Raw genomic sequence first — 54613 nt, 5'->3', positions numbered from 1 at the left:
CTTTAAACCATACAATGACTTGTTAAGTTTGCACACTAAGTGTTCCCCTGTTTTGGATTCTGCCTCAAAACCTTCGGGCTGTTCCATATATACAGTGGGGCAAAAAAGTATCTAGTCAGCCACCAATTGTGCAAGTTTTCCCACTTAAAAAGATGAGAGAGGCCTGTAATTTTCATCCTAGGTATACCTCAACGATGAGAGACAAAATGAGAAAAAAAATCCAGAAAATTACATTATCTGATTTTTAAAGAATTTATTTGTAAATTATGGTGGAAAATAAGTATTTGGTCAATAACAAAAGTTCATCTCAATACTTTGTTATATACCCTTTGTTGGCAATGACAGAGGTCAAACATTTTCTGTAAGTCTTCACAAGGTGTTCACACACTGTTGCTGGTACTTTGGCCCATTCCTCCATGCAGATCTCCTCTAGAGCAGTGATGTTTTGGGGCTGTCGCTGGGCAACACAGACTTTCAACTCCCTCCAAAGATTTTCTATGGGGTTGAGATCTGGAGACTGGCTAGGCCACTCCAGGACCTTGAAATGCTTCTTACGAAGTCACTCCTTCGTTGCCCGGGCGGTGTGTTTGGGATCATTGTCATGCTGAAAGACCCAGCCATGTTTCATCTTCAATGCCCTTGCTGATGGGAGGTTGTCACTCAAAATCTCAATACATGGCCCCATTCATTCTTTCCTTTACACGGATCAGTCGTCCTGGTCCCTTTGCAGAAACACAGCACCAAAGCATGATGTTTCCACCCCCATGTTTCACAGTAGGTGTTCTTTGGATGCAACTCAGCATTCTTTCTCCTCCAAACACGTCTAGTTGAGTTTTTACCAAAAAGTTCTATTTTGGTTTCATCTGACCATATGACATTCTCCCAATCCTCTTCTGGATCATCTAAATGCTCTCTAGCAAACTTCAGACGGGCCTGGACATATACTGGCTTAAGCAGGGGGACACATCTGGCACTGCAGGATTTGAGTCCCTGGCGGCGTAGTGTGTTACTGATGGTAGCCTTTGTTACTTTGGTCCCAGCTCTCTGCAGGTCATGGACTAGGTCCCCCCGTTTGGTTCTGGGATCTTTGCTCACCGTTCTTGTGATCATTTTGACCCCACGGGGTGAGATCTTGCGTGGAGCCCCAGATCGAGGGAGATTATCAGTGGTCTTGTATGTCTTCCATTTTCTAATAATTGCTCCCACAGTTGATTTCTTCACACCAAGCTGCTTACCTATTGCAGATTCAGTCTTCCCAGCCTGGTGCAGGTCTACCATTTTGTTTCTGGTGTCCTTTGACAGCTCTTTGGTCTTGGCCATAGTGGAGTTTGGAGTGTGACTGTTTGAGGTTGTGGACAGGTGTCTTTTATACTGATAACGAGTTCAAACAGGTGCCATTAATACAGTTAACAAGTGGAGGACAGAGGAGGCTCTTAAAGAAGAAGTTACAGGTCTGTGAGAGCCAGAAATCGTGTTTGTTTGTAGGTGACCAAATACTTATTTTACCGAGGAATTTACCAATTCATTCATTAAAAATCCTACAATGTGATTTCCTGGATTCTTTCCCCACATTCTGTCTCTCATAGTGGAAGTGTACCAGGATGAAAATTACTGTACAGGCCTCTCTCATCTTTTTAAGTGGGAGAACTTGCACAATTGGTGGCTGACTAAATACTTTTTTCCCCCACTGTATATAGTGTTATTTGATCATATGTTTGCTACCACAAACATGTTCAATTATGCATTTTACTGTCAGCTCTTAACATAAAAATTATACAAATTTAAATATTAGACATGTGTTAAGATGTTTCATCCAGATGATGCTACTGAATCAAGTGAGATATGCAATATAAGTCTATTCAGTAGCTGGTAATATTTTATCTTAGGATAATTAAGGTTGGCAATTCATGTCTACAATATGAATTCCTCTATTCCTGTTTGAGCAAGGACATTCCATATCCAGTATCCCAAAGATTAAGAGGTTCCTGGACATCACCAAAACATGCCAATCACTCGACAATAATATGCATTCTGAGGCCTTACATGACTGAAGCTGCAGTATTCAGAATCAGAATCCCTTTATTTGTCCCGCAACAGGGACATTTACATTATTACAACAGCAGAAGTATACTGCAGATAAAGTGAAGAGAATAGACTTACATATTACAAATCCAAAATAACTAAGTATGCACACGCTATTTATAATAAGAAACACATTGAGTAAAAAGACAAATAGATAAGTACACCATGGTAAAAATAAGTATATTTATTTTTTAAGTGACCATATAAGAATGTGAGAGGTAACTGGTACTGTTTGCCAATTGTAAACAAATTGAGAGAAAAATGTAATCTTGAATTGCATGAGGATATATTGGACATGCGTGTATATTGAACAAACTAAGACAAATTGAACTCAGGTGCTGTGAATGTGCTGACGGTATTCTCTAGCAGTGAAGGATAAAAGCCATCGTCTTGTTGTACAGGTGGACTCAGTCAATCCCAATGTGTACGTCAACGGTATCATATGTGTCTCTACCTTCGTGTCCTTCTACGGCCACCTCCTCTTTTACAAAGCCACTAACACTGCTCTACATGGCTACGGACTGAGAGCCAAGTTCATCTGCGTCATCGTGGTGTTGATGCTGTGCGGCCTGCAGAGCGGCATCCTGGAGACCATGGGTGCTCTGGAGGTCATCCCCTGCACCCCCCCTTTTCTCTTTCCTCTCCCAACCTATGTCTGAAAGTTGAAGTTCAGGAGAGAGATCGCCCATCCTCTAAACCTGGGTTCTCTGTCCATCCTCAGTGATCTACCACTACTGTGTGATAGTGGAGATGTTCTGCATCGGCCTGTATGCCCGCCACACATTCCGCAAGGTGGAGCCGAGCTTGGTGGAGGACATGGAGGGAACCATCAGTGTCACACAGTTGGAAAAGGCTGTTCAAACAGACAACGTTCACACGATGCTTCACAAGTCGGGCGGCCTCGTCAGCGCCTCCAACCCCAGCTACAGCAGCGACAGCGAGGACAGCCTGTGCAGGATCGAGCATGCCCCTCTGGACGGATTCCCCTTCCCTAAGGCCAGGGGCCAGCAGCCAGGCAGGCCAGAACCAGGGGAGCCCAGCCCAGGTCAGCAGAGGAACCCGGGACAAATTGTTCCCACGTTAGTGTGAGGGCTGATATTAACTACCAGGTCTCTAAGGATTTGACTGTAGTTTGACCTAAAACAAAGGACTACATCAGTTAAAGCTTACCTCAGGAGTTGCTGGTGGTCACCCTATGATAAATGGGTGACAATCGACATATAGGACAGTGGCGAACCGTCAGGGCCTTCGAGGTATTCAGAGAATACCCTGGAACACTCAGATAAAACAAACAAACAAAAAATTCGATTTAATTATATACTAATGTAATAAAATGTATATAAAATGAATAAATGAGAATGGTATCTGTGTTGTTGATCTGTAATATTACAGTGTTACGTTGATTTGTTTGTCCTTCTCGGACCATGCTCTACGCATTTCAGTGGTTTTGTGTTAGAAAAGAAAGCAACCAATCAGATCTCGTTCTGGGTCTCTGGGTAGAATATCCTTCACCAAGGTATTCTACATCCTTGATCGAATGCCCTGGCCGTTGCACCGAATGAGAGCGTACGTTTGGACTGACAGTTTGATCAACCAATCAGATATTGATTTGTAGCCAATGGGCGTATTCTTTCGGAGTTCCCCTCGGTTCCAGGGTATTCTAGAAGGCCCGCTAGTTAACTGGCTCGAGACAGAGGATCTAGATCAGGGGTGCCCAACCAGTCGATCGCGGGGAGATTCCCAGTCGATCGCAAGATGTGTCTAAAAATAGAACAAAAATATTCTGTTTTATCGTTAGGGTTACAGTGAGAACAGCTGTGAGGTCCGTGCAGAAAGCAGAGCAGTGTGTAAAATATATATCACTCAGTATAATAGGCCTACATTACTTTCTGTATTTGTATGCTGTAGTTTAGTAGATATCTACAAACAAAGAGTCGATATTTTTCTAAGACCATTTAGTGCTTCACATAATAAAATACACAACGGCTGTAGCCTGATTATGCTTTAGGAGCAGTAGGCGTGTTGTACAGTGTGTAGGTGTGTGTTGTACAGTGTGTAGGTGTGTGTTGTACAGTGTGTAGGTGTGTGTTGTACAGTGTGTAGGTGTGTGTGGTACAGTGTGTAGGTGTGTGTTGTACAGTGTGTAGGTGTGTGTTGTACAGTGTGTAGATGCGGCGGACAGACAGGTCTCAGTTGGTTTGGAGTCCTCTGCTTACTTTTAATACTTGTACAACTTTTGGCCCGTCATTTCAATTCCCCATTTCAGCGACCAGAGAGAGGGGGGGGGGATATATCCAGTCTCTGATTGTGTTACGTTATTATGAGAGCTGCTCTCATACTTGTTTGATTCTGAAATTGTATATATTTATATAAATATATGTGTGTGTATATGTCCGCATCTGTAGCCTGTTATTGTCTCATTATACCGCACTGTGAATGAATCAAAGTAAATATAAGTGGTCATGAACACATCTGTCCGTCAGACAGAGGGCTGCTGTGCCTCCTGTCATCATTAATGGACGTCTCTTTAAAATGACCGCTCAGAGGAGAGGAGTTCTCATTTCTCTAACCGCCTGCTGCTTCCCCTCCTCTCTCCTCGGCTCCCTCCTCTCTCCTCGGTTCCCCTCCTCGGTCCTCCGCTCGCATCTCCTGTGGGCGGCACCAAGTCTCGAGGAGGGGAGTCGAGGATAGGAGTCGAGGAGGGGAAATGTGAGTATTGAGAAACCTCTACAGTCCTCTGTGTTTCTGAAAGAGAAACAATGTGCACCCCCGGGGCTGATGGGTAATCACTCCCAAACAGTGTTGGGTGTAACGCATTACAAAAGTAACGGAGTTACAGTAATATATTACTTTTTGCTGTAACGAAGTAATGCATACATACCAACCTTTCCAAATGCAAAAGAGGTAGGTTTGCGCGCGGCAAATGTGCACGCCCACATGTGCACGCCCACATGAGGTAATCAGAAGAAATGGAACCCAGTACTTACAGGTATAAACCTATATATACAGTCTATGGTATAAACCATGTATTTAACATATATTGAAACATTTTATGCATTTTTCAGAAAAAGCGGTAGTTTGGTAAACAGTGACATCAGCGACATGTCTGGTCTGGAAAGTGCCAGAAAAGTAAAAGTCTCCACATGTTATTATATTCTTAATGTGTTTCTGGTCCTCTTTCAGTTGAGACAGAAGATGAAGGATGTGTCAGGATGTAGAACTCCTGTGTGAACATTGGATGAAGCCAGGTTCATATTCTTGTTTCATGTTGTTGACATATTAGAGTCAAAGGTTTGCACAGAGCGAACTATCTTTGTGTTGCGCCATAAATCAGAAAATACTGCATTAAAAAAGTCATTTCCTGCTTTTTCTACTGATAAAGTGAGATATAGATAATGTACAGGCTTTCAGATTGCTGTAGCTCACTAAACAGAGACATTAACGACATGTTTGGTGTTGAAAATGTCAGAAAAAGTGAAAGACTGGGAGATAAATATCCCCAAATCTCAAAATGGTATCATATTTTGTGTGTGTTTGTGGTCCTCTTTCAGTTGAGACACTGTAGGTGAAGGATGCTTCAGGAAAAGACCAAACACTGGATGTCTTTCAGTCGCCAACATGTGTCTTCGAGACACTGATACTAACGGGCAAATCCTGCAGGACTCAAATGCCTCGTCTCTGTTCCCTTAAACTCATTTGGGATCAGTGTTGGGCAAGTTACTTCCAAAATGTAAGCTAGTGTCCACACGGAGGGTCACGTGATGTCCCCATCTGACCCGTTGCTACGGTCTGCAGTAGATGCAGTGTTGCTGGCGTTTAGTGATGGTTGCTTTAACCATTTTCGTATAAATGATTATCCACAGATGTGTGTCACTGCTGTGGAAGCACTTTGGAAATGCAGTATTTTCTGATTTATGGCGTAACACAAAGATAGTTCGCTCTGTGCAAACCTTTGACTCTAATATGTCAACAACATGAAACAAGAATATGAACCTGGCTTCATCCAATGTTCACACAGGAGTTCTACATCCTGACACATCCTTCATCTACTGTCTCAACTGAAAGAGGACCAGAAACACATTAAGAATATAATAACATGTGGAGACTTTGGGATATTTATCTCCCATTCTTTTACTTTTCTGGCACTTTACAGACCAGACATGTCGCTGATGTCACTGTTTACCAAACTACCGCTTTTTCTGAAAAATGCATAAAATGTTTCAATATATGTTAAATACATGGTTTATACCATAGACTGTATATATAGGTTTATACCTGTAAGTACTGGGTTCCATTTCTTCTGATTGCCTCATGTGGGCGTGCACATGTGGGTGTGCACATGTGGGCGTGCACATGTGGGCGTGCACATTTGCCGCGCGCAAACCTACCTCTTTTGCATTTGGAAAGGTTGGCATGTATGCACATGAAATCTTTCAAAGACGGCGAAGTTGTGAAAGAAGCTTTCCTGCAGGCTGCCTGCCGCGTTTTTTGGGGGACAGTAAAAATAACAGAAGCATTTCAACAGGTTTTTGATATAATAAAAACTCAAGTTAGATAGCGTTATTAATCAGCTGTAAGTTTTAGTTTGTTTGAACTTATTCATTATAATTATTGTACAAAATGGTATAAGAATGCAAACTTAAATTGATTAGTCTATTATCAATTCAGGTTCAGAAGCTAGTGTTGCTTGCATCCTATTTTAAAGGCATTTCTTTTATAATCAACTAAAATGCTACAAAAAAAAGGGTTTGATTCTATTAATTTTGTCTTTTTTATTGCACTTTGGCAGCAGATTCCTGCGTAGCTTCAGATCTGAGTTGTCTTATTAGGAAGCCTCATTTATACTTTTGGAGCAACACTATTTTTATATAATGGCAAAGAAAGGGTTCAGAGTCTTTTCTTTTTTCCTGTGTCATGTGGCAGCACTGTTCAATGCTTCTTGTAAACATTACCCACTGTAGTGACGTGTGAATAAACTCCAACTCTGTATCAACAACACTGTTGGGTAGCTTCAGTTAAATACTTGTATGTGTGTAGATTAGAAAGAGGTAAGATAAAGGATCTGCAGTATTTTATGAAGTATTAATCGTACAAAGGTCAGTTTTATACAAGTAGAAGTGTGTATTCACCTGGTAGTAGGCTGTCAGTAATGGCTACGCCTCTCTATTCGGACTGGTAGATCTCGGCAGACTGGCAACTTTAAAAGTAGCTCTCGGTTCAAAAAAGGTTGGGCACCCCTGATCTAGATGAAGGCGACGAAGCAATTCATGCCGTTTTATTGTTTTTAACGTTGAAAGGACAAGTGCAACAGGTGAATATGAAGTTGTTGCGGAATTGTTGTGAGTACCCTTTTCAAGACGACAATTCAGTGAAAAGACGGACATTATAATGCCGCGGAGGGGGTGTGTGTGTCTACAGAAGGTCCAGTTGTGATAGACACGGTTTGCCACGGACACACACACACACACACACACACACACACACACACACACACACACACACACACACACACACACACACACACACACACACACACACACACACACACACACACACACACACACACACACACACACACACACACACACACACACACACACACACACACACACACACACACACACCTGAAGCCTGAAGAAAGTTAACACCAGCTCCAATTTAGGAATACCCTCAGTGAGGAATGCAAGGCATGGGACTGGATTATGCGCATCATGGCAGCTGCCTGGTGGACACACACACACACACACACACACACACACACACACACACACACACACACACACACACACACACACACACACACACACACACACACACACACACACACACACACACACACACACACACACACACACACACACACACACACACACACACACACACACACACACACACACAACACACTATATACTAATATAATCTTTCCAGAGGCTGGTGTTGATCCAACCTAAAGGACATCACATGACCCCGGCCTGACCACCTGCAGTTGATCCTTGGCCTCCTGCAGTTGATGCAAACAGGTAAGTGGATCATGCAGTCAACTTGGGACTGTATCCTGGGACAGTCCCAAGTCAGCTCAGCATTCAGCAGTCCCCTGCTCCTATCTCACCCCTCCCACTGTCCCAGCCTTCACCTGGTGAGACATATACATTAAAAGGCATGATTATTACACAGTCAACCCTTATTCAGAGTGCCTAATAAATGTATATCTTTTTTTTACAGTGCAGACTTTGGCTTTTTTGGGACCATCCTAAAACACATGTGTGTAAGTAACAAGTAATGCTGTTTAATCTGCAACAACTGTCAGCTGGTGTTATTGATTATCTTTGCAAAAGAGCCCCCACCAATATTGATTTGGACAAATATCTTTTAATTGAAATATGGGAGCAAAAACAAAAGGGTAGAATTGATCATACCATATTATATTATTATTATTGCAACTGTTTTAATTATATTGTTTTGTTTTGTTAGTGTGTTTTTATTTATATAAATGAATTACATACATCTGTGTGTATAAATGAATAAATACATGTGTGAGTACATAAAGTGTGTGTTTATGTATATATATATGTTTATAAATGAATAAATGTATGTATATACGGTATAGGCTATATATACACACATACACACATATATATAAAAACAGTATATGTGTGTATATAAATGAATTAATAAAAGTGTATATATATATATATATATATATATATATAAAATAGTATCATTAAATAATGCTCTCAGATAAATGTAGTACACAGTAATAGTCAAGGTTATATTCAATATTCTGCTTACACTTACACCAGCTGATAAGATATTTAAAACGTATTTTGTTTCTCCTGAAAACGAAATTTGAGGATACTCACAGGCTATTTATAGATGATAAAACACCAGTGATACAATCTCAGGACTCTTCGATATGGCTTTGATTATAGAATCGTTTACTTTCAGTCAACAAATCCTTTGGAAAGGGAGGGACTTCGCCAGTACTCTGCTTTTTGACGCTATCGCGTAGAGCTACGTCGATGCTTGCGTAATGCGGAAGTGGGCGTGGTTAAATCTAAACTGGGTTGGAAAAACGATAGACGCCTCCGGTATACCGATAAACGTTGAATATAGCACGTCGTAGTCTGGAGTATTGATTGTACATACAGTACTAGAACACAACAATAGTTGCTTCATAACTAACAGCAGGCAAGCTATTATAACTACATACGTTCCTAACTTCTTAGTGAAAACTAGCTTCGTAAACAGCTATTGTCTTCCGGCAGACACTCCTGACTACATCCTGAACCAATGAGAGGACAAATAGATGACGTTCATCCAATCATAAGCCGCTGCTCTCTCCCTGCAGCAGGATCCTCCTACCAATGTTGTATCTCCATTTTGGCGGCTGTGTGGAAAACATGGCGGAATATTTGAAAGGTAACTCATAAGATTTGATATTCCGTTATGCTTATTTATTGTATTTATTTAGTGAAGTCGAGCGTTACACTTTTAAAATAGGTTAAATATACACTATGTTTGTTGTCATGGAGTTTGTGGGCGCGTGGGTGGTACTTTATGGTGACTAGGAAGTCATTTGTCCGGAGTAACGTCACTGGCAGCCTCTTTTGTGACAACATTCTGCTTGTGAATTTGAAATAATTGTGACTGTATCAGCAATAGGAATATATTTTATGTTGAAGTAAGTATGACTTATTATGTTAGTGTAGCGCTCTGTTTAGGGGCCGGATAAGCGGAGGAACCGTTGTATTGTTAGGTACGTTTCACGCGCCATGCAGCGCCATGGTAATGTTTAAATGGAACTTTATGTGTTTTTGACTCATATTTTATGTTGCTCTGAAGGGTATGTATTCGACTATCAGAATCCCAAACAATGTTGCTGTCTCGCTTTTGAATATCTCATTATCTCCTCTACGGCTGTGTTTGGCGGTAAAATTGATCGTTCGATTTCATTGAGATATGTTGACTAACGTTTGCATGAAGAACTGTTAGTAGTCTTGTAATATTGATTTGCAGATCCCTCGCATAGCAGATCCAGTTATAATGGATTCTTTAAGTGGGTTTGGTGTAGCTTCCATGCCGTAAAGGTCCCATGTCATAGCCATTTCCACTGATCATAATTCCATTGTTGAGGTCTACTAGAATAGATTTATATTGTGCAATTTTCCAAACTCACATTGGTTTCTCAAACAGCATCTCTGTAAACTACGTGTATTCACTTAATTTCACTCTGCCTTTAACGGCTCGTTGTAGCCTCCACCCTCCCTGTGAGCACAGTGTGCTCTGATGTGTCGGTCGCGAACTTTTAAGTGAACGACGGGAGCCGGCTCGCACCCGCGAACGAGCGGTCTTTTCTTTTTCTTTTTGTTAAGTAATACAAGACAGAATGATGATGATGATGATCTCCGCGCTACAGCTGCTCCGTGCATGCATGCAGTGACATGTAATATCCAAAGATTAGAGACTGTTGGATGCTGCTGTTTTGAGCATTGCAATACATTTATTTGTATTATGTTTTTTATGATTAGAGACGGTTGGATGCTGCTGTTTTGAGCATTGCAATATATTTATTTTCACTGTTATTTATTTATGATTATCCTTAGGCTCAGCAAAGATTTGATGTTAGCTGTTGTCTTTTTTTTCTATAGTTAATAGTTATTAATCAACAGAGCCCTGCTGTTTTGTCAGGGCCTTTTCTTTAAATATAATTTTAAAATGTCCATACAGTAGCCCCTTTTTTAAAAATGTCTATGCTTAAGTTGTTATAGGTGTTGCTATCTGCTTTGTGTAGCGTGGTTCTACAAGCAAGTCAGTGCATTCATTGGGTGGTATCAGAGAGTTACAAGGGTCTGTAAATACAATGAAAACATTTGGCCACAGCAAATCATTTATATTAAACATGTAATTTTTACTTTTGAATACTTTAGTACAAAGGATGTATTGAATAATTTAAGTGATATATGTGTACACATATAAATCATTCATTAGTCAAAACAGGGCTACATTTGATTTAATTATAAAAGGTATAATATGTGGTAAACTGAAGAGCCGTTTGGGAGCCGGAAGAGCCGGAATTCCCATCACTACTGCTCTGATTGGTCGGGACGTTGTGAATCGCGCTGAGCTCCGTGGAGGTGTGGTTTCCTTGTTTAGCAATACACAGCCAAACTCATCCTGAGCACTAGTGCTGGGGGGAAACGATTATTTTGAAAACGATTAATCGGGCGATTATTTGATCAATTAGTCGACTAATCTAACGATTATTTTTCTGTTGTTCAATTCATAAAAAACGTAATGTAAAAATGTTTTTTTTCACGATACTGTGTCTCAGGGGATCTTACTATTTAAGAACCTATTAATGTGTTATACCAGATTAACGGAAATAATCTCAGCTAACTGACGATACAAACCATGTTTAACAAAACAAAACACAAGTCTCATAAGAAGCATCTAAATGACACATGAGCGAAAAATGCTAACGGACATTGGCACAGAACTCAAGTTAAAAGTACCCTTATTACTTATCCTAGCTGCACATACAAGATATCCGATTAAAGCTGAGAGAATGGGTCTGCAGAGGGAATTTCGCCGAGATCCCGACTGTCTGTTATCAGCCTGCAGCCACGGAGGAGAAATCAGCAGAGCTGCCTGCACTGAGTGGCCGTTTCTCAACCGCGAGTACACCTGCTGCAGAGCAACTATTTCAAGTATACTACGTCATCGAGTGGCTCCGAAGGACTGTTTAAATGCATGTTAAATGCCCAGCATTCTGCGCCACTCTGACGTAGTATACTTGAAATAGTTGCATGTGTACTCGCGATTGAGAAACGGCCAGTGTGTGTGTGAGGAAGTCCGTGGATTGGTCAATTTGGACCAATCAGCGGGGGCTTAACGTAATGGCTCCACGGATTGGTCCATTTGGTTTCAGGTAACGCATGACCGTATCGCGTCATAGCTCTGGGCGCGGCTACTGGCCATTCTTACGTCACAATACGCAGGAAGTAAACGATGGACAATGACGTAGCTCCAACGAGGCGGTTTGGGGAGGTCTTTTCTGTGTTAGAGTTGTACTCGCTACAGGGTGTACTTTGAGGGTTTTGACTCTGCAGACCGTTTACATGCAGAAAAACCTTCATAACACACAAGGGGACGGGTAATAACCGAAAAAGCATGACATGGGCCCTTTAACACTGAGTTAAAGTGCGTGTGTGTGTCAGGTTGCAGTGTGTCCTGCAAGATGTCCTGGGAGGACCTGCAGGCTCTGTGCCGCGGAGAGAAGCTCTTCTGCAAACAGCTAGGGGTGAACCGAGGCAGCACCAATGTCTATGATGTGGAATTCATCTGCGACTACAAGAAGACTAAGGTAAACCACTAGTACTATAACCATTGGTGTGTACATGTACTGTATTTAAGTAAAATGTTGAGCTACGAGTTCTTGCTACTTTGTACTTCTACCCCACTTTAATTCAGAGGTAAAACGTGTATTTTTACCCCACTGCATTTATTTAATACATTTAGTTACTTTACAGATTTGGATTAATGATGTGAAATATAATCGACACCAAAATCACAACATATCATATATATTATTCTGAAATGGACCAATCAGCAGAATGAGTATAGAAACATATGATGCTAATACTTTTTTACTTTTACTTGAGTAACATTTTGAATGCAGTACCTTTACTCGTAACAGAGTATTCATACACTCTTGTACTTCTACTTCTACTTAAGAACAAGATCCGAGTACTTCTTTCACCTCTGATCATAACACACGGCTTTCTATCTCATCAACGTCAGGGGTTCTCCACACAAAGGGTCCTCGAGGAAAATGCGAAATAGTTTATTAAGATTTGTATTAAATTCACATCAGAACAAGGCCCTGTTTCAATAAGGGTCTGATCAAGTCTCACTTCCTCCCTGCTGATCTCCTTAACCTTAGAATTTTTGTCTTAAACATGTCTAACAAAAAACCCTTTTCCGTCCTCTAAAATGCGTGTACAGTGATGCCATTTATGAAAAAACATAAATGTTGCAGCTGGTTATTCCAGGTTACCTTGTTATTACCAGTTATCTACCAGTGTATAATGCAGGAACATAGAACGTAACAGAAACATTAAGTATTGGCTGCAAATCGTTTGACTCATTGGAACTATATATTAAACACGAAGCCTGGCTATGGGCTTAGATATGTTTCATAATTATTTGTGTGATTTGTGATTATATGTAATTTGTAAATGTAAAACACCATCCACAAATGCATTTAAAAGATTTGCAAACTCGCAAATGTAAAACGGATCTGCAAATACGCAAAATATTTGTACAAAAAAAAACAACTTTGAATATCTCTTTAACATTTACAACTTTCGATCATGGATTTGTAAATCTATTTTGTATGTGTTGACCAAAAATGCGCTTGTGGATCTCAAATCTCTGCTTGTGAATCGTCTTTTTACACACACGGAGTTTGGTGACAAACTGTCCGCCGGTCTCGGCTAAAATCTACTCGTGTTACTCGGTTATTTTCGGAAACCACGTGATGGCCTGCTGATGACGACATTTCCGCATGGTTTCAAAGTAAGAGCATGATGGTTTGTTTAAAGGTGCGGTAGGTCCGTTTGAGAAACCGGCTCGAGATACACTTGTTGTTATATTCCATGGAATGCTCTTAACATCCCGATAGCAATGAATATCTTAAATGGTTTGACAAAAAATCCATAAAAAAATGTCATCTGTGGAAGCCGTAGTACTGTAAAAAGTAGGGATGCACGATATTGGTTTTTTGAAACCGATACCGATAACTTCCTGCTTCTCAAGACCGATAATAAAAAAAAAATTGCGCCACTAATTATTTTAACGCATGTATTTTTTTTCCTTGGCCGCCCCGTAGTTTCAGAGCGCATCGAGTTTAAAATACCATCTACAAGCTGATGCTGACAGCCCCGCTCCTGCCGCCCGCTTGTGGCAGACCACACTTCAACGCTCACCGAGAGAGAGACCTTACGTGTATTGTTGTTGTTAGCATCTGGTGCTAGCTAGCTGCGCTAACGGATATAAGGAGCTGTTTAAATGAAAACAGAGGAGCGACATTTCGCCACAACTGCGCCGAGCACTTGACTTTATGCAGGAAGCAGACAGTGGGACATTGTACGAAAAGTCAGCACGGATACATGAACATGATTGCAGCTTCCAGGCAGCTCCGGTTCGAGCATATGCCTTGAGTTGCACACGGCTCCAACGCGCACACACACACACACACACTTTGTATTGTATTATTGTCTTCGTACGCTTTTAACACCATCGTAGCGATGGCGATGTTTCAGGTGACTGATCAGGTTCGAAGTATTAGGGAGCGCTGGATTTGTGAAGAACTCCCCTCTTCCTAAACCACTAATACCACAGTACTGGCAAAACGGGAGGAGCCGAGTGAAAAACAAGCGCCCCTCATCCCAATCCACCCACACCGCAGTATTTTTTCTTTTTTTTTACCCAAAAAATATATTGTATATTATCGGGGCTATTAATACTGTTATCGGGTTTATCGGGATGATGTCATAATTCCTAATATCGGGCCGATAATGATCGTGCATCCCTAGTAAAAAGCACGACCAATCATCTGAGCCGGCCCGGCTAAAGTAACTGGATGGCCTACCTGCCTGTCAGCCTTCCATCTGTGCACAAACTTATCTCGTGCCCTCATTGGGCGCATTCACACCGCAGTACTTTTCCCACAAAGGTTCATGAGAACTCTTTAGTTCTCATGAACTAAGTACAGATCGCGTTCACACCGGAATAAGTCCCTGGGGGTGGATTAGGCAAATGAAGCCGCTGACGTCAGTTCTTCTTCTTCTGCTTTGGGTTTACTGGCAGGCCACAAACCACTTCACGGCGTATACTGCCGCCCCAAAGTCCCCGGAGTTCGGGACTGGCTTCAGTAGAAGCTGCTGAGACTCCCAGCAGCTTCTACTGAAGCCTTCCGAGTAAATCGCCAGAACGCCGTCACCTCCTCATCTCCACCGCTCCCATGTTTTATTTGGTGTTGCCATAAGTTAGTCTCTCTGCGTTTCTGTGCTGGGCTAATGCTAATGCGAGGATAATAAAATGGCGGCTTCACAAAACTTTGTGGGAGTTTTACGGGGCGTGGTTTGCAATCCGACCAGCCAATCAGAAATAGGAACCTTTTTCTCCCACGAAAGTCCCTGCTCTCTAGCAGGGACGGAAAAGGGGGTGAAAAGGTTCTCATGAACTAATTTTAGTTCCGGCTCTTTTTGGTGTGAACGCAACATTTCGGAACTATATCGGAACTAAAGTGGGAAAAGTACTGCGGTGTGAACGCGCCTATTGGTCATGTGTGCGTTCGTGTGTTGGAGGAGGGGCTCTGTAAGGAAGTGGCAGATTTTTTCCGGCTGTGTATTTTCAAATGCTAGCGCACTCGAGCTGGTTCCTCCAAAATTACCTACCCCACCTTTAATGCGCTGTTCTTTTGCAGTGATGCAGTTAGTTTGTGTTAGTTTATTGGTTCAACTTTCTTCATTGTTTTTTGTGTATTCAGTCAAGCGGGTCAAAGTTACAAAGCACTTCACATCTTATTAATCGGCCTAGTTTCACAAATCCATGATCGAAAGTTGTAAATGTTAAAGAGATATTCAAAGATCTTTTTTTTTGTTGTAAAAATATTATGCGTATTTGCAGATCCGTTTTACATTTGCACATTTATTTATGAGTTTGCAAATCCTTTAAATGCATATGTGGATGGTGTTTTACATTTACACATCACATATTTACACACAAATTATTTTTATGTTCACACAAATTATTATGAGACATCTAAGCACATACCTGGCATTCTGTTTTTGGGCTGCGTACATCAGACATCTTTGCGGAAATCTTTGCCCCTTTTTAAAAGTGCTTTGTGTTTCAGCAGGAGGAGTTCTACCTGTTGAAGTGGAAGGGCTTCCCGGAGTCGGATAACAGCTGGGAACCCAAGAGGAACCTTAAATGCCACAAACTGATAAAGCAGTTCCACCTGGACCTGGATCAGCAGCTGAGGCGCCACAAGAGACGCTACACCCCCAAAAAACTGGATAAGGACATTTCCTCCTTCCTGGTCCAAAAAGCCAAGCTCCGTCAGAGTCTGAAGCGCTGGGAGGCCCATCTGAACCAGACTCGCAACCACCCGGGCCGCATTTTTGTTGCAAACGAAGTGGACCTTGAGGCCCCTCCAAAGAACTTCACCTACATCAACAACTACAAAGTAGGCCAAGGGATTGTGTTAGATGAGATGGCGGTGGGCTGCGAGTGTAAAAACTGTTTGGAGGAACCAATAAACGGCTGCTGCCCCGGGGCCTCGCTGCACCGCATGGCCTACAATGACAAGGGCCTGGTCCGGATCCGGCCGGGACAGCCCATATACGAGTGTAACTCCCAATGCAGCTGCAGCTCTGAGTGTCCCAACAGAATAGTGCAGAAGGGCATCCAGGTTGACCTGTGCATCTTTAAGACGGAGAACGGCCGGGGGTGGGGGGTGCGCACGCTGCAGCACATCAAGAAGAACACCTTCATCATGGAGTATGTGGGGGAGGTAAGACCTGCTCACACACAGCTCTCCCTTCTTGATTCCACTTCCATAATGGGCGGGGTTACATGCTTATTTCACCAAATAGTTTTTTTCGTTATGATTCATTATTCTTAAAAAAGACAAAACATGCAAATATTCACTCACAAGTGAAGTGAAGTATAATCATTGAGAATATAGTGGAAACAATACTAAATACAATCAGCAACACGGTAAAGAAAACAAATATATGTTCAAACCTGACAATGATTTCATATTTATTTCACTTGCACTTGTAAGCCCCCTCGGTTTGAAACACACAAATGAGAAACAGATACATCCATCATTTAATTTAAAAATAACCTGCCGACGATCCTCTGCAACAGAAAGTCTCTGGCCCAGCAGATAGACACCAGCATGAACTCTCAGGTGCAGATGAGAGAAAATGCTGGTCAATTTGTTTGCATGCTGGTTCAATACTGAGGTATTTCTCTATAGTGTGTGTGTATTAACTGCTGTACATCTGTTTGCGCAGTTGCAGTCTGCCATTTTAATATAATTTGTATTTTAGTAGTAGGCAAATAGAAGTACACCGGGGGAAAAAAAATATATATATATTAGGGCTGTCAAGTTAACGCGTTAATAATATTAGTGACGGCGTCGACTTCAAAATATCGTCGACGACATTTTTCCGCGTCGTCGCGTCGCTAAACACACGTGGGTGTGTAAACAAAGCAACAAGCAGTTCGCAATCGCACTTCAAACACAATGGAGACTGACACGGCTACCACCTCCTCCTCACAGGATTGCGCACGAAGCCCTCAAACGAAAACATCTCGCCCTAGGTCTTCAAAAGCATGGGAATATTTTAAAGTTAGTCCAAAACGCAAAGATATTGTCATTTGTAGTCTTTGCCAAATGGAGTTGGCATATCACACAAGCACAACGGCTATGTTGGAACATTTAAAGCGGCAGCTAGCTGTGGTGGCTACCATTAGCAGCTAGCATTTGCTCTCCGATTTTTACATAAAAATGGAATTATGGATTATAAATGCAATCATTTTTTTTATACATAGACGTTAAAAACCTATGGATTAACCGATTCGGCCGCGTTTTTTCTCATTTTAATGCCATTGAACACGTCTTTTGATCAGATTGACAGCTACGGTGGTGAGATGATCTCCCTAGAAGCTCTGTAAAGGTACGTGTTGTGATGACTGTATTTGCTTCCCCTGTCGCGAGTCCGGATCACTCAGTGATGATACTATATACCTACATAATCTGTGGGGTCTCAGTTTTAATCGGATATCTTGTATGTGCAGCTACGATAAGTAATAAGGGTACTTTTATCTTGAGTTCTGTGCCAATGTCCGTTAGCATTTTTCGCTCATGGGTCATTTAGATGCTTCTTATGAGACTTGTGTTTTGTTTTGGTAAACATGGTTTGTATCGTCAGTTAGCTGAGATTATTGCCGTTAATCTGGTGTAACACATTAATAGTTTGTTAAATATTAAGATCCCCTGAGACACAGTATCGTGAACATTTTTTTTTTTACATTACGTTTTTTATGAATTGAACAACAGAAAAATAATCGTTAGATTAGTCGACTAATCGATCAAATAATCGCCCGATTAATCGTTTTCGAAATAATCGTTTCCCCCCCAGCACTAATATATATATATATATATATATATATATACACAACAGTGCCATAGCTAAATGTGTTAGTTGACGTCTAAAGGTGTGTTTTGCTCCGCTCACCGGTCCCTCACAGCGGGCAGAGCTGCAGGTGCTGATCTCTCTCTCTCGTGTCCGGTTATACTTCACTCGCGTTTGTCCAAATCCATCAGATCTAGCTAGTTCTAGCTAATGATATGGCTGCTGGCCCTCCCTACACGCAGATCACGCAGACTCAAACCTCATCTTAGGCCCAAATGTGGCGCAAATGCGCTCCGCAACCGTTGCGAGGTTCCGGCGCTAACAGTTCATGAGCGTACTCCCCGCCCCCTGTCAACACTCGCGACACATGAGTGGCCAGCCTAAACAACAATAAGCGCTGCTTGGCAACCGTGTGTGGCGGCAAAGTACATAGACATTTTGACAGGAGAGATTTAGTTTTGCCGGTATTCAATATATTTTGTCATAGTCCGGTAATTATTTACACTCTAAGAAGAGTCCTACACAACAGACATGGAGTGAAAAGGAGTAATGTGTGGAAATATTTCGACCAGGTTAGTGAGTGCGGTGTAGAAGTCAAACTATGCCAAATTAAACTTATATACATGCTATACCTTGCTATACCCGCAACCTCCGTTCCAGCTGAGAGGGTCTTCTCTACAGATGGCCTGATTGTGAATCGCCTGCACATGAAAGCTGTAGGCCTATAGCTGTCAAACTGTGATCACCAGTTCAATACATTTTACAAATTTGACTTGGTTTCTACACTTATTTGAACATTTATTTATTTCCAAAAATTATTGAAAAAAGAACATTCAAATATTTTTTTTTACCCAATTTTGTTTTTTTGGATATGTACATTTCGGTTAACCGTTTTTTGGGAGTCGAATATACATTTGCTTTCAAATTCCCATCCCATTTTATATATATATATATATTAGTGCTGTCAAAATTATCGCGTTAACGGCGGTAATTCATTCTTTGAATTAATTGCGTTAAAAATATTTAACGCATTTAACGCATGTGCAGAATGGCCCGCTCCATACATGCCACCAGTAGCAGTGCCAGGGTATGGCTGGGGTAGGCTACACCCATACCAAGAAATGGCTTAGCCCCACCATGAAAAATGATGTTAAAGTAAGCAAAATAAAGTCTGCCAACTCGCGCTGAGTAAATTGCACATACAGCAGTTAGTAAGATTGATTTCAGTAGCCACAGTTTTGAAAACTTTTGTCACGTAGTGATCGTCTTCTCAATAGAACATCTTTGATAACGGCGTGGTTAGGGCTGTGGCGATACACTAATCTCACGATACGATACACGATATTCAGCCAACGATACGATATATATCACGATATTCAGCCAACGATTCGATACGATTCGATATAATTCGATACGCTTATATCATTTTCTGAAAGATTTTAAAGGGACAGTGGGATTTTGGTGACATCTTGTGAGTGTTCCATTGACTTGGATTGAATTAATTCAACTGAAAGCATCAATTATACAATATATGGCTCTGACAGAGCGTCTCCAGCTTGCAAATGCTGGACAAAATGAATCAAAAGATGTGGTGAGAAAATTAGTTTCATTTATTGAAACAGTGCAAACTCTAGCTGTAAAGTGCAGTATCACAATGGACAATGGAGAATGAAAAGGTGCAGCAGGTGGCGGAACATGGGGGATTTGAATGGGACTTGTTAGAAATTAAAATCAATGTTTTGATGGCATAAAGTACCTTAAACATACCGTCAGTTTAAATGCTGTTTTATACTGAAAAATCAGAAGTTGTTGTGCACAACTAGTTGTTGAGCTTTTATTCTGAAAATCCTTCATCTCCGGTTAGCATTTAGCATGTGGCTAATATACAATTTCCTATAGAGGTGAATTTAGTAGCGATATGACACGGTAACACTCCGACACCTACTGATTTCAACACTACAACTATAGACGTCGAGATATTATTATTGCTGAATATTAAATGAAGGTACAGTTTATTTGAATACGTTTGTTGACAGACGTGGGTAGCATGAGACAACATTCGGAACTACCGGAATTGATACCAGCCGTGAGGTATTTTTGGAGTATTGATTACAGCGTTTAAAATGTATTAAATGAAAAGTCATGAAAGAGATAAGGAGGAGAAAATGCGTGTTTAGTTATATATTTAATGTGCAATGTCTGAATCCTCCGTTATGCGCAACAACGAATATTGGAGACGTGGAGGGCCGGCCCCCAGCAGCGCCAACCGGCCCACAGGGAGGATTCAGCAGAGGATATTTAACAGCTGGAAAGGTGGAGCTCACTCTCTTCCCTTCGCTCACGAGAGCCAGAACACAGCTGTTTTTCTGACTAAATCATCTTCTGCTTGTAACATTACCGCGCTTTTTATTAATTAAAGTATACATTTGAACATTCTCGGAGACTCAATCAGTCTCCTTTTTAAAGCTTCTCTCCTGGACGCGAGTATAACGAACACAGTTATCAGACTTAATGTATCGATACCCGCGGCTGAAATATCGATACTTTCTCGGAAAACTAAATATCGATATATATCGCAAGATCGATTAAATTGCACAGCCCTAGGCGTGGTGTTGTTGCAGGAAGTCCCGACGGAGAATACTTTTGCTGTAGTACAGGGGTGTACATAACTGGTGCAGGATATGTAATCTGAAATGCGTACCGTCACTTGTGTCACAAAGCGCATTTGCGTACCGACGTACTTGTGAAGCTTTTCCAGAAGGCGGTTAGATCACCGGACGACAGAGTCGGTCTCCGTGTGCACAGACAGGCTGCTGTTAACGTCGGTCTGTACAACGGAACTGAGCCAAAACTACGCCAACCGGCTGCGGAGGGAGACTTCCCCCCCCCCCCCCTTCACTGGAGAACTGCGCTAAAACCGCTGATCACAACGTTCACACTCTTGCGGCTTTCACACCAGCGCTTTTCAGTTTCTAGCTCCGAGCGGGAGCTTTTCTGGTTCAGCTCCAGTTTCCCTTTTCAGCTCCCGCTCTGTGCACACCGCCCACTGGCGCCCCAGAGCTGCCCTTGCTGCGTCATGACGTCACCGTTTACATCGCTGATTTGCCCCCCAACGGCAGCTCACAACAACAACAACAACTGCGTCGGGTCGATGATCGTGTTGCTTTTAATCACACGAAGCCAGAATAAATTGAATAACGACTTCTCCAACCTTATGCTTTGCTCCAAAGTGCCGTGGTTCATTGGTTATTAATGTGTTTCTGCAGCATTTACCGACCGCTGCAGTGCTGCTCTTCCACGGGAGTGTATTCTCCCGTTAGCTCCCGTTAGCTCACACTGCAGCGGCCGCTCTAAAGTACTCACTGTCCGACTCACACAAGCAGCTGATGCATATCCCCAGTTCCCCTTAGCCTAAGTGAATGTGTGTCAGTCTGAATTGACACTGTTTGGTATCACAACGCTGTTATGAAAGTTTCTCTGGTATAAAACGGGTGATGTTGGCATAGCAACCTAAGCTAAACTGACTACTTGCATCCGATAGCTGCAATAATACAAAACAACACGTCTGCCTCTCTCCACAATGATCGATAACAGTGAACGGATGGTCAAAGTAAGGCACAAATAAACAGAATCACACGAAGCCTGGTTAGTGCTGCCTGACTTTATAAAGTGTGTTTATAGGCACTACTGCTTGTAGGCAGGCATAACAGTCGACCCATGGGAGGTGGGTTTAGTTTCCTGCACGCCTCGACGTAAGAGAGACGTAAGCGACGTCGCCTCTTAGCTCCAAAGCTCTTGCCTCTGGACCGACAATTTTTTGGAGCTGGAAATGAAGCGGATTCCGGAGCTAAGAGCCGGCGCAGCTCCGGTGTGAACTGGAAAACCCAGCGCTTTTCAGGCTATAGCTCCGAGCCGGAGCTGAAAAGGCGCTGGTGTGAAAGGGGCATCTGTGGTCACGAAGTACTCCACTAGCCGCCGCCCCCCCCCCTCTGTCGACTTTCCTGAAGTACTCCCCCGTTGATAGAAATCAACACGTAATGAATTAAGACCCCACGGTTTGATGATTGATAGGTGTGTGGGTTGTCTTTCATTTTGACACGCAGAAAAATGTTATAATAAACATAGATACTGTATGTTAAATGGATATATCCGCCTTCTTTCATTTATCTTTCCATTCCCACAACAATATACATAAATAAATGGCATATTTTGGACATAGTTCGAATGGTGATTAATCATGATTAATTAATTTTTAAGCTGTGATTAATCTGATTAAAAATGTTAATCGTTTGACAGCCCTAATATAAAATAAATGTGGGAACACATTTTACATGTTTGAATAAGTATAGAAAACAAGTCGAATTTGTCAAATGTATTGCACTGGTGATCACAGTTGACAGCTATAGGCCTACAGCATTGATGCTTAAAACATAACTTGGTTTAAATGAAAGAGGGATCAAACACGAACAACATAACGGGTTAGGTCGTAACCCTATTACAACAGAGATCAGCAACCAGGGCCTATGCACAGAATGCAGCTATTCAATACTTATTCTTGTTTAAGAATATGAGCATGTCTACTTAGGGGAGAGGCGGGTGCGGAGGCGATTCACAATCGGGCCAGCTGTAGAGAAGAACCTCTCAGCTGGGATTTGGGCATAAGATGAGGTTTGAGTCTGCGTGACCTGCGTGTAGGGAGGGGCAGCAGCTATATCATTGGCTAGAACCAGCTAGATCTGATGGATTTGGACATAAACGCGAGTGAAGTATAACCGGACACGAGAGAGAGATCAGCACCTGCAGCTCTGCTCGCTGTGAGGGACCGGTGAGCGGAGCAAAACACACCTTTAGACATAACACACTTAGCTATGGCACTGTCGTATGCATTGAATTATTCCATTTGATAATATGTAATCAATTTTTTTTTCCGAATATTCGATTAATCGTTCCCATCCCTAATAGTAACACAGTCATAGGAGAAAACCATTTGAACTAATGTAGTGTATTAGCCCGGCCAAATTACTAAAGACGGACTCTACATATTACGTTCAGGCAACCTAAACAAATATACAATTATTTTCTGCATATTAATTCTTCATGATTGAAAGCCTGTGTTCTCCTGGAGCCAAAACAATTAAAAAAATCAGGCTGAAATGTTTTCTTTGTTAATTCTTGACAGGTACTCTTATGACACCTCTAAGAAAAGCTAAGACAGGATTTACTGCAGTGCTCTTGTTTATAGGTTCAGTGTTTCCCCTAGGATGGAGTCATAGCAGCGGTGCTAAGGCACGTGGGCCCAGCACAATGTGAGCGCGGAGCGCGTGGAATTTTTTTAGTGCGTGCGAAGTGCGCCCCGTCAATTTGTTTCTATGAGTCTGCCAGCACAAGAAAGGCTCTTGAGGCCTAGCACCAGGGCCGGTTCTAGACAATTTGCTGCCCTAGGCGAGATTTTGTATGTAAAGAATAAATGAAAAATCTCTACTAAAGACAAATACACTACAAAAACAGAAACTTATTGACATAGGTAATAGACGTCAAAATGGCTTCAAATGTATTCAGTATTGTATGAACATGTTTTAATTGGGGGGTGGACATCACCTCGTCTAAGGGGGTCCGGGGGTATGCTTCAATCTGGTGCACTTTGAGTGCCCAATTACTAGAGACCTAGAGATCTAGGGGGTACAACTCTAAACACCCATATGAAAAAGATCGGTTTGCATTTTAATAATTAAATAAGTATGTGAACATAACCAATAACCTACCATAGCCAATAACAAATAAATGTAACTTATTTATTTTTGTTGTTCATTTATATCTTATTTTACCATTTATTTATTTATGCATATTTTTGTATCTCTCCAACTTTAAACAATATTTTTGGTAGGGATGTTCCGATCACCTTTTTTTGCTCCTGATCCGATTCCGATCATTTGATTTTAACAATCAGCCGATACCGATTTTTCCCGATCCGATCTTTATGCAATGCATTAAGAGAAAAAAAAGGAAAAAAGCATTCAAGTTGTCTCTTAAGGTTATTTTTTTTATTTAAATGACAGTACCCAACGACCCATTCTATCCAACATGGATGTAGCTTCTTTTTTTCACAGCAGCATTGGATCAGTTCAGTTGTGCAGCATTGGATCAAAACAAAATAAAGCTTATCAGTGGTCCACCACAAAATAACCATGTAAACAAATTGAGTGCAGATAGTGCAGTAACAAAACAAAAATAACTCTACTGGAAAGAGGTAGCTTGACTAGCTTCACAAGTTCACATTCAGTCACAAATAATCAAATAAAATAAAAATGTGGCTTAGTGCAGAATTCTAGCCTTAAGACTAACTAGTCTAGTATTAATGCAATGAACAACAGCAGCTTAACATAACATGAATAAACAAAGTATTATATTTCCATTTTACTGGAGTAACACAATTCAATAGTAATCAGCAGCGAACCACTTCAACACGTGTGTTTCGGTGTATTCACGGCATTCATTTTGTTATTCTACAGTATTGTTGTTTTATAGTTATTTGTTAATGTAACCCAATTTGTGTTGTTTGAAATTGAAAAGGATATCGCATTGTGTTTGTTACTTTCGTTGCAGTTGTATATGTCTTAAGTGTAATTTGGCTTGGCTTCCTATTTATGGACATGGTTTTATTTTGAAGTAGAGGTAGCGCTGTTGACAGGAAGTTGTTGTTGCTTTGGAAACAACGTGACGGAGATTAACGGAGAAAAGTAATATCTACATATAAAGACGGAGAAAGTAAACGATAACGTTTAAGGTTAAGTGTTAGCACCCCCGAAGAGGCACAAGCTCTTACGTTGATATTGGAGATTTCAATAAATTGAATTGACATCTCTAATTTTTGGTTTACTGTCCTAAAGTATACATTGGAATGATTTCAAACCTGTTTTTATTTATCCTAATAATTATAAAGGAGTGCCTTGGAAATAGGCGTTTACATAATTTGTAAACACACCAAACACATATTTGTTTGAGACCCACTGAGATAACTTAGACTAAAATTAAATATCTAAAGCCTCTCAGTCTGACGGGAGAGCTCTCCTTCACCCTGGTTGTAGAAACATCTACTTCTTATATCCGTTAGCGCAGCTAGCACCAGATTCTAATAACAACAGCGCCGGTACCGGTGCGCCCTCTCTCTCTCTCCCTCGCTCACACTTTGGCTGTGAGCTGCGGGCGCCAGATAAGCCAACATCCCCCACTTTCATCACTTACAGCACCCATGGTACAGGGCAAATGAAAAGTGTAACCGGGGTGAAAAGGGTGTTACATTTACTTAATTATGAATGTTGTTACATCAAGGCCAAAAATTAGGATGAGCCCCAATGGTCAAAAATGTTTTTTCCCCTCCCAGAGCTGCCAGCGCAGCGCCCCCCAGATCTGGCGGCCCTATGCCAAAGATCGGCCCTGCTAGTACATACAGTGGCAATGTCTCGAGATTTAGCAAAAATACACCTTTATTGAACATACAGTAACACAAATACTACGCTGCGCCGCCGCTATTTGTATATACGGGAAACACTGAGGTTTGTAATCCCTCTGTTTGTGCTGATGTAACTGTCCTTCTCTTCTATGCATGGGGCTCAGATCAGTGTTTTAGAATACATATCATGTTTTATGGATGAGCTTGCTCATGCTGAAATTGATACATATCTGAAAAGGGTATTTGAGTTTCTTTTAATCAATTGTTATTGTTGTGTTGCATCCAAAAAACAATGTTTGTTGCAGTGATTTCCTGTGTTGTCCTGTTTCCTGCAGATCATCACGAACGAGGAAGCCGAGAGGAGGGGTCATGTGTACGACTGCCAGGGCTCCACGTACCTGTTTGACCTGGACTATGTGGAGGACGTGTACACCGTGGACGCAGCTCACCAAGGCAACATCTCCCACTTTGTCAACCACAGCGTGAGTGTGATAAAAGAGGATAACATTACTGTCTCTACATGTGCAGTGACTTGTTGATGATGTCACTTGCAGTCTTTGCATAGCTCCTCCCTTACTCAGCACATACAATATGCTGTGTATATATTAGGCTACTTTGAGTACCTAGATGAGCGCTATATACATGAAATGTATTTGTATTATTTGGAAATGTAAAGTTTATTTTGATGTCTGCTATAGTTAAGCAGATTCAGAAAATCTCCTGACACAAGTTGTGTTCTTCTTGCAGTGTAACCCCAACCTGCAGGTATTTAATGTGTTCATCAACAACATTGATGAGAGGCTCCCAAGAATCGCTTTATTCTCAACACGAGCTATCCGGAGCGGAGAGGAGCTCACCTTTGACTACAGGATGCAGAGTAAGGGCCGCTGATTTAGTTTGAATTAACACTGTCTCCAAAATCATCTTTAGGGGCCAGCTCGCCACAAAACCAAAATAACAGTTACTTCTCTGCCTGCAGGGCTAGTTATCAGAACCGTTTATTGTGAGCTACCGTCTCTGAAGGAAAGGGAAAACAATGCATCAGAAAATCTCAACAGCAATGTGTCTTTGCAGAAGTCATCACCCGGTTACTCAAGAAGATGCACTGACCTTGTTGTGAGCAGTTACATGTAGAAAGTGTTTATTTGGAAAGAATCTCAGTTGTAATCAACCACCAACAATGTGTTTTTCAAAAGGCCTGTGAGTGTAACTGACTCAAAACATATCCAACTAAACGGGATCTACAAAAAGCCTCAAGAAGCACTAAAGTCTGCCGAACTAGATGTTTTACTAAATTGTACAATGGGAAATGGATATTTCGACTTGTCAACACCAAATATGGCATACAGCAAGGAGGGGAATACACATTTTTGGTAGAAATAAGCAAGACCTTAAAACGAGATGGCTGCCATTAATCAAAACGTCTGCCAAAGATGTGGCTTATCATTACATGCTCACAACTCAACAACGATTTATCCAATCATCAAACATTGAGTGGTTATGTTCATTCCGTGATGAGGAACAAGCCTATCAGCAAATATGCTATTTATGTCCCTAAACAAAAAGCAAACATAATAAAATAAAAACTTAAAAATCCAACTGCGGCTAAAGCACCAGGCAGTGAACCTTACGCAGGAAAAAGGCCATAGGCCAGGCTAGAGTTTTGTTCAGTTTTCCTTAGGTTTCAAGATCAAACTGGACAAAGAACAATGGTTTAAATGGTAACATAGCAGAATGCAGGAGAGACATTTGGTGAAGGGCAGAGTATAGAAAGTGGCTGGCTTCTCTTCTGAGCCCTCTCCATCCTGCCCTGTGTTTGTCTGCAGTTGACCCGGTGGACACGGAGAGCACCAAGATGGACTCCAGCTTCAACCTGGCGGGGCTCCCCGGCTCCCCGAAGAAGAGGATCCGAGTGGAGTGTCGCTGTGGGTCCGACTCCTGTCGAAAATACCTGTTCTGACAAAGGACTGGTAACACTGTCATCTATGGAGAGACGTTGAAAATTGTACAGATTTTTGTATGAATTTTTATTTTCTTATTGTCTATGAAAGCCGAAATTTAGCCAGAAACTTTTTATATGTGAAATCCTCCAATATAAAATGATCTAGCATTTAAGATAGAAACGGCATCAGTGGATTATTTGAGCACTTAAAGAAACACAGTTTCAATATCTTTCTTACAAAATGGATAGGTCATCAGGTAGCTGCACATGGCGAGCGTCATGTCCACCGTCACCGCGGGAGAAGACATTGTCACGAGGGCCAAAAAGACCAAACACGCAGAAGCATGATTGGGCCTTTTAGGTGACGACAAACTCACCGTTGTCAAATTGTTCCACAGTTTGCAGATCCATTCCTGCTTCAGTCTGGACCTTCTGAGCTTACTGTAGTACTAGTGAGTATACGTCCAGATTTGGTGTATCGTGTCCCCCCCCCCCCATGTTCTGACTGCTCGAGTCTTCACCTCTTGAGATCCTTTTTAGAGTTCCCACATCTCTATTATCTCGGTGTCATGGACAAACATTTTATCCAGATTGTTAGAAATGTCCAACCTCTGCTGGGCTTTAAAACGTCCTCTGACCTCAGCAGCTAGCATTTTTCATTATTCACATGGCTGCACACCACCAGGGAGGAGTAAGAACATGCTTCTCTGATTATAGTGAACTATGTTTTTTATATTAAAATGGGGAAGATCAAAATGACTCTTTCTATTGGATCTTTTACAGTGTATATATTTTAACATTTGATTGATTCTTCGTTTGCTGTCGATGGTGGAGAGCAAAACAATGTAAATAAATGGCTTTTACCGGTTGCTGTCATGTTTTTCATGGTTGTAGTTTTTACTTTATTTAATATGTGCCGGATTGTAGAGGGCTGCGTTTTTTGTATGGCTATCCTAGCAACATTATAACCACTAGATGGTGTTTCAGATTCACCTTTCAGCTGTCGGAACATGTTTGAGTCACTTCGGCTGCACAAAGGTCAGAATGTATGTGGCGTTACTTTCAGCCAAACGTCCAGGTGGTAGAAGTACTTGGAGTGCAGGGGTACTCTGTGTACAGTAAAAAGTCATGCATTCAAAAATGTTACTCGAGTTAAAAGTTGCAAAGTATTATCATCAAAATATAGTTACTAAGATCCAAACAGTAAAGTAGTCATTGTGCAGATCTGTTCCATTTCAGAATAAGTAATATGATATGTTTTATTAATTAGTGATGCATTAAAGATCTCCTATCATGCTGCTATTGTTAGGCCTATATTAGTTATATATCTCAGTTACATAAAAAACATGTCTGATGTGTTTTGCTCAACATATCAAACAGATCATGCATTGTAGACATCCCTCTATTTCAGGCCTGTTAGAGAATGGCTGATTCTGGGTCTGTAGCTGCTGGCCCAGCCCCCTTTGGAGCAAGGCAAGCAGTGAGTTCTGTGATGAGTTGTCTGCTCAGACAGATGCAGCTAAATGCTCCCGGGATTAAGTGCCGTATCATGTTCCAAACCACTTCAATGATTATTTCAGTATGGAGCTCAAATGCACAAGGTGGGTACCTTTTTATATCCTGATTTTTTTTTTTTTTTTTTTTTTACAAATACTCTCTCCAGTAGGGGAGAAGGGGGTAAATTGAACCACCCCCTGTAACCAGGCAACACCTTATAGTTGTAATCAAGGACCATAAATTATTCAAGCTCCACCCATTTCTCATTGCCTGTGAAAGAGATACACACTGGCTGTGTCTCAATTCAGGGATTGTATCCTTAGAAGGGTGCAGAGCCGTATCTCTAGAGAGGCTTCTCAATACTCAAATTTCCCCTCCTCAACTCCTCGGTCCTCCGGTAGTGACCCGGAAATGAATTTCAGCGCGCCATTTTGAAGGACGTCTCATTTCTCTAAATGCACACCGAGGATCGAGCGTCGAGGAGGCTCTCTGGAGGAGCTATAACCGAGGAGACACTGATGGTTCCTCCGCGGATGCATTTCCGGGAACGGTGGAGGCGTGACGCACGGCCGGACTTATCTCAGCCAATGACAGCTCTGCATGCATCCTCTGGATATTATTTTAGAAACTGCTCTCATCGCAACGCGATGTTTACAGTGAGAACAGCTGTGAGGCCCGTGCAGAAAGCAGAGCAGTGTGTAAAATATATACACTCAGTATAACAGGCCTACTCTCTTATATGCTTTAGTTTAGTAGATATCTACAAAGAGTCAATATTTTTCTAAGACCATTTAGTGCTTCACATAATAAAATACACAACGGCTGTAGCCTGATTATGCTTTAGGAGCTGTAGGTGCGTGTGGTTGGTACAGTGCGTGTTGTACAGTGTAGGCGTGTGTTGTACAGTGTGTAGGTGTGTGTTGTACAGTGCGCAGATGCGGCGGACAGAGAGGTCTCAGTTGGTTTGGTGTCCTCTGCTTACTTTGAATACTTGCAAATACAACTTTTGGCCCGTAATTTCAATTCCCCATTTCAGCGACCAGAGAGAGGGGGGGATATATCCAGTCTCTGATTGTGTTACGTTATTATGAGAGTGCTCTCATACTTTAAATTGTATATATTATATACATATATTTGTGTGTGTGTGTGTGTGTGCATCTGTAGCCTGTTATTGTCTCATTATACCGCACTCTCAATGAATTCAAAGTAAATATGTGGGGGAACAATGTTCAGCTGATCTAACAGAGATTATAAAATATGACAAAACACTCGGCAGCTGATGCAGCTGATGCTACGTAATAATGAACGGACGTCGCTTAATATGACCGCTCAGAGGAGAGGAGTTCTCATTTCTTTAAACGCCTGCTGCTTCCCTCCTCTCTCCTCGGTTCCCCTCCTCGGTCCTCCGCTCGCATCTCCTGTGGGCGGGTCTAAGTCTCGAGGAGGGGAGTCGAGGAGGGGAAATTTGAGTATTGAGAAGCCTCTTCTGTCTCGAGGAGGGGACATTTCAGAATTGAGAAGCCTCTTAGGGCTCTGGAAGGGTGCATTCGTAGACCGCATACGTCACTTCCGCCGAAAGAAGGCTGGCCCAATTTAAAAAAGACGAGACTCCTCTGAATGCGGCCCACGAATGCAGCCTGTCACTACCAGATCTGCAGTGCGCATGTGCGAGATGGTCCGCCATATTGGACAACTCCGGACGGCAACCCAAGATGGACACTTGACACAGTGGCTTTTAGCAAAGCTCAAAAAGAAAACGAGAGAGAGATGAGTTATTGTGATTACAACGTGACTTCACTATTATTTAACAACTCTTTGTATGGGGTTCTTTTATTTGGGGTTAAGTACATTGTCAGAATAAGTGAGAAATGAACTTAACTTATGTTAGACAGCTATCATACTGAATAAATATTACTGTGAATGTGTGCAAAAATGTATGGCATCTCTCTCGTTTTATTTTGCGGAGTTGTCCAATATGGCGGACCATCTCGCACATGCGCACTGCAGATCGGGCAGAGCTGCAGATCGGGGGCCCTTCTCACTTCGGTTAAATGGAATCCTTGCTTCCCTCACTTGCGTCGTTTCCCTGTGACTAGTCCCTCCCACCAGGGAAGCATGGACAGACGCAAGGAAACCACGAGAAGCAGGGAAATGAGTTTTAAGAGCAATGGGACGTCCTTTCCTCTGAAGCGTCACGTGAAGCGACGTCCGTTTGCGATGACGCCGCACAGCTGATCGTCTGACAGCAGCTCTGTCCCGTTATCTCCACACACCCCCGCCTCTGTTAGTACACATACTGACATAAACATGTGTATCATCTGTTGTAGACCCAAATAAAATAAGAACTCATTCTCAAAAAAGATTAACGCTATTCTTAGAATGTATAAACGAACAATAGTTTGATTAATATTGACTAGAGTGCACAATAGAAATAAAATAATTGAGAGAAGAAAAAGAGATATGTTATCTATCAAAACCTAGTTAGATTAACATTCATTGGACTGCACACTTTGTTTGTTTGTTTGGATATGTAGCACATTAACATTTGAAATAGCACTTAATGACTGACTGAATGGAAATGACAATAAATGAAAATGTAAAACGAAAAAAGTGATCATGAAAATGTTTCCAAAAAATGAATAAAATGATTTTTGACCACTTTGTTGTTCAGATATATCACATATTTGTAACTAAATGAAACATGAATTGAAACAAAACATGGTACAGACCAGAGCTATTCAATTAGTTTGGAATGGGGGCCGGTTGATGAAAATGATCCAAAGCAAGGGGCCGGGAAAAAAATGGCTTGAAATATGAGCAATCATATTAAGTAATGTAATGTGAGTAATGTTTTTCGTATGAAATAGAAAGTAGATTATGTGTATATTGAAGGAATATGCATGAAAGCTGAGATTTTGTTGTTATTGATTTGGTTGAAAGCCTTGGGGTCCTTTCTTTTTGGGGATCAGTAAGATGGGTGATTGTGTGTTAAAATGTAAATATGTTTATATTTTTCTAATAAAAAAAAAAAAAAAAGTCATGACTAGTTCTTTGGTGAGTGTTCTGTTTTTGTTTATCTGCGCCTAGCCTTGAAATAAAGGAGTTTTTCAGTTTATATCTGCATTTGGGTCCTGCCTGCTTCACACACCGTAACATTACGAACCGACCAACGATATGGGCCCAGCAGATCCGTTTGAGCAGGAACTAGTGGATTATACCTTTTCTTGTCTGACTGCGCTCATCGATGGATAGGAGCGGTCAGGGTTCAGCAGCGAGATGCTGCTCTGGCAGATGCAGTCCACCTTACGCTGAGGAATCAAGATTTGGTTAAATTCTTACCGGCCTGGCTTTTGGATTACCTCACGGTTTGTTTTCCCGATCCTGACAGACCCAGGTCTCCAGATTCCCTTTTTGACACCACATGCATCGGTGTAGTCCGTCTGGCGTCAGCCCCTGCTTCTCACCCAGTGTTTGCTACAGTCCAGGAGCCATTCGCTGGTACTCATCTGGCTTTTGGAGGTCCACGGAGCCTCCAAACGGCTCCTAAAAGGAGTCGCAAGGCCAGGTTAGCAGCACGAGCCCAAAAGGCCATGGTTCCAGAACCAGTTCTGGCCCCAGCAGCCATGGTTCCAGACCCAGTTCTGGCCCCAGCAGCCATGGTTCCGGCCTCAGTTCTGGCCCAAGCAGCCATGGTTCCGGACCCAGAAGCCATGGTTCCGGCCCCAGTGGCCATGTTTCCGGCCATGTTTCCGGCCATGGTTCCAGACCTAGTTCTGACCCCATCAGCCATGGTCCCGGCCCCAGTTCTGGCTCCAGCAGCCATGGTTCCGGCCCCAGCAGCCATGGTTCCAGACCCAGTTCTGGCCCCAGCAGCCATGGTTCCAGACCTAGTTCTGGCCCCAGCAGCCATGGTTCCAGACTTAGCTCTGGCCCCAGCTGCCATAGTCCCATCTCTGGTCCCTTCTCTAGTCTCTTCTCGAGTCCTAACTCAAGTCCCTTCTCTGGTCCCTTCTCTAGTCCCTTCTCTGGTCCCCTCTCTAGTCCCTCCTCTAGTCCCTTCTCTAGTCCCTTCCCTAGTCCCTCCTTAGGTCACTTTTCTAGTCCCTTCTCCAGTCCCACCTCTAGTCACTTCTCTAGTCACTTCTCAAGTACCAACTCTAGTCCCATCTCAAGTCCCTTCTCTAGTCCCTTCTCTAGTCCCTACTCAATTCCTTTCTCAAGTCCTTTCTCAAGTCCCTCCTCTAGTCACTTCCCTAGTCCCTTCTCCAGTCCCTCCTTTAGTCACTCTCTAGTGTAGTGGAAATATTATTATATCCTTATATGCTTAAACCAAATGCTTCTCAAATCATTGTAAAACACCTATATCTTTCCTGAGATGTGCTGTTTTCTTCTCATACTCTACTTTGGGTTTATTCCCAAGCGCTTAAAGGCCACAGAGCTGAAAGGTAACTCATAAGATTTGATATTCCGTTATGCTTATTTATTGTATTTATTTAGTGAAGTCGAGCGTTACACTTTTAAAATAGGTTAAATATACACTATGTTTGTTGTCATGGAGTTTGTGGGCGCGTGGGTGGTACTTTATGGTGACTAGGAAGTCATTTGTCCGGAGTAACGTCACTGGCAGCCTCTTTTGTGACAACATTCTGCTTGTGAATTTGAAATAATTGTGACTGTATCAGCAATAGGAATATATTTTATGTTGAAGTAAGTATGACTTATTATGTTAGTGTAGCGCTCTGTTTAGGGGCCGGATAAGCGGAGGAACCGTTGTATTGTTAGGTACGTTTCACGCGCCATGCAGCGCCATGGTAATGTTTAAATGGAACTTTATGTGTTTTGACTCATATTTTATGTTGCTCTGAAGGGTATGTATTCGACTATCAGAATCCCAAACAATGTTGCTGTCTCGCTTTTGAATATCTCATTATCTCCTCTACGGCTGTGTTTGGCGGTAAAATTGATCGTTCGATTTCATTGAGATATGTTGACTAACGTTTGCATGAAGAACTGTTAGTAGTCTTGTAATATTGATTTGCAGATCCCTCGCATAGCAGATCCAGTTATAATGGATTCTTTAAGTGGGTTTGGTGTAGCTTCCATGCCGTAAAGGTCCCATGTCATAGCCATTTCCACTGATCATAATTCCATTGTTGAGGTCTACTAGAATAGATTATATTGTGCAATTTTCCAAACTCACATTGGTTTCTCAAACAGCATCTCTGTAAACTACGTGTATTCACTTAATTTCACTCTGCCTTTAACGGCTCGTTGTAGCCTCCACCCTCCCTGTGAGCACAGTGTGCTCTGATGTGTCGGTCGCGAACTTTTAAGTGAACGACGGGAGCCGGCTCGCACCCGCGAACGAGCGGTCTTTTCTTTTTCTTTTTGTTAAGTAATACAAGACAGAATGATGATGATGATGATCTCCGCGCTACAGCTGCTCCGTGCATGCATGCAGTGACATGTAATATCCAAAGATTAGAGACTGTTGGATGCTGCTGTTTTGAGCATTGCAATACATTTATTTGTATTATGTTTTTTATGATTAGAGACGGTTGGATGCTGCTGTTTTGAGCATTGCAATATATTTATTTTCACTGTTATTTATTTATGATTATCCTTAGGCTCAGCAAAGATTTGATGTTAGCTGTTGTCTTTTTTTCTATAGTTAATAGTTATTAATCAACAGAGCCCTGCTGTTTTGTCAGGGCCTTTTCTTTAAATATAATTTTAAAATGTCCATACAGTAGCCCCTTTTTTAAAAATGTCTATGCTTAAGTTGTTATAGGTGTTGCTATCTGCTTTGTGTAGCGTGGTTCTACAAGCAAGTCAGTGCATTCATTGGGTGGTATCAGAGAGTTACAAGGGTCTGTAAATACAATGAAAACATTTGGCCACAGCAAATCATTTATATTAAACATGTAATTTTTACTTTTGAATACTTTAGTACAAAGGATGTATTGAATAATTTAAGTGATATATGTGTACACATATAAATCATTCATTAGTCAAAACAGGGCTACATTTGATTTAATTATAAAAGGTATAATATGTGGTAAACTGAAGAGCCGTTTGGGAGCCGGAAGAGCCGGAATTCCCATCACTACTGCTCTGATTGGTCGGGACGTTGTGAATCGCGCTGAGCTCCGTGGAGGTGTGGTTTCCTTGTTTAGCAATACACAGCCAAACTCATCCTGAGCACTAGTGCTGGGGGGAAACGATTATTTTGAAAACGATTAATCGGGCGATTATTTGATCAATTAGTCGACTAATCTAACGATTATTTTTCTGTTGTTCAATGCATAAAAAACGAATGTAAAAAGGTGTTTTTTTCACGCATACTGGTGTCTCAGGGGTATCTTACTATTTAAGAACCTATTAATGTGTTATACCAGATTAACGGAAATAATCTCAGCTAACTGACATACAAACCATGTTTAACAAAACAAAACACAAGTCTCATAAGAAGGCATCTAAATGACACATGAGCGAAAATGCTAACGGACATTGGCACAGAACTCAAGGTTAAAAGTACCCCTTATTACTTATCCTAGCTGCACATACAAGATAATCCGATTAAAGCTGGAGAGAATGGGTCTGCAGAGGGAATTTCGCCGAGATCCCGACTGTCTGTTATCAGCCTGCAGCCACGGAAGGAGAAATCAGCAGAGCTGCCTGCACTGAAGTGGCCGTTTCTCTCAACCGCGAGTACACTGCTGCCGAGCAACTATTTCAAGTATACTACGTCATCGAGTTGCTCCGAAGGACTGTTTAAATGCATGTTAAATGCCCAGCATTCTGCAGCCACTCTGACGTAGTATACTTGAATAGTTGCATGTGTACTCGCGATTGAGAAACGGCCAGTGTGTGTGTGAGGAAGTCCGTGGATTGGTCAATTTGGACCAATCAGCGGGGGCTTAACGTAATGGCCTCCACGGATTGGTCCATTTGGTTTCAGGTAGACGCATGACCGTATCGCGTCATAGCTCTGGGCGCGGCTACTGGCCATTCTTACGTCACAATACGCAGGAAGGTAAACGATGGACAATGACGTAGCTCCAACGAGGCGGTTTGGGGATGGTCTTTCTGTGTTAGAGTTGTACTCGCTACAGGGTGTACTTTGAGGGTTTTGACTCTGCAGACCGTTTACATGCAGAAAAACCTTCATAACACACAAGGTAGGGACGGGTAATAAACCGAAAAAGCATGACATGGGCCCTTTAACACTGAGTTAAAGTGCGTGTGTGTGTCAGGTTGCAGTGTGTCCTGCAAGATGTCCTGGGAGGACCTGCAGGCTCTGTGCCGCGGAGGAGAAGCTCTTCTGCAAACAGCTAGGGGTGAACCGAGGCAGCACCAATGTCTATGATGTGGAATTCATCTGCGACTACAAGAAGACTAAGGTAAACCACTAGTACTATAACCATTGGTGTGTACATGTACTGTATTTAAGTAAAATGTTGAGCTACGAGTTCTTGCTACTTTGTACTTCTACCCCACTTAATTCAGAGGTAAAACGTGTATTTTTACCCACACTGCATTTATTTAATACATTTAGTTACTTTACAGATTTGGATTAATGATGTGAAATATAATCGACACCAAAATCACAACATATCATATATATTATTCTGAAATGGACCAATCAGCAGAATGAGTATAGAAACATATGATGCTAATACTTTTTTACTTTTACTTGAGTAACATTTTGAATGCAGTACCTTTACTCGTAACAGAGTATTCATACACTCTTGTACTTCTACTTCTACTTAAGAACAAGATCCGAGTACTTCTTTCACCTCTGATCATAACACACGGCTTTCTATCTCATCAACGTCAGGGGTTCTCCACACAAAGGTCCTCGAGGAAAATGCGAAATAGTTTATTAAGATTTTGTATTAAATTCACATCAGAACAAGGCCCTGTTTCAATAAGGGTCTGATCAAGTCTCACTTCCTCCCTGCTGATCTCCTTAACCTTAGAATTTTTGTCTTAAACATGTCTAACAAAAAACCCTTTTCCGTCCTCTAAAATGCGTGTACAAGTGATGCCATTTATGAAAAAACATAAATGTTGCAGCTGGTTATTCCAGGTTACCTTGTTATTACCAGTTATCTACCAGTGTATAATGCAGGAACATAGAACGTAACAGAAACATTAAGTATTGGCTGCAAATCGTTTGACTCATTGGAACTATATATTAAACACGAAGCCTGGCTATGGGCTTAGATATGTTTCATAATTATTTGTGTGATTTGTGATTATATGTAATTTGTAAATGTAAAACACCATCCACAATGCATTTAAAAGATTTGCAAACTCGCAAATGTAAAACGGATCTGCAAATACGCAAAATATTTGTACAAAAAAAAACAACTTTGAATATCTCTTTAACATTTACAACTTTCGATCATGGATTTGTAAATCTATTTTGTATGTGTTGACCAAAAATGCGCTTGTGGATCTCAAATCTCTGCTTGTGAATCGTCTTTTTACACACACGGAGTTTGGTGACAAACTGTCCGCCGGTCTCGGCTAAAATCTACTCGTGTTACTCGGTTATTTTCGGAAACCACGTGATGGCCTGCTGATGACGACATTTCCGCATGGTTTTCAAAGTAAGAGCATGATGGTTTGTTTAAAGGTGCGGTAGGTCCGTTTGAGAAACCGGCTCGAGATACACTTGTTGTTATATTCCATGGAATGCTCTTAACATCCCGATAGCAATGAATATCTTAAATGGTTTGACAAAAAATCCATAAAAAAATGTCATCTGTGGAAGCCGTAGTACTGTAAAAAGTAGGGATGCACGATATTGGTTTTTTGAAACCGATACCGATAACTTCCTGCTTCTCAAGACCGATAATAAAAAAAAAATTGCGCCACTAATTATTTTAACGCATGTATTTTTTTTTCCTTGGCCGCCCCGTAGTTTCAGAGCGCATCGAGTTTAAAATACCATCTACAAGCTGATGCTGACAGCCCCGCTCCTGCCGCCCGCTTGTGGCAGACCACACTTCAACGCTCACCGAGAGAGAGACCTTACGTGTATTGTTGTTGTTAGCATCTGGTGCTAGCTAGCTGCGCTAACGGATATAAGGAGCTGTTTAAATGAAAACAGAGGAGCGACATTTCGCCACAACTGCGCCGAGCACTTGACTTTATGCAGGAAGCAGACAGTGGGACATTGTACGAAAAGTCAGCACGGATACATGAACATGATTGCAGCTTCCAGGCAGCTCCGGTTCGAGCATATGCCTTGAGTTGCACACGGCTCCAACGCGCACACACACACACACACACTTTGTATTGTATTATTGTCTTCGTACGCTTTTAACACCATCGTAGCGATGGCGATGTTTCAGGTGACTGATCAGGTTCGAAGTATTAGGGAGCGCTGGATTTGTGAAGAACTCCCCTCTTCCTAAACCACTAATACCACAGTACTGGCAAAACGGGAGGAGCCGAGTGAAAAACAAGCGCCCCTCATCCCAATCCACCCACACCGCAGTATTTTTTCTTTTTTTTTACCCAAAAAATATATTGTATATTATCGGGGCTATTAATACTGTTATCGGGTTTATCGGGATGATGTCATAATTCCTAATATCGGGCCGATAATGATCGTGCATCCCTAGTAAAAAGCACGACCAATCATCTGAGCCGGCCCGGCTAAAGTAACTGGATGGCCTACCTGCCTGTCAGCCTTCCATCTGTGCACAAACTTATCTCGTGCCCTCATTGGGCGCATTCACACCGCAGTACTTTTCCCACAAAGGTTCATGAGAACTCTTTAGTTCTCATGAACTAAGTACAGATCGCGTTCACACCGGAATAAGTCCCTGGGGGTGGATTAGGCAAATGAAGCCGCTGACGTCAGTTCTTCTTCTTCTGCTTTGGGTTTACTGGCAGGCCACAAACCACTTCACGGCGTATACTGCCGCCCCAAAGTCCCCGGAGTTCGGGACTGGCTTCAGTAGAAGCTGCTGAGACTCCCAGCAGCTTCTACTGAAGCCTTCCGAGTAAATCGCCAGAACGCCGTCACCTCCTCATCTCCACCGCTCCCATGTTTTATTTGGTTGTTGCCATAAGTTAGTCTCTCTGCGTTTCTGTGCTGGGCTAATGCTAATGCGAGGATAATAAAATGGCGGCTTCACAAAACTTGTGGGAGTTTTACGGGGCGTGGTTTAAATCCGCCCAGCCAATCAGAAATAGGAACCTTTTTCTCCCACGGAAGTCCCTGCTCTCTAGCAGGGACTGAAAAGTTGGTGAAAAGGTTCATGAACTAACTTTAGTTCCGGCTCTTTTTGGTGTGAACGCAACATTTCGGAACTATATCGGAACTAAGTGGGAAAAGTACTGCGGTGTGAACGCGCCTATTGGTCATGTGTGCGTTCGTGTGTTGGAGGAGGGGCTCTGTAAGGAAGTGGCAGATTTTTTCCGGCTGTGTATTTTCAAATGCTAGCGCACTCGAGCTGGTTCCTCCAAAATTACCTACCCCACCTTTAATGCGCTGTTCTTTTGCAGTGATGCAGTTAGTTTGTGTTAGTTTATTGGTTCAACTTTCTTCATTGTTTTTTGTGTATTCAGTCAAGCGGGTCAAAGTTACAAAGCACTTCACATCTTATTAATCGGCCTAGTTTCACAAATCCATGATCGAAAGTTGTAAATGTTAAAGAGATATTCAAAGATCTTTTTTTTGTTTGTAAAAATATTATGCGTATTGCAGATTCCGTTTTACATTTGCACATTTATTTATGAGTTTGCAAATCCTTTAAATGCATATGTGGATGGTGTTTTACATTTACACATCACATATTTACACACAAATTATTTTTATGTTCACACAAATTATTATGAGACATCTAAGCACATACCTGGCATTCTGTTTTTGGGCTGCGTACATCAGACATCTTTGCGGAAATCTTTGCCCCTTTTTAAAAGTGCTTTGTGTTTCAGCAGGAGGAGTTCTACCTGTTGAAGTGGAAGGGCTTCCCGGAGTCGGATAACAGCTGGGAACCCAAGAGGAACCTTAAATGCCACAAACTGATAAAGCAGTTCCACCTGGACCTGGATCAGCAGCTGAGGCGCCACAAGAGACGCTACACCCCCAAAAAAACTGGATAAGGACATTTCCTCCTTCCTGGTCCAAAAAGCCAAGCTCCGTCAGAGTCTGAAGCGCTGGGAGGCCCATCTGAACCAGACTCGCAACCACCCGGGCCGCATTTTTGTTGCAAACGAAGTGGACCTTGAGGCCCCTCCAAAGAACTTCACCTACATCAACAACTACAAAGTAGGCCAAGGGATTGTGTTAGATGAGATGGCGGTGGGCTGCGAGTGTAAAAACTGTTTGGAGGAACCAATAAACGGCTGCTGCCCCGGGGCCTCGCTGCACCGCATGGCCTACAATGACAAGGGCCTGGTCCGGATCCGGCCGGGACAGCCCATATACGAGTGTAACTCCAATGCAGCTGCAGCTCTGAGTGTCCCAACAGAATAGTGCAGAAGGGCATCCAGGTTGACCTGTGCATCTTTAAGACGGAGAACGGCCGGGGGTGGGGGGTGCGCACGCTGCAGCACATCAAGAAGAACACCTTCATCATGGAGTATGTGGGGGAGGTAAGACCTGCTCACACACAGCTCTCCCTTCTTGATTCCACTTCCATAATGGGCGGGGTTACATGCTTATTTCACCAAATAGTTTTTTTCGTTATGATTCATTATTCTTAAAAAAGACAAAACATGCAAATATTCACTCACAAGTGAAGTGAAGTATAATCATTGAGAATATAGTGGAAACAATACTAAATACAATCAGCAACACGGTAAAGAAAACAAATATATGTTCAAACCTGACAATGATTTCATATTTATTTCACTTGCACTTGTAAGCCCCCTCGGTTTGAAACACACAAATGAGAAACAGATACATCCATCATTTAATTTAAAAATAACCCTGCCGACGATCCTCTGCAACAGAAAGTCTCTGGCCCAGCAGATAGACACCAGCATGAACTCTCAGGTGCAGATGAGAGAAAATGCTGGTCAATTTGTTTGCATGCTGGTTCAATACTGAGGTATTTCTCTATAGTGTGTGTGTATTAACTGCTGTACATCTGTTTGCGCAGTTGCAGTCTGCCATTTTAATATAATTTGTATTTTAGTAGTAGGCAATAGAAGTACACCGGGGGAAAAAAAAATATATATATTAGGGCTGTCAAGTTAACGCGTTAATAATATTAGTGACGGCGTCGACTTCAAAATATCGTCGACGACATTTTTCCGCGTCGTCGCGTCGCTAAACACACGTGGGTGTGTAAACAAAGCAACAAGCAGTTCGCAATCGCACTTCAAACACAATGGAGACTGACACGGCTACCACCTCCTCCTCACAGGATTGCGCACGAAGCCCTCAAACGAAAACATCTCGCCCTAGGTCTTCAAAAGCATGGGAATATTTTAAAGTTAGTCCAAAACGCAAAGATATTGTCATTTGTAGTCTTTGCCAAATGGAGTTGGCATATCACACAAGCACAACGGCTATGTTGGAACATTTAAAGCGGGCAGCTAGCTGTGGTGGCTACCATTAGCAGCTAGCATTTGCTCTCCGATTTTTACATAAAAATGGAATTATGGATTATAAATGCAATCATTTTTTTTATACATAGACGTTAAAAACCTATGGATTAACCGATTCGGCCGCGTTTTTTTCTCATTTTAATGCCATTGAACACGTCTTTTGATCAGATTGACAGCTACGGTGGTGAGATGATCTCCCTAGAAGCTCTGTAAAGGTACGTGTTGTGATGACTGTATTTGCTTCCCCTGTCGCGAGTCCGGATCACTCAGTGATGATACTATATACCTACATAATCTGTGGGTCTCAGTTTAATCGGATATCTTGTATGTGCAGCTACGATAAGTAATAAGGGTACTTTTATCTTGAGTTCTGTGCCAATGTCCGTTAGCATTTTCGCTCATGGGTCATTTAGATGCTTCTTATGAGACTTGTGTTTTTGTTTTGGTAAACATGGTTTGTATCGTCAGTTAGCTGAGATTATTGCCGTTAATCTGGTGTAACACATTAATAGTTTGTTAAATATTAAGATCCCCTGAGACACAGTATCGTGAACATTTTTTTTTTTTACATTACGTTTTTTATGAATTGAACAACAGAAAAATAATCGTTAGATTAGTCGACTAATCGATCAAATAATCGCCCGATTAATCGTTTTCGAAATAATCGTTTCCCCCCCAGCACTAATATATATATATATATATATATATATATATATATATACACAACAGTGCCATAGCTAAATGTGTTAGTTGACGTCTAAAGGTGTGTTTTGCTCCGCTCACCGGTCCCTCACAGCGGGCAGAGCTGCAGGTGCTGATCTCTCTCTCCGTGTCCGGTTATACTTCACTCGCGTTTGTCCAAATCCATCAGATCCTAGCTAGTTCTAGCTAATGATATGGCTGCTGGCCCTCCCTACACGCAGATCACGCAGACCTCAAACCTCATCTTAGGCCCAAATGTGGCGCAAATGCGCTCCGCAACCGTTGCGAGGTTCCGGGCGCTAACAGTTCATGAGCGTACTCCCCGCCCCCTGTCAACACTCGCGACACATGAGTGGCCAGCCTAACAACAATAAGCGCTGCTTGGCAACCGTGTGTGGCGGCAAAGTACATAGACATTTTGACAGGAGAGATTTAGTTTTGCCGGTATTCAATATATTTGTCATAGTCCGGTAATTATTTACACTCTAAGAAGAGTCCTACACAACAGACATGGCGGAAAAGGAAGTAATTGTGTGGAAATATTTCGACCAGGTTAGTGAGTGCGGTGTAGAAGTCAAACTATGCCAAATTAAACTTATATACATGCTATACCTTGCTATACCCGCAACCTCCGTTCCAGCTGAGAGGGTCTTCTCTACAGATGGCCTGATTGTGAATCGCCTGCACATGGAAGCTGTCGGCCTATAGCTGTCAAACTGTGATCACCAGTTCAATACATTTTACAAATTCGACTTTGTTTCTAAACTTATTTGAACATTTATTTATTTACAAAAATTATTGAAAAAAGAACATTCAAAATTTTTTTTTACCCAATTTTGTTTTTTTGGATATGTACATTTCGGTTAACCGTTTTTTGGGAGTCGAATATACATTTGCTTTCAAATTCCCATCCCATTTTATATATATATATATTAGTGCTGTCAAAATTATCGCGTTAACGGCGGTAATTCATTCTTTGAATTAATTGCGTTAAAAATATTTAACGCATTTAACGCATGTGCAGAATGGCCCGCTCCATACATGCCACCAGTAGCAGTGCCAGGGTATGGCTGGGGTAGGCTACACCCATACCAAGAAATGGCTTAGCCCCACCATGAAAAATGATGTTAAAGTAAGCAAAATAAAGTCTGCCAACTCGCGCTGAGTAAATGCACATACAGCAGTTAGTAAGATTGATTTCAGTAGCCACAGTTTTGAACACTTTTGTCACGTAGTGATCGTCTCTCAATAGAACATCTTTGATAACGGCGTGGTTAGGGCTGTGGCCGATACCACTAATCTCACGATACGATACACGATATTCAGCCAACGATACGATATATATCACGATATTCAGCCAACGATTCGATACGATTCGATATAATTCGATACGCTTATATCATTTTCTGAAAGATTTTAAAGGGACAGTGGGATTTTGGTGACATCTTGTGAGTGTTCCATTGACTTGGATTGAATTAATTCAACTGAAAGCATCAATTATACAATATATGGCTCTGACAGAGCGTCTCCAGCTTGCAAATGCTGGACAAATGAATCAAAAGATTGTGGTGAGAAAATAGTTTCATTTATTGAAACAGTGCAAACTCTAGCTGTAAGTGCAGTATCACAATGGACAATGAGAATGAAAAGGTGCAGCAGGTGGCGGAACATGGGGGATTTGAATGGGACTTGTTAGAAATTAAAATCAATGTTTTGATGGCATAAAGTACCTTAAACATACCGTCAGTTTAAATGCTGTTTTATACTGAAAAATCAGAAGTTGTTGTGCACAACTAGTTGTTGAGCTTTTATTCTGAAAATCCTTCATCTCCGGTTAGCATTTAGCATGTGGCTAATATACAATTTCCTATAGAGGTGAATTTAGTAGCGATATGACACGGTAACACTCCGACACCTACTGATTTCAACACTACAACTATAGACGTCGAGATATTATTATTGCTGAATATTAAATGAAGGTACAGTTTATTTGAATACGTTTGTTGACAGACGTGGGTAGCATGAGACAACATTCGGAACTACCGGAATTGATACCAGCCGTGAGGTATTTTTGGAGTATTGATTACAGCGTTTAAAATGTATTAAATGAAAAGTCATGAAAGAGATAAGGAGGAGAAAATGCGTGTTTAGTTATATATTTAATGTGCAATGTCTGAATCCTCCGTTATGCGCAACAACGAATATTGGAGACGTGGAGGGCCGGCCCCCAGCAGCGCCAACCGGCCCACAGGGAGGATTCAGCAGAGGATATTTAACAGCTGGAAAGGTGGAGCTCACTCTCTTCCCTTCGCTCACGAGAGCCAGAACACAGCTGTTTTTCTGACTAAATCATCTTCTGCTTGTAACATTACCGCGCTTTTTATTAATTAAAGTATACATTTGAACATTCTCGGAGACTCAATCAGTCTCCTTTTTAAAGCTTCTCTCCTGGACGCGAGTATAACGAACACAGTTATCAGACTTAATGTATCGATACCCGCGGCTGAAATATCGATACTTTCTCGGAAAACTAAATATCGATATATATCGCAAGATCGATTAAATTGCACAGCCCTAGGCGTGGTGTTGTTGCAGGAAGTCCCGACGGAGAATACTTTGCTGTAGTACAGGGGTGTACATAACTGGTGCAGGATATGTAATCTGAAATGCGTACCGTCACTTGTGTCACAAAGCGCATTTGCGTACCGACGTACTTGTGAAGCTTTTCCAGAAGGCGGTTAGATCACCGGACGACAGAGTCGGTCTCCGTGTGCACAGACAGGCTGCTGTTAACGTCGGTCTGTACAACGGAACTGAGCCAAAACTACGCCAACCGGCTGCGGAGGGAGACTCCCCCCTTCACTGGAGAACTGCGCTAAAACCGCTGATCACAACGTTCACACTCTTGCGGCTTTCACACCAGCGCTTTTCAGTTTCTAGCTCCGAGCGGGAGCTTTTCTGGTTCAGCTCCAGTTTCCCTTTTCAGCTCCCGCTCTGTGCACACCGCCCACTGGCGCCCCAGAGCTGCCCTGCTGCGTCATGACGTCACCGTTTACATCGCTGATTTGCCCCCCAACGGCAGCTCACAACAACAACAACAACTGCGTCGGGTCGATGATCGTGTTGCTTTTAATCACACGAAGCCAGAATAAATTGAATAACGACTTCTCCAACCTTATACTTTGCTCCAGAGTGCCGTGGTTCATTGTTTATTAATGTGTTTCTGCAGCATTTACCGACCGCTGCAGTGCTGCTCTTCCACGGGAGTTTATTCTCCCGTTAGCTCCCGTTAGCTCACACTGCAGCGGCCGCTCTAAAGTATTCACTGTCCGACTCACACAAGCAGCTGATGCATATCCCCAGTTCCCCTTAGCCTAAGTGAATGTGTGTCAGTCTGAATTGACACTGTTTGGTATCACAACGCTGTTATGAAAGTTTCTCTGGTATAAAACGGGTGATGTTAGCATAGCAACCGAAGCTAAACTGACTACTTGCATCCGATAGCTGCAATAATACAAAACAACACGTCTGCCTCTCTCCACAATGATCGATAACAGTGAACGGATGGTCAAAGTAAGGCACAAATAAACAGAATCACACGAAGCCTGGTTAGTGTTGCCTGACTTTATAAAGTGTGTTTATAGGCACTACTGCTTGTAGGCAGGCATAACAGTCGACCCATGGGAGGTGGGTTTAGTTTCCTGCACGCCTCGACGTAAGAGAGACGTAAGCGACGTCGCCTCTTAGCTCCAAAGCTCTTGCCTCTGGACCGACAATTTTTTGGAGCTGGAAATGAAGCGGATTCCGGAGCTAAGAGCCGGCGCAGCTCCGGTGTGAACTGGAAAACCCAGCGCTTTTCAGGCTATAGCTCCGAGCCGGAGCTGAAAAGGCGCTGGTGTGAAAGGGGCATCTGTGGTCACGAAGTACTCCACTAGCCGCCGCCCCCCCCCTCTGTCGACTTTCCTGAAGTACTCCCCCGTTGATAGAAATCAACACGTAATGAATTAAGACCCCACGGTTTGATGATTGATAGGTGTGTGGGTTGTCTTTCATTTTGACACGCAGAAAAATGTTATAATAAACATAGATACTGTATGTTAAATGGATATATCCGCCTTCTTTCATTTATCTTTCCATTCCCACAACAATATACATAAATAAATGGCATATTTTGGACATAGTTCGAATGGTGATTAATCATGATTAATTAATTTTTAAGCTGTGATTAATCTGATTAAAAATGTTAATCGTTGACAGCCCTAAATAAAATAAATGTGGGAACACATTTTACATGTTTGAATAAGTATAGAAAACAAGTCGAATTTGTCAAATGTATTGCACTGGTGATCACAGTTGACAGCTATAGGCCTACAGCATTGATGCTTAAAACATAACTTTAAATGAAAGAGGGATCAAACACGAACAACATAACGGGTTAGGTCGTAACCCTATTACAACAGAGATCAGCAACCAGGGCCTATGCACAGAATGCAGCTATTCAATACTTATTCTTGTTTAAGAATATGAGCATGTCTACTTAGGGGAGAGGGGGTGCGGAGGCGATTCACAATCGGGCCAGCTGTAGAGAAGAACCTCTCAGCTGGGATTTGGGCATAAGATGAGGTTTGAGTCTGCGTGACCTGCGTGTAGGGAGGGGCAGCAGCTATATCATTGGCTAGAACCAGCTAGATCTGATGGATTTGGACATAAACGCGAGTGAAGTATAACCGGACACGAGAGAGAGATCAGCACCTGCAGCTCTGCTCGCTGTGAGGGACCGGTGAGCGGAGCAAAACACACCTTTAGACATAACACACTTAGCTATGGCACTGTCGTATGCATTGAATTATTCCATTTGATAATATGTAATCAATTTTTTTTTCCGAATATTCGATTAATCGTTCCCATCCCTAATAGTAACACAGTCATAGGAGAAAACCATTTGAACTAATGTAGTGTATTAGCCCGGCCAAATTACTAAAGACGGACTCTACATATTACGTTCAGGCAACCTAAACAAATATACAATTATTTTCTGCATATTAATTCTTCATGATTGAAAGCCTGTGTTCTCCTGGAGCCAAAACAATTAAAAAAATCAGGCTGAAATGTTTTCTTTGTTAATTCTTGACAGGTACTCTTATGACACCTCTAAGAAAAGCTAAGACAGGATTTACTGCAGTGCTCTTGTTTATAGGTTCAGTGTTTCCCCTAGGATGGAGTCATAGCAGCGGTGCTAAGGCACGTGGGCCCAGCACAATGTGAGCGCGGAGCGCGTGGAATTTTTTAGTGCGTGCGAAGTGCGCCCCGTCAATTTGTTTCTATGAGTCTGCCAGCACAAGAAAGGCTCTTGAGGCCTAGCACCAGGGCCGGTTCTAGACAATTTGCTGCCCTAGGCGAGATTTTGTATGTAAAGAATAAATGAAAAATCTCTACTAAAGACAAATACACTACAAAAACAGAAACTTATTGACATAGGTAATAGACGTCAAAATGGCTTCAAATGTATTCAGTATTGTATGAACATGTTTTAATTGGGGGGTGGACATCACCTCGTCTAAGGGGGTCCGGGGGTATGCTTCAATCTGGTGCACTTTGAGTGCCCAATTACTAGAGACCTAGAGATCTAGGGGGTACAACTCTAAACACCCATATGAAAAAGATCGGTTTGCATTTTAATAATTAAATAAGTATGTGAACATAACCAATAACCTACCATAGCCAATAACAAATAAATGTAACTTATTTATTTTTGTTGTTCATTTATATCTTATTTACCATTTATTTATTTATGCATATTTTTGTATCTCTCCAACTTTAAACAATATTTTTGGTAGGGATGTTCCGATCACCTTTTTTTGCTCCTGATCCGATTCCGATCATTTGATTTTAACAATCAGCCGATACCGATTTTTCCCGATCCGATCTTTATGCAATGCATTAAGAGAAAAAAAAGGAAAAAAGCATTCAAGTTGTCTCTTAAGGTTATTTTTTTTATTTAAATGACAGTACCCAACGACCCATTCTATCCAACATGGATGTAGCTTCTTTTTTTCACAGCAGCATTGGATCAGTTCAGTTGTGCAGCATTGGATCAAAACAAAATAAAGCTTATCAGTGGTCCACCACAAAATAACCATGTAAACAAATTGAGTGCAGATAGTGCAGTAACAAAACAAAAATAACTCTACTGGAAAGAGGTAGCTTGACTAGCTTCACAAGTTCACATTCAGTCACAAATAATCAAATAAAATAAAAATGTGGCTTAGTGCAGAATTCTAGCCTTAAGACTAACTAGTCTAGTATTAATGCAATGAACAAACAGCAGCTTAACATAACATGAATAAACAAAGTATTATATTTCCATTTTACTGGAGTAACACAATTCAATAGTAATCAGCAGCGAACCACTTCAACACGTGTGTTTCGGTGTATTCACGGCATTCATTTGTTATTCTACAGTATTGTTGTTTTATAGTTATTTGTTAATGTAACCCAATTTGTGTTGTTTGAAATTGAAAAGGATATCGCATTGTGTTTGTTACTTTCGTTGCAGTTGTATATGTCTTAAGTGTAATTTGGCTTGGCTTCCTATTTATGGACATGGTTTTATTTTGAAGTAGAGGTAGCGCTGTTGACAGGAAGTTGTTGTTGCTTTGGAAACAACGTGACGGAGATTAACGGAGAAAAGTAATATCTACATATAAAGACGGAGAAAGTAAACGATAACGTTTAAGGTTAAGTGTTAGCACCCCGAAGAGGCACAAGCTCTTACGTTGATATTGGAGATTTCAATAAATTGAATTGACATCTCTAATTTTTGGTTTACTGTCCTAAAGTATACATTGGAATGATTTTCAAACCTGTTTTTATTTATCCTAATAATTATAAAGGAGTGCCTTGGAAATAGGCGTTTACATAATTTGTAAACACACCAAACACATATTTGTTTGAGACCCACTGAGATAACTTAGACTAAAATTAAATATCTAAAGCCTCTCAGTCTGACGGGAGAGCTCTCCTTCACCCTGGTTGTAGAAACATCTACTTCTTATATCCGTTAGCGCAGCTAGCACCAGATTCTAATAACAACAGCGCCGGTACCGGTGCGCCCTCTCTCTCTCTCCCTCGCTCACACTTTGGCTGTGAGCTGCGGGCGCCAGATAAGCCAACATCCCCCACTTTCATCACTTACAGCACCCATGGTACAGGGCAAATGAAAAGTGTAACCGGGGTGAAAAGGGTGTTACATTTACTTAATTATGAATGTTGTTACATCAAGGCCAAAAATTAGGATGAGCCCCAATGGTCAAAAATGTTTTTTCCCCTCCAGAGCTGCCAGCGCAGCGCCCCCCAGATCTGGCGGCCCTATGCCAAAGATCGGCCCTGCTAGTACATACAGTGGCAATGTCTCGAGATTTAGCAAAAATACACCTTTATTGAACATACAGTAACACAAATACTACGCTGCGCCGCCGCTATTTGTATATACGGGAAACACTGAGGTTTGTAATCCCTCTGTTTGTGCTGATGTAACTGTCCTTCTCTTCTATGCATGGGGCTCAGATCAGTGTTTTAGAATACATATCATGTTTTTATGGATGAGCTTGCTCATGCTGAAATTGATACATATCTGAAAAAGGGTATTTGAGTTTTCTTTTAATCAATTGTTATTGTTGTGTTGCATCCAAAAAACAATGTTTGTTGCAGTGATTTCCTGTGTTGTCCTGTTTCCTGCAGATCATCACGAACGAGGAAGCCGAGAGGAGGGGTCATGTGTACGACTGCCAGGGCTCCACGTACCTGTTTGACCTGGACTATGTGGAGGACGTGTACACCGTGGACGCAGCTCACCAAGGCAACATCTCCCACTTTGTCAACCACAGCGTGAGTGTGATAAAAGAGGATAACATTACTGTCTCTACATGTGCAGTGACTTGTTGATGATGTCACTTGCAGTCTTTGCATAGCTCCTCCCTTACTCAGCACATACAATATGCTGTGTATATATTAGGCTACTTTGAGTACCTAGATGAGCGCTATATACATGAAATGTATTTGTATTATTTGGAAATGTAAAGTTTATTTTGATGTCTGCTATAGTTAAGCAGATTCAGAAAATCTCCTGACACAAGTTGTGTTCTTCTTGCAGTGTAACCCCAACCTGCAGGTATTTAATGTGTTCATCAACAACATTGATGAGAGGCTCCCAAGAATCGCTTTATTCTCAACACGAGCTATCCGGAGCGGAGAGGAGCTCACCTTTGACTACAGGATGCAGAGTAAGGGCCGCTGATTTAGTTTGAATTAACACTGTCTCCAAAATCATCTTTAGGGGCCAGCTCGCCACAAAACCAAAATAACAGTTACTTCTCTGCCTGCAGGGCTAGTTATCAGAACCGTTTATTGTGAGCTACCGTCTCTGAAGGAAAGGGAAAACAATGCATCAGAAAATCTCAACAGCAATGTGTCTTTGCAGAAGTCATCACCCGGTTACTCAAGAAGATGCACTGACCTTGTTGTGAGCAGTTACATGTAGAAAGTGTTTTATTTGGAAAGAATCTCAGTTGTAATCAACCACCAACAATGTGTTTTTCAAAAGGCCTGTGAGTGTAACTGACTCAAAACATATCCAACTAAACGGGATCTACAAAAAGCCTCAAGAAGCACTAAAGTCTGCCGAACTAGATGTTTTACTAAATTGTACAATGGGAAATGGATATTTCGACTTGTCAACACCAAATATGGCATACAGCAAGGAGGGGAATACACATTTTTGGTAGAAATAAGCAAGACCTTAAAACGAGATGGCTGCCATTAATCAAAACGTCTGCCAAAGATGTGGCTTATCATTACATGCTCACAACTCAACAACGATTTATCCAATCATCAAACATTGAGTGGTTATGTTCATTCCGTGATGAGGAACAAGCCTATCAGCAAATATGCTATTTATGTCCCTAAACAAAAAGCAAACATAATAAAATAAAAACTTAAAAATCCAACTGCGGCTAAAGCACCAGGCAGTGAACCTTACGCAGGAAAAGGCCATAGGCCAGGCTAGAGTTTTGTTCAGTTTTCCTTAGGTTTCAAAGATCAAACTGGACAAAGAACAATGGTTTAAATGGTAACATAGCAGAATGCAGGAGAGACATTTGGTGAAGGGCAGAGTATAGAAAGTGGCTGGCTTCTCTTCTGAGCCCTCTCCATCCTGCCCTGTGTTTGTCTGCAGTTGACCCGGTGGACACGGAGAGCACCAAGATGGACTCCAGCTTCAACCTGGCGGGGCTCCCCGGCTCCCCGAAGAAGAGGATCCGAGTGGAGTGTCGCTGTGGGTCCGACTCCTGTCGAAAATACCTGTTCTGACAAAGGACTGGTAACACTGTCATCTATGGAGAGACGTTGAAAATTGTACAGATTTTTGTATGAATTTTTATTTTCTTATTGTCTATGAAAGCCGAAATTTAGCCAGAAACTTTTTATATGTGAAATCCTCCAATATAAAAATGATCTAGCATTTAAGATAGAAACGGCATCAGTGGATTATTTGAGCACTTAAAGAAACACAGTTTCAATATCTTTCTTACAAAATGGATAGGTCATCAGGTAGCTGCACATGGCGAGCGTCATGTCCACCGTCACCGCGGGAGAAGACATTGTCACGAGGGCCAAAAAGACCAAACACGCAGAAGCATGATTGGGCCTTTAGGTGACGACAAACTCACCGTTGTCAAATTGTTCCACAGTTTGCAGATCCATTCCTGCTTCAGTCTGGACCTTCTGAGCTTACTGTAGTACTAGTGAGTATACGTCCAGATTTGGTGTATCGTGTCCCCCCCCCCCCATGTTCTGACTGCTCGAGTCTTCACCTCTTGAGATCCTTTTTAGAGTTCCCACATCTCTATTATCTCGGTGTCATGGACAAACATTTTATCCAGATTGTTAGAAAATGTCCAACCTCTGCTGGGCTTTAAAACGTCCTCTGACCTCAGCAGCTAGCATTTTTCATTATTCACATGGCTGCACACCACCAGGGAGGAGTAAGAACATGCTTCTCTGATTATAGTGAACTATGTTTTTTATATTAAAATGGGGAAGATCAAAATGACTCTTTCTATTGGATCTTTTACAGTGTATATATTTTAACATTTGAGTGATTCTTCGTTGCTGTCTGATTGGTGGAGAGCAAAACAATGTAAATAAATGGCTTTTACCGGTTGCTGTCATGTTTTCATTGTTGTAGTTTTACTTTATTTAATATGTGCCGGATGTAGAGGGCTGCGTTTTTTGTATGGCTATTCCTAGCAACATTATAACACTAGATGGTGTTTCAGATCACTTTCAGCTGTCGGAACATGTTTGAGTCACTTCCGGCTGCACAAAGGTCAGAATGTATGTGGCGTTACTTTCAGCCAAACGTCAGGTGGTAGAAGTACTTGGAGTGCAGGGGTACTCTGTTACAGTAAAAGTCCTGCATTCAAAATGTTACTCGAGTAAAAGTTGAAAAGTATTATCATCAAAATATAGTTAAAGATCCAAAAGTAAAAGTAGTCATTGTGCAGATTGTTCCATTTCAGAATAATATATATGATATGTTTTATAATTAGTGATGCATTAAAGATCTCCTATCATGCTGCTATTGTTAGGCCTATATTAGTTATATATCTCAGTTACATAAAAAACATGTCTGATGTGTTTTGCTCAACATATCAAACAGATCATGCATTGTAGACATCCCTCTATTTCAGGCCTGTTAGAGAATGGCTGATTCTGGGTCTGTAGCTGCTGGCCCAGCCCCCTTTGGAGCAAGGCAAGCAGTGAGTTCTGTGATGAGTTGTCTGCTCAGACAGATGCAGCTAAATGCTCCCGGGATTAAGTGCCGTATCATGTTCCAAACCACTTCAATGATTATTTCAGTATGGAGCTCAAATGCACAAGGTGGGTACCTTTTTATATCCTGATTTTTTTTTTTTTTTTTTTTTTTTTTTTTTTTTTTTACAAATACTCTCTCCAGTAGGGGAGAAGGGGGTAAATTGAACCACCCCCTGTAACCAGGCAACACCTTATAGTTGTAATCAAGGACCATAAATTATTCAAGCTCCACCCATTTCTCATTGCCTGTGAAAGAGATACACACTGGCTGTGTCTCAATTCAGGGATTGTATCCTTAGAAGGGTGCAGAGCCGTATCTCTAGAGAGGCTTCTCAATACTCAAATTTCCCCTCCTCAACTCCTCGGTCCTCCGGTAGTGACCCGGAAATGAATTTCAGCGCGCCATTTTGAAGGACGTCTCATTTCTCTAAATGCACACCGAGGATCGAGCGTCGAGGAGGCTCTCTGGAGGAGCTATAACCGAGGAGACACTGATGGTTCCTCCGCGGATGCATTTCCGGGAACGGTGGAGGCGTGACGCACGGCCGGACTTATCTCAGCCAATGACAGCTCTGCATGCATCCTCTGGATATTATTTTAGAAACTGCTCTCATCGCAACGCGATGTTTACAGTGAGAACAGCTGTGAGGCCCGTGCAGAAAGCAGAGCAGTGTGTAAAATATATATCACTCAGTATAACAGGCCTACTCTCTTTATATGCTTTAGTTTAGTAGATATCTACAAAGAGTCAATATTTTTCTAAGACCATTTAGTGCTTCACATAATAAAATACACAACGGCTGTAGCCTGATTATGCTTTAGGAGCTGTAGGTGCGTGTGGTTGGTACAGTGCGTGTTGTACAGTGTAGGCGTGTGTTGTACAGTGTGTAGGTGTGTGTTGTACAGTGCGCAGATGCGGCGGACAGAGAGGTCTCAGTTGGTTTGGTGTCCTCTGCTTACTTTGAATACTTGCAAATACAACTTTTGGCCCGTAATTTCAATTCCCCATTTCAGCGACCAGAGAGAGGGGGGGGATATATCCAGTCTCTGATTGTGTTACGTTATTATGAGAGTGCTCTCATACTTTAAATTGTATATATTTATATACATATATTTGTGTGTGTGTGTGTGTGTGTGCATCTGTAGCCTGTTATTGTCTCATTATACCGCACTCTCAATGAATTCAAAGTAAATATGTGGGGGAACAATGTTCAGCTGATCTAACAGAGATTATAAAATATGACAAAACACTCGCCAGCTGATGCAGCTGTTGCC

The 54613-nt window shown here is 41.8% G+C and overlaps 3 protein-coding genes across 8 annotated transcripts; all 3 read left to right on the top strand.

Moving 5' to 3' along the window:
• The first annotated feature begins 1804 nt into the window (after window positions 1–1804).
• On the top strand, window positions 1805–3218 carry LOC117448938 (organic solute transporter subunit alpha). The gene is given in 4 exon segments (XM_034086231.1): window positions 1805–1835; window positions 2449–2715; window positions 2783–3114; window positions 3117–3218. Coding segments are annotated over 4 exon segments (732 nt in total).
• Window positions 3219–8085: 4867 nt separating this feature from the next.
• Window positions 8086–28037, top strand: suv39h1b (SUV39H1 histone lysine methyltransferase b). Of its 6 annotated transcripts, none has more exons than XM_034086252.2 (7): window positions 8086–8347; window positions 9348–9501; window positions 12300–12445; window positions 16004–16663; window positions 26082–26228; window positions 26494–26623; window positions 27573–28037. In XM_034086252.2, the coding sequence occupies exons 2-7, from the start codon at window positions 9447–9449 to the stop codon at window positions 27704–27706; spliced, it is 1272 nt and encodes a 423-aa protein (XP_033942143.1). In that variant the 5' UTR covers window positions 8086–8347; window positions 9348–9446; the 3' UTR covers window positions 27707–28037. The 6 variants fall into 6 exon arrangements, with proteins under 6 accessions (XP_033942143.1, XP_071059960.1, XP_033942144.1 ...); XM_071203859.1 differs by lacking the exon at window positions 8086–8347 and adding an exon at window positions 9121–9270; XM_034086253.2 differs by lacking the exon at window positions 8086–8347 and having other exon boundaries at window positions 9121–9501; window positions 16007–16663.
• An 8424-nt stretch (window positions 28038–36461) lies between these two features.
• LOC117449516 (histone-lysine N-methyltransferase SUV39H1-like) lies at window positions 36462–52685 on the top strand. Its single transcript, XM_034087244.1, is given in 8 exon segments — window positions 36462–36494; window positions 36496–36588; window positions 40145–40284; window positions 40286–40647; window positions 40650–40804; window positions 50207–50353; window positions 50619–50748; window positions 51699–52685. Coding segments are annotated over 8 exon segments (1194 nt in total). The 3' UTR covers window positions 51833–52685.
• The last annotated feature ends 1928 nt before the right edge of the window (window positions 52686–54613 follow it).

Source organism: Pseudochaenichthys georgianus, chromosome 7 (assembly GCF_902827115.2).
Source record: "Pseudochaenichthys georgianus chromosome 7, fPseGeo1.2, whole genome shotgun sequence".
NCBI classification, from domain to species: domain Eukaryota; kingdom Metazoa; phylum Chordata; class Actinopteri; order Perciformes; family Channichthyidae; genus Pseudochaenichthys; species Pseudochaenichthys georgianus.
This window is presented reverse-complemented; position numbering and strand designations above follow the sequence as displayed.

Bases quoted from the DNA above. Each gene is read 5' to 3' on its own strand.
- suv39h1b (XM_034086252.2), top strand. From the start codon at position 9,447: ATGTTGTATCTCCATTTTGGCGGCTGTGTGGAAAACATGGCGGAATAT. The intron at 9,502-12,299 runs GTAACTCATAAG...TGTGTGTGTCAG, and splicing joins CATGGCGGAATATTTGAAAG to GTTGCAGTGTGTCCTGCAAG. The intron at 26,229-26,493 runs GTGAGTGTGATA...TTCTTCTTGCAG, and splicing joins CCCACTTTGTCAACCACAGC to TGTAACCCCAACCTGCAGGT.